The 72089-nt window shown below is 34.5% G+C and overlaps 1 protein-coding gene across 1 annotated transcript; it reads right to left on the bottom strand.

Moving 5' to 3' along the window:
• Positions 1–23874: 23874 nt before the first annotated feature.
• LOC149374624 (uncharacterized) lies at positions 23875–32243 on the bottom strand. The gene is made up of 7 exons (XM_089592449.1): positions 32092–32243; positions 31651–32040; positions 30651–31357; positions 30176–30572; positions 29600–29795; positions 29283–29467; positions 23875–24043 (listed from the first exon to the last, which is right to left on the bottom strand). The coding sequence occupies exons 1-7, from the start codon at positions 32241–32243 to the stop codon at positions 23875–23877; spliced, it is 2196 nt and encodes a 731-aa protein (XP_089448575.1).
• Between the last annotated feature and the right edge of the window lie 39846 nt (positions 32244–72089).

The raw sequence follows: 72089 nt of genomic DNA on the forward strand, positions 1-72089 counted from the left end.
AATCATGTGATTAACATAGGCTCTTGTGGAAAGTAATCTCTTTATCTCGGTTAAATGGACAGAGCTTTTTGAAAAATGCTAAGGTTTTAAAAAAAATTTACCTACGAGTTAATTATTGTTTAATTATTCGGTGAGCGAAATTTAGAGGCATGTTATGTTGCATTCTAAAAAATTCTAACGTTAAACGTAAGGAAGATACTGTGTTTGTGAAGTGCAAGAGGGGATGCGCGGTAAAGGGGGCCAAGCTGCGTGTGCAGAGGGGACTCGTCTTTTCTTGTCTTTTTGAATGGTACTCTCAAACCTTTTATATAATGGGCCTTGCTAACCTTGTCTCTCTCCTTTGCCGTGATGCAATTTTAAACTTGTTATCGCAAACACTTAAATTATTTTTAATATAATGCGGAGGATTGTAACTGTTTATTTGTACTTTGATGGATAGGATGTAAGCTATTATTTTGTACACTTTAAGAATACAACAATGCATGAAGTTTTTTTCAATTCTTTGAAATGTAAAATTAACAATAAATTTTGAAAAGTAGCAAGTTTCCAAAGCTTCTTGTTAAGTTATCCTTAAAAAACAATTTTTGAATCAATAATCCACTGTGTAGAAGAAAAACAAAGGAACTTCCATCAATTTGCTTGTTTTTCCTAATTTTCTTAGCCACTTATATTAGATTACGAGCAAGTTGTAAGACAGTATCTTACCTAGCAGTCAGCAAGATACGTGCGTGCTCACGCAAGTGTACACATTACCATCTTTACGTGCATGTCATTTGAAAAGCCTTATAGGTCCTAATTGAAAAATTTGTTTGTCTTTTGTCTGAAACTTAAGCTTTTTACTAATGCAGGTTAAAAAAAAAAAAAAAAAATGTGGTGTGAAAAAAAAATGCCTTAACTTACAAATTAATTTAAGCAGGAAAGAAAGTTTTTTTTTATAAAATAACTGAAAAAGTCAAAATCTCTTGACTTATATCTTTGATTTTTTTGCAACTCTTTCCTCATCATTTTATGCAAAGAAGGCACTGCTCACGCTGGATGTTCCACTTAGCTAAGACGCTATTTATGCTTCACTTTTATCCATGAAAATGTTTTAGGCACTTACTTGTCCACCAAATAAGATTCTAAAGAAAGTTCATTTTTTGGTTACAGATAGCGTTTTAGTTATGGTAATAGTAATTAATATATCAGTAATATATCATAGAAGCATTAAAAAGTAGTTTTTCTTCCTTCACGTGAATATTTAGGGTTCCAACTCATAGGATTTTGATTGAAGTTTGATTAGTTCTTTGTTAAATCTTTCATATTATCTTTTTTAACTAATTCTCAAACCCTTAAGGCATACAGTATTTTACATACTTTTTCTATAAATTCTATGAATTCTATGCGTTTTACCATCTTCTGGCTTATCTACTAATGTCCACACTTTTTATCCATAAAAACTATCTTAGCTCATAGGGTTTTTCTTAATTGCATTTTTAGAGAGCATGGCTCTTTTGTATCATTGTAGGACACGACACAGCTTAATTGAAATGGCACAATCTCTGGTCAGGTAAGTCACCTTTGCAATTGCCTTTTTAAGGCACTCGTGGTACTGGGAGTGGTGCTTAGAGACCCCAGATGCAATAGCTCATCTTTTCAATAGAGTTAAGCTCTACAGTATGAGTACTAGATGGAAATACCCACAGGCGTGCACGCTAAGTAAACTTACTGGTTAGTGCAAGACCGTAATTATCAGGCAGTTCTTGCGACACATTGACAAAATAAGTGATACTCGTTTCAAGCAGATCATTTTCTTATACGGTCAGTGGCAGTCTGGTTACCAAGATCTAGAAAGTACTATTAAATTTTATGAGGGATTATCAAAACAAAGGGATTAGGCTGGTGACACCCAACCAAAACAATTTACGATTTAATGCGCGAACCATCTAGTAGTGGTAGTATCGTTAGCATTTTTACTAAAGACTATTATTATAACGATTTAGGCATAACCTTAATTTCGCATCATACATTTCAGCATGGTACGTGCCACCGTGAAATATTTTCAAGTTGCAATATATTGTCATTTCTAAGAACTCATGAGATTGCGCACGAATAAAACATCTTCCGAGATTAGTGTATCCCAAAAATTCTTGTTTTGCACGAGAACGACATTAAAATAAAACATCATTTGGCAACTTGGGGACCTTCTCTTAAATCGTAGGCAAATTTTCTCAGACAAGTGGTAATTTTAATCTTGCATTTTTGTAGATAACGAGTATATGTACGTAATTGAAACAAAAATCGTAAAAGTCACGTTTCCAATTCGGTAGAAGACACGTCGCCATTTTGAAAGCCCTTTATCATCTCAACACTGACAAACAGAGGGCTCTGTTGTACAAAGTTAATGCAACGGTAATCGGGTATATAAGTAAGTGCATGTTAACATTCTCAAAAGAAACGTTCTGCTAACTGCATCGCATGATAAACGCTTGCCTAGACACATCAACGATTTCAGAAGACTCGCAAATGTCAAAATTCATTTGTCGTCAAAGAAAATAATTATTATACAACAAGGAGGAGGTTTCGTACCTGCTGTGATGGGTCTGCTTCTTAGAACGGTGTTGTCAATACTGTAACAAACATGGAGCACGCAAAAAAATGATCCCTCTACCTTAAAAAAGCACGAACCAATTACAAAGTACATTAATTATCGCTGGTCCAAAATCTGTGCAAACGCCGTGTACACGGATTAGTTGAATTAACACAGAAATGACTGATATCTTGAATTTACCATATACTATTAAACAAGAAAAATAGATAAAATATTATCAATATTTACAACGATATTTACACCCTTAAAAATTAGACAGTGAATAAAAATGACATGCTGATGCGATTATGGCGAGCATTTAAGCATCATAAAATAATGATCTTTCGGATGACGACGTCGATTACACTAAAAAAAAAGCGTAAGGAGAAGTAAAAACAGGATGCCAAGGTTATTAAAATCATACTGAAGAAGTTTAGTCCAAAAGCTGTAGTTATCGTATGGTGATTACGCATTACTGGTAGCTTTAAGAAGATCAACAAATATACCGTTATTATCGGTGGCATTAGCATACCACAGTTAAACGTTGTCTAACTGGTAAATGCTACCTTGATAAACAGGAAAACACGCACACTAGTAGGGCGTGACTAGTTTGCAGTGGCACATCCTAGGAAGGTGTGTTGGAAACGCCCAAGTACTTAAATTACTGATCAATGATGAATTGAAATCACCAAATAACAGTCCTAGATTCACGTTGAATAGCGGGAGTTTTTTTTGCTAAAAATGGTACTGAATCAATATACTTGTTAAAAAATTAAAAAAAAATTTGCTTAAACTTAACTTTTGTTAAAACAAGTATGAACGTGATATCGTATGTGCAGAAAAGTGACCAAGGCAAAGAGAGAGAGAAGTTTATCTAGAGAAAGACGAAGAAAGTACCCTTAATGCTGTAGTTAAATTGCTACTGTTTAAGATGTACATACCTGGATACAAATTTCGTAGTGTTAGAACAAAGCTATCGAAGCACATGAAGGACAGTGATGTAAGTATTAACCACTTGGACAAAGCATATCTCCAACGCGATCGTGCCAACGCTTCGGAAAAAAAAGCAAACGTCTAAAAGCCAACAAGGCGTTGGCTGACTGTATTTCTTTGCTTACGCTTGCCAGAATTATACTGCCAAATAAAAAAATTATTGCATCACTGACAGCAAGCTAAATATTCAGCAACACTATAATCTCTGAACTTTATTTGAGACATCAAGAGAGCCATCACATCTTAGTCCAAAAAAAAGAGAAAAAAAAGAATGCATAAGGCTTTGAAATGTCTTTACAATGGATGTGCGTAACCAACTGCATACGTTGGTGAGAACAAACGTACAAGTGCTGTGAAAAATAAACTTTAGCGATTGAACTAATAAGTTGAATCCTGAATTAAGATGCCTATAATTGGCATAGACCTACAGGAATCTTTTATCTGGAAAAAGGTTTCCTGATGTTAAACTTTTACTACATGTAAAAGCATGATCAAATAGACTTAAGAGCTTTAAGAACTAACAATGGTGACAACATAAGTATTCTCGTTGTCATCGCTGTTGTTAGCAAATACGCTTTAGTGAAACCTATTAAGGACAACACATTTAAAAAAGCCATCAAAGCATTCCAACATATTTTATTAATAAGTTACAATTGTACACTAATGTGTCTCCAAACAGATGATAGTAAAGAATTTGTAGGCGGTGAAATACAATCCATTATACTTACATTATACATACAACTGACAACTATTAGAAAAAGTTAGGGTACTATCATTTAGACTGAACATAGAAATCATCTGTATGTATGTGGGAGACGTTAATATACTTTTCTTAAAAGCAGTAAATGCAGTTTTCATCTTTAAGTTTATGTTATACTTTTGACCTTTAAGTCGACAAAGTAAGTGATTTTTTAACCTAATGTTAGTTAATCAAGTATACGCAACTTAAGGAGCAAGTACAGTATCAACTCAAGGGTATTTTACCAATCATGCCACTGGTTTTAGGAGCATTGCATACCAGAAAGAAAATGCTGATTTTTTGCTTTTTCTGGAGTACTTAACTACTAGTATACAATAAGTTTCTTAACCATACGAATATCACTGTATGCAAGGCAAAACATAGAATTTAACTTTTTACAAAAAAAACTAGAACTTCATTAATTTTTGCCAATTTCGATTTAAAACTTGCAGAGTAGTCATTTTACTCCAAATATTATGTAGAATATAATAATATTGTATCAAATACAATTTCATTGTTAAAATAAAACCGAACATGAATATTGGTTTTTGTGTAATAACTTATGATTTATGAGTGAATGCTAGATCAAAAATTGTAATTTTCAACTCTGAGCCTACTTTTGGGGTTGTTTTCAATTATCTTTTATAACACAACTGCCCTGGTTTAAAGCGAAAAGAAAGAAAATAAATAATCAAAATTCTTTTTAATTGTGTATATCTTGTACAATTTTGTTTTAAAATTTTTAAAATGGTTTTATAATAACAAAACATCATGTCAAACTTTGGCTCCAGCAATTTTTTTTTGTAGTTGATGACACAAAAAATAATCTATTAAGTTGGAACGCCAATCCTTGTCAGGCATGATGTTGAAAAAAATGCCACACATTATAAGGATAAATTTTTCGCATGTTGAAAAAAACCTCTATATTTAACTGATAAAGTAAAATATAATAAAAAATGCACAAAAAAGTACCAACAACATAATTTTTTTTTAGCTTTAAAGGTCCCAGTCTTTCTCAGTCAATTGTAAAAACACTGTTGTTTTTGTAACAAAAAATGTTATTTTCTTAATTTTGTCCTACTTTTAGGCCTGTGGTCAGCCAATTACTTTTTTTTTTTAAGATATTGTTTGAACTATGAAAATAAATGTTGATTTCTACGAGATTTTGATTTGAAAGTATTAAACATCAAAAAAATCATTTGGAGTTTTTGTAAGTTCCAACCAGTCGAGGATTTTTTTAGTAAATTAAAAACAACCGCTATCCTAGGCCATTTCTTTTAATTAAAATTTTTTTTCCCTATGAAATATGAAGACTTAAAACTAAAATAGAATGTATTCTACAAGCCTTTAAATGCAAGCACAATTAGAACTGGGTCGGTGTTATGTTTTATAATAAACTTAAAAAGACCAAAGAAACGTCGTTCCAAATAGTGGCCATAAAAAAGTCTTTGGCTAACGTACACCAATTATCATAACGATCTTGTGTTAATCAAGACTTATTCCAACAGACTGTTTGAAACAATAATAAAATAGTTATAAATATTACAAGAATAATAACAATAACAAAAATCGTTTAAATAATAACAATAATAATATAATACTCATACATTTAATTACACATATGTCACATGCATGCAAGTGATAGCATTTATCAGATATAATTTACAAAATTCAGAGTTGCTACAGAATTGGAGAATTTTGTTACATAAGCTTGATATGCATGAGATACGCAATACAGAGAAAAATAATGACAAGGAGAAAGAAGATGTAAATGAAGAATAAGATGAAAGAAAAAAAAAATTTGGACCATGCAGCAGTCAGAGATAACGATACCATAACTTCCGAAAAAAAAAAGAAAAAAAAAACTTACATAACAAAGTAAGACGTTCTTCATAAGAATTTATAAAGATTTTTGATTTAGCTCGTATTTTATGTATCATGATCGAATTTATTTTATCAATCAACAGGTTGTCCAAAATAATGTTAAATAATTGTTTTAGTTTATATGTAGATAACACATAAATAAAACTTTCTGTAAGTATTCTATTACATGGTTGTTACTATGGCCTTTTTTGCAATAAAACGTAAGAAAATTAATAAAAAATTTCAGTTATTTTATGTTGTTTTCTTAACTGTGTACCATTTTTGGGCCTGTGGTCGTTCAATTACCATTTTTTAACAAACATGAACATATAGAATATATATTGTAATAAAAAATATCGATTATCACAAAATTTTTATTTAAAAGTATTTAACTTAAAAATCATAATTTAAAGTTTTTTGTAAGCTCTGATCAGTCCACGAGTTTTTTAGTATGTAGCAAGAAAACAATACACTAAAGCACCACTGGTACTCTGCTCTGCCAACAGGTATTCGCGAGCGTTGGTACGCGTATTGCAATGGCAATCGATAGGTGGTAGGAAGCTATAGCTTCTAACGCTTTGTAAGTTCATGATTTTTTTGATGCGTTGTCTCAAGCCTTTGCAGCAGCCATGTGTTTGCGTGTCCATGACAGCAAATCGTTCTTAATTGGCTGCGTAAGCATCCGTGTATATAGAAGACCTTTGTGGCAAGTAGAGTGTTATACATCCAGCCGGAGTTGCCTTCTGCAACTTGGTCCCACTTACCAACTAAGGATAATCCGGCTAAATTGGCGACGCAGGAAGTTGGGCTGGTGAAGTTGCCCGAGGACAGACGTTGGTGGTGGGATCCTCGTTGGCTGGCTGAAGAGCCCGTGCAGTGACCCAGGCAGAAGGAAAGTGGAGGCGTAAAGCATGCTCGTTGGTTGCCAGTCGAGCCCAAAATCTTAGTGCGCTCTTTATCTTTGACTCTTTTATCTGTGGTGACCCACGGAAATGATCTTTCTCGCTTATGTTGTTATCTCCATCTTCTGAACCCGTTTCCTTCTTCGAGGGCTGTTAAGGTATGCTTGTATGTTACACATACTTTGCGTTGGAATACTTAGAGGTAGATTGGTAGTAGTGTCAGATTTTTAAACATCTCTTCTGATGCCAAGCTTACCTTTAAAGTCCTGGCACTTAGTATCTAGTCTAACTTTTACTGAGTAGTCATCTGTTGAGTCATTAAGTATTGTTATAATTTTGTTGCTAAATCTCGTGCCTTCTCCTAGACCTTCTTTCGTTTTTGTACACAGTCATGATTGATTCATCTGTTTTTTAGTAAAACTCTCACTAGACGGTCTGCTCTGTACCCTTTTCTTCTGCGTTGGTCAGCCTCTCTAAAGCGTATTCAGTATTTTTGGTTGCTTCTTGTTACGTATCTCTTCGAGCACACTTTGCACGTGAGCTTGGCCGTTACATAACTTAAATCTTATAATGCCTTCTACCTCTATGGAAGAGTTATGGGAAACCATATGTAGGGTACACGTAAGGATTTCGAGGGGTAATCTTATACATCCCAAAGTTGGATGAGCTTCGTGTGTAACGTCTTTTATTTTTAATGTTTCACTACCGTTGAACGCTGTTCCAACATCAAGACAATTTTCTTCATCATAGAGAGTTTTGTGCCTTGCATTAAATGTCGCACCTTCGTTTATACGAGGGCTTGCTTAAATAACTGTAGGTAGCGTGTATCCTATCTTAAATAAATTTTTACCGTCCAAAATATCTGATGCTTATCTTTCTTCTTGAACTTAGAATTTCTTGACTCACTGTTGAGTCGTTGCTGTATGGCTTGTTCTCTCTGTTAAATGTGTTCGGATTACATTTATAATTTCTCCTTTCATTCTATGTGACGTAAAACAAAGCATGTGTGGTTTTCTTTTCTTTCTAATAAAGTATCTATCGATTCTTTGTTGTCGGCAACTGTTCCATCTACATACGTCGTGGCATAAGTCTCCAATACTTCATGCTGACTATTATCCACACCATTTGCGAATGCTCTTTACTTTCTCTCATAAACTTGTACAATCATTGCGCTAGTATCTTTGAGAATCAGGGAGCACGTAAAATATTGTAGAAGTTAGAATTCTTATACTTGGAGCTATTCCATTTAGTATCCTGCTACCATTTAATATTATTACCATAACGTTTTTAAGTATTGATAACATAAAGACAGGCACTTTTTCTGTTACCATAATTATTATTTTTTCTGGCATTATACTTATTGTTAGTACTTCTTTTATGACTATTCTTCACATAATTGTCAATTTTATAAGCACCTCTTTTATATTGCCCTCAGTTTTCACTAAAATTTTTATAATCATTGGCTCTTTGGTGGTTATTATTATAATTCTAACCTTTTTGTAACGTCTTTCATTGTTTATTTTTTCCTTTATTTCCTTGGGCACTTTGAAGTTTTCTAATAATTCATTTTCCGCGTCCTGCCATAGTTTTTCGCATCCACTAGTGAAATGTGTACCGATCTCTTGCCAATATAAAGACCAACATATGTCTTTGTGGGTATCATTCCGTTCTACTGCATCTGTTTTCCCTTAGAGACAACTTGCTGCTGACAAGGTCTACTATCATGTTTCTTCATCTTCTAAAGTTACTTTCATTATTTTTCTTTTCCTGGTAGCCTATTTCGCATGCTTATTTTGTTATCTATAGTTATAGCCAGTTCAATGGCTTTTTTTTTTGGTTTCCTGCTTACAGCCAACTACGTTCCATCTGTAGGGAGTAGTGAAGCCATAATAATGGTATCATCACCACATATTTTTTGGTCTGCAACATAGCGTAGCTTATCTCGTGTGATGTCATAATGCTATTGGGCACGTCCACAATACTTCATAACTAAATTAGAGTCATTGAATTATTGTTTTAAGTTGAGAGAATAAGTTGTTGGCTCTTTCTGTGTTGCTAAATCTTCTGAAAAAAGGCTGACAAAAATATGTCTACGGAATTAAATAAAGATAATCGTGTGCCAAATTAGTTTGCTGCTAACCCTCGTAACCTGCGTTCTGAAACTTTAATAAAATATTTTTTGTGTTGATAGGGGTCTGTCAATTTTTTTACTTTAATTATTTGTTTGAACAACAGTAAACATGTAGAATCTCTGTTGAATGAAGGTTTATTGTTTACTGCGTTGGTGAGATAGCCTCATTTATAAAAATTTGAGCCTTGAGCTGACGGTATATTTATCTGCTGCCTAGTACTAAGAGAAAATTTCATAGTTTGACGCTGAGGATTATCGTGTATATTAATACTGTATTCTCTGAAAAAGTTCTAACTGTTTATCTATCAGTGACTTGGTTAGATGGTCAAACGAAGGAAAAAAGGATTCTCTATTCGGACACACGTTGTGATGATCTTCTGTGTATCTAAACCTTAGGCCATCTGGTCTATTGAATGGTACATGGTAGTTATAATTTTTGTCCTTTAAATGCAAAGGTAACCAGTCACCAAATGAGACAAGTGCCCAGTCGTGACAGATAAGGTGCAATTTTACCGATGAAATTGATAAGATTAAAAATAAAATGGAACGTAGAAATATAACTAAACGTAGTTGAGAAAGAAGCAGCCCGAAGCCCAATAAAAATTTACAACTCATGGAGGAGTTTCCGGTATGAATATTAGGGCACTCCTTATTTGACTCATTTATTTTTTTCTGCAACATGCAATTAACAGCATGGAAACTCCGTGATATCCCACAGTATTTAAAGTAAAAAATATATGTGTTAACTTGGAGACGGTAGAAAAGATTCTGCAGCCTGATACAGAATATGGTAATGATAACTTTGTTCATACCAGATTTCTAAAAGAATATTTTTTTACACCTACATGGCACTGAGAATGAAATGAAGTGTAAAGTTTTCAAAAGTCTCATGGTAAACAGCAATAGGAGTATGTACACTTGCATCTTTTTAATAACCGCTTTAGGCTTTTTGTTGCCATAAATAAGTAAAGCGAAGAGGACCAAAACTAAGTGAAAAGGAATTTGCTGTACAGTAATAAGTTAGACGCTTATATGAGTTAGAAAGTTATAGCAAATGAGCCACTAGGAAAAAAGAGAATAGGAATGAGAAAATAAAGCCTAAAATAAATGACTATAAATAAAGGCGTTTATAAAGATAGGCACATGCCCTCACCTGATGAACCACTACCCCCAACCTTGCATGTAGCTCAGACTCACTAAATAATGAAAGTGAAGAGGAGGCTGGCTTGAGCAAGGCCATACTATCAATCATATCACATGTCAATTTCCAGTTGCAGAAAAAGATAAAAAAGTCAAATAAGCAGTTATCTGGTATTTACACCAGAAGCTCCTCCATTAGTCTTAGTTTTAAGTTTTTATTTGGCTCTACATAGTTTTGTTCTAAGCTATGATTTGTTATATTTCTAGCTTATTTTTTATTTCCAACTTCATAACCTTCATCAGTAAAATCACTTATTGTTTCTTTCATTGCACTTGTCATCTTTCATGGGTTTTTATTTGTAATCAAAAGCGCATTACTATGTTATTTTTGTCACAGGTTCAAGCAAAAATTTCCAAGTTTAAAAAAATTGTTGTATTCACTTTTTTTTAAAAGTCATACGGTATTACACCGATTTCTCCTGGCTTAAACAAACTATTTAATATTTTTTAATTCAGATTTTTAGAATTTCGTTAGAGTCTCACGAATCTTTGAAGCTAAGAAACGTTAAATATTTTATAAAAAAAAGAACTTTGCATAGTGAAGACACATGATTTTAAATATGAAATTAAGATTTTTCTGCTACAGTTAAAAATATTAAGTCTTTGTAAACAAGTCATTTAAAATGAATTACGGGGCTCATAAAAAAACTCTAAGAATTCCCGTGAAACTTTTTTAAATCAATTAACTGATTTCTCCATAAAGTTAAAAGTGCCGTAAAAAAAGCTGATAACGTATATTTTGAGCAACTAGTGATAGCTGTCATTTTATTATGCCAACATATGTAAATACCGTTTGTCATTCTGATAACAATATTTACTGTATATTTCCAGTCAATAACATTACTTTTTCTAGCCCAAAGTTATTCATATTTCTAATGTACTTTTTTTATGACGCTGTTTTTTTTTATATAAATAGCTATTAACGATTGTGACCTAATTTTTTTCATAAGAAAGTGTGTTATTAAAAACATTGTGTACTTAGAAGACTGTTGCAGGATTGAATGTTTTAAGAAAATATTTGTTTTTAAACCATATGAGCGAAGAAATTAAGTTTTGGTTTTTTATCGTATATCTTGATAAGTTATTAAGTTTGCTTATTGTAAGGCTGTTACATCGGGAAAGCTTTTAAAAGTGCAGAAAGAAACTCTTTGATTCGCTTTACAAACAAAAAAGTTAAAAGTGGTGTATAAATTCTGAGATATTTGTATTAACTGAATAAATTGGGTTAACAATTAAGTTGTGTATTATTCAAAGATTTCAAAGATTTGCTAAGCCAGAAGTAACGGATTTCAATAAGTAATATAAATTATAAATTATTAAGTTTTTATAGACAGCGTTAAAAAAATTGAAAGCTTCTTTTGACTTAACAGTAATCAATGATTGTCAGTTAACCGCTGCTCGTGCACATGAAGTCTGAGAATCTTATAAGGTTGACTGCAACAATAATTCTGATTAAACACAAAAGTACGTATAGCGGTAATGATAATTATGCTGCTTTTGACGTCAAAGCCCAAGTAAACGGTCCTTTTATTCTTTTTACTCTTTGATTCACCTTTTAGGCAAGTCTACTGTGGCCTTGTTTGTTCGAGCTTCTCTCACATAGCTAGGTTATTAAGCTAAGTACAACCTTCATAGTATCTTTAGAGAAAAATAAAACCAGAAAAGGTGAATACTGGTGTAGGCACGGAATTTTTGTACTCTTACGATCAAAGAAAAACACTTCGGGTTGGAGTATCCGAATGACCAATTGGAGCTTAACTTTATTACTCTACATTAAAACAAGCACAATTGTGGTGCAATAATAATACAGTAATTGATGAATAAAGCTGCTGATTTCTTACATATTGCATAACGTACACGTTGCTATCAAAATTCTGTACCATATCTCTTGCGGATAGTCGGAATAAAGAATGCTGAAATTGATGATTGTTAATATTCTTGGATGCGAAAGTGCAAATTAATATTTCAAGCGTAGCGCCCTATGAAACTGTTCCGAGGCTGCAGGTGTAGTTTAAGTTGTGCTGTTCTAGCTTGTTTCAGAAGAAGTAAGATATACGTCACGTGATTGCAGAAACCAGTATACAGCTCAATGTTTGAAGACTGCTGAGCATTTACTTTTTACAATTTTTGATCATAACTAAATGTTTTGAAGTAATAAGTATTAAGTATATCTCATGAGATGTAACAAAACAGGGATTTTTGAGAAGCTAAAAAACGAACTTTTAACTTTTATCGACCAATATGAGAAGCATTATATTAGAAAGCAAACTTAATACAACAGTAATTCTTTAAGATAAAAATTCTTGCAAACTTTTTAATCGTTGGACATGCAGGGTTATCTGAAAAAGGAGTAATTAAATGACATAGTAGACGCTAAACCTGCTATAGATGAGCACTGCATATATGAAGGCCTTCTATACTTCTGTAGTTTTTCCCCCACCACAAGAAGTTATGTTCCTGATGTGGTGTTATATCACCCTTTTTTATACATCCAGACGCAGGGGTCTGGTTGCAACTTTTGATAGCTTACTTAAGTAAGAACTTTTCTTAATAATCCTCAGATTCAGTATGCAGTAAAACATCATTTTACAGGAATTTTTATGAAATAATGTTTGACAGCATGTGAGACCCAAGGATCATTTAAAAAATGCCCACTTTTGCGAGATATCAAAAGGGGCAATCAGACCTTATCGGATGTATGGGTATATGGGTGCATTTGATTCACATCATTCGAATGCATACCTTTCACTGATATGCCAATCGTTTGCTCATTTTATTTATAAGTCTTTGTATTTAGACATAACCGTTTCTCTTAATATTACATGCTAGGAGCCTGCAAAGAAATATCAAAAAACAATGGTAATCAAGTACACTCTAATATCGCTTCTTATGTCCTCTATACGTATACACATGCACGTACATGTGGTTCTTATTGTTTTGTTCTACTGTTTATGTTTGTATTATTTTTTATTACGTCTATCGTATATAATAAGCTTATTGTAAGAAGATGAACCTTTTTTACACATTAGGCTAGTTGTATTGCTTATACTTTACCTGCACATTTCTATCTGTAGTGACTGCTTGTTGCATGTATGTATGAATTGTATTATATAATTTGCAAACAGATATATAAGATTATCAACTGGGATTGTCCCTTAGAAGAACCTAACTGTAGTTAACTACAAGAAAACCAAAGATAGATGGAACTAGATATTTGAAGTGGTTTTTGAAGGGCAGAACCATTAACTTGCATTAATATTAGTTACTTATTGTCACAACATAACTTCTACTCTTTTTTCCTGTACCAAAAATAGTAAAGAACAATTTCGTATTTTTAAAAAAATAAAGTGAAAAATCATGAAAAAATTATTGCATGGTAAAAAATTTGTATATACGTGCACATATAAGTCAAAAGTACTTTTTTTAATACATAACCTTAAAAATTTTCAAAAAATGCCATATCTTTAGAGTTAACCAAGATAAGCCAAAATAAAAGTTTTCACGAAGTTTCTACAGGGTATTTAAATATTGAGGCAGGAATGTCAGAAAAGCTTGGTTGACAAATAAATCTACTTATAATAAACATTTTAGATACCATAATACAAAAAAAAAAGAAATTTCAAAAAATGTGTAAATGTCTTAAATTCGATTACAATAAATTATAAAGAAAATTAATCTTGAATGTTTGAAAAGTTACCGTAACTCGAAGGAAATGGTACTAAGACTAAGAAAATAATTTTGAAAAGGACTCGAAAGAGAAAAACAACAAAAATAATATAACCGCAATATCTTCTATTCCAGCTATATATTTAGGAAATTAAATTTGAACATTTTGTTTAAAAGTTAAGCGTGTTTATAAAAATCAGAATGCTATATTGCAGTTAGAACTTAAAATTTTGGATCACAAAGTATCTTTTTTAAACAAAAGCGTTACTTATTATAAAGCTAGTAGAATAAAAAAGTTAATTTCATTTCTATAAAAAGCTTATTATTCAGAAGATGAACTTACAATTTGTTCATTATGTCAATTCTATCGTCATACAATACTATTAAAAAAGGTATGATATAAACGAGAACTAAAAAATTTGTCAGCTTTCTTAATTTCAACACTAATTTTCTTTTTATCTGTAGAAAAATAATGGCTTGAAAATAATTAATAATTAATGCTTGATCCATATATTTTTCTATACGTGCATATACAATTTCAACTTCGTGAATCAGTTTTTTTTCGTGGCTTCACCGTTTTGGGTCATAATAAATCAATACATTGTGAGAAAAATATGGTCCAAAAGCAGTATCCGTAAAATTTATTGGCCTGATAGTTTGTTTTCTAATGTCATCGTATAAAAAAAGCAAAGAATGCTAACTTTATTTAAGTTTGAACTTAAAGATCCAATCCTATACTGTGCGGTAATTATTTAAGTATGTTAGTGTGGCTGGCTTATTGCTATAACAGTTACTGTTTAAGCGTGTTCCAAATTATTTCCAAAATGGATAGTGACAAATTTTGTACATGCAATATCACATGTTCTGATAAGTTAAAGTTGGAGCATGGATTTTGGTGGTATCGAAAAAAAATTTAGTGAATCATTAGTATGAAGGTTCTGTTACCAAAATTGTTAACCTAGTTCTCCGTAAGTTCAACATTTGGTCTTGTTAAGGTTGATAACAACGGAAAATCAGTGTCATTATAAGCATTTATATATATATATATATATATATATATATATATATATAGCATTTAATATATATAAATGCTCATAATGACACTGATTTTCCGTTGTTATCAACCTTAACAAGACCAAATGTTGAGCTTACGGAGAACTAGGTTAACAATTTTGGTAACAGAACCTTCATACTAATGATTCACTAAATTTTTTTTCGATACCACCAAAATCCATGCTCCAACTTTAACTTATCAGAACATGTGATATTGCATGTACAAAATTTGTCACTACCCATTTTGGAAATAATTTGGAACACACTTAAACAGTAACTGTTACAGCAATAAGCCAGCCACACTAACATACTTAAATAATTACCGCACAGTATAGGATTGGATCTTTAATTTCAAACTTAAATAAAGTTAGCATTCTTTGCTTTTTTTATATGATGACATTAGAAAACAAACTATCAGGCCAATAAATTTTACGGATACTGCTTTTGGACCATATTTTTCTCACAATGTATTGATTTTCTATGTATAATATGCTTTGTTAATTAGATCAGAAAAAGTTTCGTTCAAGAAATTGATATAAGGTAAAGTACTTGGAGTTTTTAGAATGCATTAATCCCTGCTATTGACATAAGTTCTTAGTATATGTGCTAAAAAAGTAAGAGGTCCTAAGTATTTTGATATAAATCGTATTTGGTTTGTTAATGAAAATGTTTTTAAAAAGTATATGCATGAAATACTTGCAGTCGTGGCTCCCTTTTGTGATCTACTACCATAAACTTGTTTTATTTGGTTCAATTTTTCCTTAAAAAATTAATTTTCTTACTTTATTTACTTGTACTCGTCATAAGTTCAGTGTAACTTCGCTTCTTATTTTTCCTTGTTACTTGCCAATTTAAAAGTTATGATTTTCTGACCTATAATTTCAGTATCTTTATAACTTAAGGTAGCACTATCGATACCACACTAATTAACTGAGAACTTCGTGGAACGTATGAGTTATCACACGATCAAAAATCTTGCTGTGCATTGATAAAAAAGTAGTAGTTTATTTAAGATTGTAACTTCCAGCTGACAACTTCTGTTCACTCTTCACTACGTGTAAAATCATGGTTAGCTTCTTTCCCTCTGCTTTATAATATGCTTTAATTCAGCGAGTATTTTTGCCTGCCTTAAGGTTGTCAAGCTCAACCTGCAGATCATCACAATTTTCCTGCAGCTCAATCAGTTTACTTTTAAATTTTCCTATCGCTTTATCTTGAGTTTTTACACCTCACATTGTGCTCTTTAGCTGATTTTCTGATTTCAGGCACCGATGTCTCGATTTTTTTAGCTGTCGTTTTACTGCGTTAGTCTATTCCATTGATGTGTATCTGATGTAGAGTTTTTTTAACCTTGAAACTCTTGTCAATCGGATCCTGGACGAGCCCCCAAAATTGTTAAGCTTACAAGTTATAATTTAATCACGTTACTCTACAAGATAATACCAAAGTTCATAAGCAGAATTAAACATAAATAGTCAGCTTAACGTTACAGTATTAACTAAGCTCCTTTTTTTTAGTAACAACAATAACATCTAGCAACGCTTAGCTACATATTTAAGAGCATGGCAACTCACATGTTTTCCGACTTATTAACTGTAAAGCAGTGCTCACAAAGCAAATAAGAGATGTAGAATCTCTGAACTTTAATCAGGCCTGTGTTGCCTACAGGTGTCCCTACTGGCAGTGGCTGGCAGCATTGACCTAGGCTCAATCTCCTTGTTACTGGCTTTTCCACCTCTCAGATATTTCTGACTGCTCTAGTTTGACATCCATAAAATAACGCTATCAAGATTTTGTAGTATTAACTTCCACTGTAGGACACAATGACCAAATTTTTGCACAGCACGCCAATAATAAGAAATACTCAAAAGCGTTAAAATACCATTTAAAAAACTTTACCGGCACTCGTTGACCAAAGGACATTTATATAATATCCGTGCATAACCTGTAAATTTAATCGCTTGTTAAAGAGCTAACAGGCTCTTAATGAGTGTTTTGGGATAACCAAACTATTATTTATTGTTATTTATTTGGCGATATTTTCGTAATGTTTCAGAAATTTTTTTAGGTCAGTTTTTTGAAGTACAAAAAAAGCTTTCTTTTTCTATACGGTTACGTGTTAAACTTATGTGTAGTGAAATACTCATAACTTTTACTTTTTACAGTCTTGATGTACAATAATTTAACTAGATTATTTCTAGATCTTTTAAATTTAATATGTTCCGTTTTTTTTAAAACTAATATATCAATTAGTGTATAAGAGTACTACCTCAACAGATTTTCTAACTTTTTTTTTTTTTTTTCTTCAGAATATCACACAATACATCATTCTTTGTGTTTGTTTGTTGTCTTTGACTTTTTATCCTCAGACTGACTCAATCGGATTTTGCATACTTCCCCACCATCACCTAGCCTTCATCACCACATCCCCTGCGCTGGTCTCATCCACACTATGTCACCACAGGATAGCACACATTTTTAACGTTATGGGAGTTTATTTACCATATATAAATAAGCACTCTCAAAAAAAAAAAAAAAAAAACTCGTTTCTCAAGACTTGAACCACACATTTTCTGCACATAAACCAAGGCAAATAACGTAAAAGTGGCAACATATGTACGAAATCGTGATCTTAGTATAACATACATCTTCAAACCGCAAAACAGTCATATTCGTAAGGGAAATGTGCAAAAATATAACCAAACTATTAATTTTGAGCCATTTCTCAGATAAGTTTTCCCTAAAAAATGCCGCTTCTAGAGAAAAAAAAATTTTTTTTTGCTGAATTTGCGTACACACATTGTAAACTATAACCATTATAATTATAATATTACAACTTTTTCTTATGAAACGCCCAGTGAGTTTAGCTGTGCTACTTAAAAGCATCATTTTTAAGTATCGACATAAAGAAAAAAAACGCCCGCGATATTTATCACACTTTTATCTTTCACTTAGCCAACTGCTCCAATTTTGATCCCTCGCATACACTAAGATTTATATTAGTCTGAGCCCCTTATGAATAGAAACTTGTACTTTCAGAATCTTATAAGCTGTATTTTTTCAAAAAATTTGTCAGTATATTTTATCTACGTCTTGTGAGATCACTCCTAATCTCAAAATGTTAGTTCTAATATTGTGAGTTCTGAGCCACTTTGAATGACATTTCTTTTTTTTTTAATTAGAAAAAATAAAGAGAAATTATTCTAAAGTGAATGTCCTGAATTAAAATAAAGAATTAATAACATTTTACACGCCAAGACGGCCTTTCTCAAAAAAATTAACCTGTATTTTATAATTAATTAATTGGTAATATGATATTTTGTTATTTTTAGTAAACAACAACACTTTAAAATATGGCAATCTATTATACATACAACAAAATCTAGGTAGGTCTCATAAGCACTTTCTACAATTCGCAAGTTGCACCCAAACTTTAACTTACATGTTCATTTTTTAAATTCATTATTTACCTGTCAGAAAAAAGTGTAAATGATTCACTTTGTAGATGAATAAAATAATAATCACAGTTAATGATCAGCCGCACTGACTAGACAAAGCTTTAAAGAACTTTCTTAAAGTTATTAGAAAATACTAGTCAAGCAACTTACAGAAAAAATATATAGGCTGATACGTTACGGTGGCTTTTTCCAAGTACAGCGTGTAGAGTGATTTTTTGTGAAGCGAACTCCGTTGAAATTTTATTTTTAGGGCAAATAGCTTTTAAATGTGAGGTGAATGAAAATACGTTTTAACATTATCTCTAAAAGAGGTTGACATAATATGGTGGGGCTGTATGAACGCACGGCGTTGCCACATTGTCATTATGCTGAGTCAGTAAGCAGTAAGATACCGTAAATGTAGCTGTATACACGGATATATCCAGGCGTGCGCAAGAGCGTCTGCTATTGTACTGCTGTATGGAATGTAAAGGTAAGATGTTCATCCTGTTAGGTCAATATTGTCTGCTCCTTATGCTCTCATATTCCAAAGCCATCTGATTATCCAATCATCGAATTTCAATGGAGTTGCATGAATATTATAACAATTGGGTACACAATCATACAACAGCCAGAGTGTTATGAGAAAAACTATTCTCCTGCCAAAACAATTATTATAATAATAAATGTAATTTTTTTAATGTGGTTGTTAATTAGAAAGTAGTATCCCCTTCTGAATGTGTAGCATCTCATTAAGTCTATACATTAACTATAAATATTATAAAGTCTTATACGAACGCTTAATGTACGGTCAAAACTGTTTTTGATTAGATGTACTGTGCATAATTAAAATAACTCATTTATTATTTTTAAACTATACTTTCGTTACCTACAAGACTATAAAAGCCACTTTAATTGACTACAATGACTATTTTACTATAGATTAGAAAAATACATAAAGGTAATTACCGTTTACAGGTACGATAAATATAAAACTGTAAAGAAACATCAAAGTAACAAGAACATCAATAAGCTGATAAATAAGTATATTTTAAGCGTTAAATATCTTTTAAAATTTTAAAGGCCTATCAAACCATTGAATACATATAAATATAATCTTGTTACATCTTCGTATTGTGGGTTTGTTCTTTGCTAGATATAATGGAATTTCACCACTTACTAGTATCGTCCTCAGATAAAAAAATAGATAGAGAGTACAAATTTGTTCTACGTAAGTATCCTTCCTTTCAACAAAATCGACTATAACTTCCACTACTTTTCTGTTGGTTTTGTTACCCGTACACAGTTTTTATTCAAAACGCTTAAAAAACTGTTACGAGGATTATGTTTGAAAAGTTATAAAAAAAAAAAAAAACCATGACTATCGTCAACGCCATGTACAATATATGTATATATATATATATATATATATATATATATTTATTCGTACTTAGGAATACAATCAGCAAGTTAAGGATGAAAAATTTGAGCTTTTAATACACCACTCATTGATGTTGTTCTAACTACGTCTATACTCTACTTGAGACTACACACCTCAGAGATCTACAAATCCAGAGAAAAATAGTAAATAAACCTTATTTATTGATCAGACAACTTACATGCTTTAACATTACATGTAAAGACAATATTCTTAATATTAGCTAATTGTTTAATCATCAATTATACAACATTCGTTAAAGATATTCATGTCTTAAACATGTTTGAAAAATCTCATAGTAGTCGAATGTTTTGTTGATGTTCAACATCAAATTAACTTCATAACCATCAATAAAAATGTATACCGTTAATTGCCCACCAAGTACCCATCAAGTGCTTGGTAAGTACCCATTAAGTGCCCAGCAAGTACCAGCCACGTGCGCACCAAGTACCCATTAAGTGCCCGGCAAGTGGACACCAAGTGCCTAACAAGTACCAGCCAAGTACCTGGCATGTACTCGCCAACTGCCCGTCAAGCTCCCGCCAAGTGCCCAGCATATACCTATCCAAGTGCCACCAACGTCCTCTAGAAGCTTTTGGTAAGTGATCAAAGGTTATTTTTCCACTACCTGCAAGCAAGACGACTGCCGCAACTTTGGTTTTGTGGATAAGTTAGCCTGAAGAAATGGTTGTGCGAGGTTACAGCATTAATTTTTTTTTTAAGTGAGAAGTTCTTTAGGTGTGCCCAGGTTGATGAGAAAACTGGTAGAAAAGTATGTACACATACACTGGAACTTTGAAGCGCTAAACTCCCATTGTTTGCCTTTGGATGCTGCTACGTACGTTATAGTCAGCATGTTATATTATATATTTGCATACTGCCGTATCGTAGTGTGTGGTCGTGTGCAAGTATTTATAGACGTATGTATATGCGTATGTTCTGTACAAAATCATAAGACTATGAGAATGTGCATGTATGATTGCGAGTAAGTACTTTTTATTTTTACTGTATAAGTATGCATGTGCACATTTATGTGTGTGTGTGTGTGTAATATACACACAAACTAATTAATATTAATTTAAAATTTAAAAAAAAAAAAAATTATTACAATTAAAAAAAAAAGTATCCTCTGTACTCTCTATCAGTACGTAAGATAAAATCGGTCATGATACAGATAATAAAATCATCAAAAAAAAGTCTCAAATTGTAGAATATCACTATTACCACGAGAAATCTCTCACAAAATGCACCATTATTGATTTCAGTATAATACCTCACGCTCTCCAAAATAAAGTAAGCCTTCTTTATTGTAACGTTGCGTTTTCATGCCCTAAGACACTTACGGTGTCACGGCCTGGGTGATGCCGAAACAAAACACAAAGACACTTATCCCAATTTATCGATACTCACACTGTCCTGATTGCTAATTCTTTCCCAACGATTTTTGGTGCTCACTGCTTGACACCTAGAAACTCCTGATTAGAGAAGATATCGCTGGAGGTATCCCGTCAAAAATCAGACTGCTCTCCTAGGAAGAAACGATTCACGCAACCTGAAAAAAGCGTTGTCTGAAAAGTGACATGCAACAAAGATAACAAAGGCAGAATTATTCAACCAAAGAAACCAGCTTTATGAAGCAGCTAAAATAAATACACGAGCATATACGCCTGGTAACATTGGCGTAATCTGGTGTTACTCATGCGGCATGATACACGACAATAACGCTTTTGTCTCTCTCTCTTTTGGTCTCTTTGCTTCGAAATCTCTGAGGCCATCTCTCCCACCTTATCCTGACAACACACGCCCAACACACACACAAAAGACTACGCACAATTTCCGTAAGAACACTACATAGCTGCTTGACCTTGGGGCTTACCATCCTGGTTTCTTTCTCTTGATAAGCTTCGGCAAGGGTGACCATATTGTTGGCTAGCCTCTGGTTGTCATCATTTTGCAACGAATCCTAGCTCTAATTGTCAGAGGTGATGGTCCCTGATCATGACGATGGGCACAAAGTCGGACGTAGCTGGCAAAAGTTACTAGGTGACTGTTCTCTTTTTTTTTATTATTTTTCTCCTAGCTCAGAAACGCGAGTCACTTCTAAGCTCTGCTTCGCACGTGGGCTAATACAAGAATGATGCGTTAGGGCCTCTAATTAATTTGGACTTACGCATCATCACACTATATCGATGTTCATACTTCCTAAATCCTTAACTAGTCCACTCACACATGCACACTTGAATTCAGTGCAGCTTATAATACAGTAGTTAGCACATGTTGAGGGATAGTTGGCGTCGTTAAACATAGCACTCAGCATATCACAATAGACGTGGCAGTTCCAAAAAATTTGTTATAATAATAATTACATAAGTATTCTTATTTATCAGAGTTTCACAATACAAACGTTTCCGGTTTTCTTCTGTTCATTTTTCTTTCTTTGGTGTGACACCTGCTATCTAATTTCTTACACATCAAATAAATAATAAGCTCTTTTAAATATGTAATAAATGATAAGATTCCCCCTTGAAAAGACGTTTCAGCATTTACTGTTGCAAGAAAGTGAAAGAATACTCCGTCATATTTTCTTCCTCTTGAACAAACACTTATTTTTACTTTTAATGATTTGGCATCTTCTAGAAAAAAGAAGCAACGGGGGGATACGGCTTGATGTGCGACGAACAAAAGGTATATCTCTTCCCTCCCTAAAAAAAGGAAAGTTCTTGTCATTTACTTCCGTTGCAACGTAGAAAAAAAAGTTAAATATAAAACTAGAAAGACCCCTCTCTATAAAAATAAGTTGATATAACAGTACTTGAAATTTGGCCTTTGAAAAAAAATAGTCAGATTATAACTGATCATTCGTCCCTTGCCTATACTAATTTTTTAAGTTATTTTCCTTATTTTTTTAACTTTTTTTTTAAGTACGTTATTTTCTGACGTCACACGTTTTCCAAATCTTTTCCCTTGCTCTCTTCGAGCATCTATTGGAGCCCTCTAACATGCAGATGATCGGAAAAGTTTCTTATGTCCTTAACAGTACGGAAGAAATCGCCTTGCTCCAAAAGGATTAGCTCACAAACCTCACGCTCTCTCATGTTCATAGCTTGGAAGGTTTAGAAGGACGTCTGTACATTAATATTCGTTCTGATTTCTCAAGAATCTACTGTGTGTGGCATTTATATACTGATATGTGAATGGATCTGGTTGGGGTCATTACCAAGGGTTCAGTAAATTTCATCTATCATCAGCTCTATGTACTCCATTAGTATCCCAGGGAACACGAGATACCTATCCTTGCATGATCTCAGGGAAGCATATCTCTGACAAGAGTTGTCCTACTAAAGGGCTTGAAAATACTGATTCTATCCTGCGGATGATCGAGCTTGAAAGGGCTCAAGGGTAGCACCGTCGCATCAACACACTGGCTTGAAAAGAATTGATCCGAGGAGAATTCAACTCATGGTAGTGGATAATGGTGAAGGTTGGGGGAAGTGCGTTTGAGGAGAGGTGTTTGAGTGTTTGGTTTCCCATCGTGCTAAATTTCTTTGCAATGCAACTTTGGTGGATAGAAGAATTACCAAGGGTAACGGAGGCACCTCAGATCGGGGTGCAAAACTGGCCACCAAGGAGTTCTCCGAGTTTCAATCCATGAGTTGCCCTGACGCACCACTGTGCGAACCTTCTCTAGCCACAGATAGTGTGCTTGGAGAGGAGACCCAGGCTCACTAAGGGTCCGGCCTCTTCAACCAGTGGACGTTGAGGAGGCGAGTGCAGGGACTCGTAGTTTTCAAGCTATAACTGTTGAAGGCCACGAATGTTTCGCTCACCTAACTCTTCCCTTTTTTCTCTTTTTTGACAGTTAATACTCTCCTCAATCCTGACCTCACGGATGGGTCAGAACCCAGGTTCGTTGGCCAAGAAGTATGACGAGAAACGTACTAACTTCCCCACCTTCGCCATCTGGCGTAGGGTAAGATTGGCCTTCTGGTGGCTTGCTAAAGTGGTTGCCGAAGCCCGGGCCTTCAGTGACTCTAACTGGTCCTCCTAAGTCCCTGTCAACGAGGGGAGATCCATTATTTACAATCCATTATTTTTCTTTAATGGCTTGGAAAACCAATATCGCGAATAGGGATAAAGGTGTTAAAGTTAATAAGGAAGGGAGGGCTCGATTCTTCTAGGGGCGAGCTATGCTTAGGCCATGCTTTCACTGTCAGTTTTACCTTGATTGTATGCGTGAATAAGTCTTGAAGAATGATGGAACACTTATGATAATCTTTTCTTGGCAAAAGTTCCATCAAATCGGCTACCATGATAGCCCACGGTCCTTTACCCTTTTAACTACCCATTAACCCTTAATCCTGTGGCATTTTAAAGTGCTAGCACGATATGCATGCCTTCCTGAACCCCTTAATACTATAATACATCCCCTAACAGTAATACTTACGAGCTATGCGATTATACTTTTATTTGGTCTCCATATGCTCACTTTATGGTGTGCAGTGCACCTTAGTCACTATACGCCGCTTATACTTATCTGGCACTACAAATCACCTGTTTTCCTCTTGACGGGTAATCAAATCTAACAGTAGATCTGTATGGTAACGATAAAATTTCCTGTCCTTTACACGCCAGTTCTTCTATTTAAGTGAATTCTGAACCACCTTTTTTGTTATTTTAACATACCACTTATTACGAATTTCATTAAAAGAAGTAATATCTTTTTTTTTCTCGATAAGCTAGATAGTGCAACTGGAACGTGATTTATCGCACCCTTACCATGTACGAAGTCAAAATTTGATTGGAACACCTCAAACCCCTACCGTGCTAGACACCTAGTCGTCTCACGCAAATCTATAATCTACTCAAGGGAGCTGCGATTAGTAATCACAGTGAACGAAATTTTTCCAAGTAAGTCACAGCTCCTTAAGAGCCCTCATTACCGCAAGGCAGTCCCTCTCCATGACGTAGCAATTTTTTTTCGTAGGGGTGAGCACACGGTTCACGTATACGATCGAATGCTCACCATTCTCATGCGTTTAAGCTAAAACTGGGCCAGTTGCGTTGTAACTCGCGTTAGTCTGCACTGCTGCGCTAATACCAGTGCGTCTCTTAAAGCTCCCTTGAAATTGTTAAACAGTTATTGCTGCTTTGCTCCTTATTTTCATGTTTGGTTTGTACGCAATAATTTGAGTAACGAAACCTTAATTTTCAACTCACGATCAATTAATTGGCTACACCACCCAGCGACTCCAAAAAATCGACGCAGTTGTCTAATATTCTGACAACCACAATCTTTCTATCGAGACTTAACTTTATTTGGCTGGGACCGTAACCCGTTCTTCTCAAACATAAAACCTGGATGAGTTAGTTGTGATAAGCAGAACTCGTACTTCCTGATTTGAATCGATAATCTGGCCTTAGTTACTTGGTTTAAAACTTTTTCTAAATAATGCAAGTGTTCGATGAAATCATCGGTCACTATAGTCATATCATCTAAATACCTCAAATCGCTTGGCTGTAAGTCTGGGCAACAGAGCGCGTCGAGGAGTCACTGGAACGTCAGTGAAGCATTTGTCAAGCCGAACGGCATTTGCCAAGAATGCCACAGTCCCTAACCTGGCATCTAAGACAGTGTATATTTTCTACTCAAGGTCTTCATTGGTATCTGAAAGTATGCCTGCTTTAAGTCAAGTTTTGATAGATACTGTGCATTTGAAAGTCAATCTAGAATAAAATTAATACTTGGTAAAGGGTAGATGTTGTCACTTTACTTACGTTGTCAAAGTTGATGCAAAATTAGTAAGTCTTATTTAGTTTATTTATCATAACCAACGTGCTACCATAAACATTTGACAATTCCTTCATTATCCCCTTTTTATATACTCGCTTAACTTTCGCCATTCCTATTTCCTGCATCTACGATGACATTCGTTTCAATCTATGTGGAATCGGCGTGCGATTGATAACCTAAGTAACATAGTTGACAAGCCTTGTTATTCTTGGCACATTTGTGGCCGTTGATCATTAACTTCTATAATATTGGTGCAATCCGTATAGATCACTCTTTTTGCTTTATCGTTCCCCCCTACAAACGAGCCCCAGGGTGCTTCACTCAAGTGAGAAAGTCTGTTCCTAAAATAAGCCTCAATATCGAATTTCAGACAAAAGATTATCCCCAGCAGAACGTAGTGGTTAATGTTTGGCACCACTTTCAAATATAAAGTACCTCTCTCTTTTCTGATATCTATCTGTGCCTTTAGCACCTTGAATATGCTAGTCACTTCCATGTTAACGTTACGCTTAGCAGAGTAACTTGGCAATCGACGATTTTTAAATTTCTTCGCTACTTTATGTCCTATCAAAGAGAAGGTATCGCTGAGATCTAATAAAGCCTTGTAAATTTGACATCCCAACGCCACGCAAATATAGTTGCAACTATCATCGTTTACACCAACGATGTTCTCTCTGCAGAGTCCCACATGTAAACCTCCAGCGTACTTAGCGCGTTTTTCTTCATTCAATCTTCAATTTAAACACCTGGTTGACAATGAAGGGACGATGTCAAGGAAAAATTCAAACCTGTACTTGTTCTTTTGTCCGGTAGCCTTTGCCTCGACACTTTCCCACAGAATCTCATCTGCAGTCTTATACACCCTTGGCAACGCATCGTCTAACGTGTACCACGATACTCGTATGTGCTATTTTCACTGGCTATTTTTTCCTCAGTCACTGGGGCTAGCCAGAGTTGCCAAAATCATTACTGAAGTAATGAGTATGTTCAAATTAATCCCAGGGTAAATAGATATTCCCTTACATGTTACTGTATTTATTCCCAAATTAATAAGGTGTTACTTGAATAATATAGAATTCGACTCCCAGTTGTTAATTTTTTTTTTTAACTCCTTTTCAAAATTTCTTCTTGTTTAAGTAATACTTTTTCTGTTGCTGTTTTAATTGCACACTAGAAATTCGCACTGATTTTGAAGCTTCAGACTAACAGCTTATTTACAAAACTGGTGTGCTTATAAAAATATGTCTTTGGTAGTTGTTGCATCACAATATATATTTCTCTACATTACATAACTGTTGGTGTAAGGCATTCCACATACTCCCCCCACAGCTCCCCCTCAACCCCCCACAGACTCTCTCAGTCCCCCAACAGACCCCCCACATAGACCTTCGACAGCCCCCCCACAAGTAAGCTGAAATTCGACCATTTTCATCGCTAATTTGACACTTTCTAACTTTTTCCTTAGACCCCCCTTAGCCCAATTCATACCATCCACTAACCCATAAGTCTGCCACAGCCCCCCCCCCACAGCTTTCCAACACAATTTTGCCTGTCCCTCCACAGACCCCCCACAGCCCACCCACAGGACCTTCTCACCATTTTTTTTACATGATGTCATGTATACTTGTTAAATGATAAAAAATAAATAAGTGACTTTCGATTCATAACGATAAATATTGCCGATTAATCTATGAAAATCATCAAGTAAAGTCAATAAACTATGTAAAAATCTCTTTCCGAACAATATTTTCTATTTCCATATTTTTTTGCCTTTCTACTTAAATAATTTAATTATTCTTATTTTTGCATCTTGATGAAGCCACGTATAATTGACTATGAGAAAATAAGTGTTATTTTTAATACAACCCTACATTATCGAAACTTTGACTTTGGGACTTGTCTACTGTCATAGCAAATGCCACAACGATTGGAAATTGTTTTCGATACAAAATAAACAGTAATGTAGAAAAGCTTCCTGTGTCTAAGGTTATTCTTGGAATAATGACTCTATTTCAATTTTCTCTCCTGTTATCATTTTTTCTTCTATATAATACTGTAATAATTTTGTGATTTCTAAACGTGTTTCATTACAGAGTCCATTTGAAATACTTAAATTTCTTAGTAACATTACTATTGTATTAATTTTTAGATTTAGTTCATGAGGTGGTAATCCTTCACAAATGTTGTTCAACACATCTACCGAAAAATTTAAATAAAAATTATAGTCTGATTCATCAACTCCTTTATAAGTTTTGTTATCTATACTTTATGAATATTTCTAGTTAACTCGCCCAAAAAATTGTAAATATTGTTTAATTTCGAGCCTCGAGAAGAGTTTAAAAAAAAAAAAATAAAACTTATATTATTACGTGGATGTAAATTTGTATAATGTTTAGAATGCCAAATTAGTCATATAACAAATATTTAATTGTTGCGCATACATAAACAATAATATTTGATAAACGATTTCTTTGAGTTAATTAATTAAAACAAAACGAATAATAATAGTGCTTAAACAGACTTGAGTATTTTATTAAATAAAACGGTAAAATAACAGTAATGCAGAGTTTAATATTTAAATGAGGAAAGCAAAAACACGTTAACAATATGTAATGTGCGAATAAAACTATTGAAGAATTGCTTTGAAAGGATATAAAATTATTAACTTTGAATCTGACTACTAAGCTAAATAATGACTGTCAAAAATAAAAAAAAGAAAGAATTTAAATTAAATGAAACTAATACAAAAGTAAAACCTGACTGTTGAAGAAACGGAAGTCACAGGTGGACTTTGACGAGGCGAAAAGATAAATGGCGAAAGGGCCTTGAGATGTGCTACTTGTCGACGTCGACGCGTCGTGAAATTGGTGCTGCGAAGAGCTACGTACTAGTTCGCGGCCGAGCAAGGAGTAGGTCGAGCTCGAGCAGAGCACTCGACTTGTAGGCTTAAGCTGGTGGAAAAGTAAGTAGTGGGGAACTGACACTTAAAGGGCTACATATTTATTCGCTGTTGCTTTGAGACACAACCAAATTAATGTCAGTGTGTAAGTTTCCTTCAAAGTATATAAAAAGAATATGATAGCGCTCGCCTCGTCAGAACACTAGCACCTGCTACTTCTGAAGTGAACATACCACCCACTTTGATGCAACGGCATCAAAATCAAAAGATAAAAAAGCCTAACTTTAATTAGAGTCTATCCTTACAGTTCTTTAACTTGAGACTGAATTACACTTATAATCTAGAAGGATCGCTTATCCTTTTACAAACAAACTAATTCCATCTTTTTTTTTTTTTTTTTTACTCGCGGTATTTAAACCGTAATCTGAACATAAGTATAATGTCTTTAATTAGTAACATAATAATTAATAAACTTCGAACAATAAAATTGAATTAACAAAATATAAAATTTGCAATAAAACAAATGTCAATGAACCACTAATTGCCTTTCACTATTATATTTGATTGATTCGAGTCCTTTTTACACGGATTTTTATAACACTGTTTGAGCTTGGGTTCAGTGAGCAACTTAATGACCTTTACAATGGGTCTCTTAAATGTGGAAGTGGCAGTCTTGATGGACACAACTCTTACCAGCCTATTGGAACCCGGATGCGTGTCAACGATTAATCCGAGAGGCCAGGTAGCTGGCGGAGTTGCTCCGTCCTTCAGCAAAACTACGTTACCCTTTTGTAAATTTGATTGAGGCTTTAACCATTTATTGAGTTGTAAATGATGGTGTAGGACTTTTTTTCTCCACCTGGACCAGAAAGAGTTGCGTAGACCTGTGAGTAGCCTCTAGCGGTTGCTCAAGTTAACCGTCTGCTTTGTTTTGTCGTACGGTTCAGGATGCGTTAATAGCGACGATCCCACTAGAAAGTGCGCTGGTGTCAACACCAAGTCTCCATTTGCCTCATTGCTGATAGGGCAAAGAGGTCTAGAGTTTAGACAGGCCTCAATCTTTGCTGCGAGAGTTGACATTTCCTCGTAGGTGAGCTTAGTCTGTCCGATGACTCTGTAAAAATGATATTTGAAGCAACAAACAGCTGACTCCCAGAGCCCTCTAAAGTGAGGGGCTCGCGGGGGAATAAATGACCATTCTACTTCCTGCGATGGTTTTTGCGGATTTTAATGTTAGATTGAACAGCCCTTTCAGATCAGTGGCGGCGGCTTTGAAGTTAGTCGCGTTATCAGAATACATCACGGCAGGTAGTCCCCGTCGAGCTGAAAATCGAGCAAAAGCAGACAAAAAAACCTCGGTACTTAAATCTGACGCAATTTCAATATGTACCGCTTTAACAACCATACAAGTAAATATAACTATATATCCTTTTGTGGTTTTTGCACCACGGCTCTTTGAAAATAAAATAGGTACAGGTCCAGCATAGTCCAGACCTGTATGCGTAAAATAACGAGTTGGATTCAACCTGATAGCTGGCAGCTGTCCCATCAACTGAGTTGAACCCTTTGAATTGAATCTCTGACAAGTTACGCAGTGATGAAAGACCCTTGAAGCTACTCTCCCGTATAATCCAAGCATATCGACGTAGGTGCGAAAGCATGAGCTGCACTCCCCCGTGCATTGTAAGCTTGTGCGTTTCTTCCAATAAACGTTTAACGAATATGCAGCGACCGTGGAGAATTATTGGATGACGTTCGTTATATGACAGGTATGAGTGCTCGAGTCTACCACCCACACGTAAAAGTCCCTGATCGTCAATGAACGGGTTGAGACGCTTAAGTGGACTGCAAGCTTGTAAAGCCCTGCCATCAACCAAGTTCTTCATCTCCACTGCAAAATGATAGCTCTGAATTGCTCTGAAACATACAATTCGCGACATTCTTCATTCTAGAATATTTAAAGAGTTACCTTGTCTTTCCATGGTCTTTTTTGAAACTAATAAACGCCACCGATAACAGTAACCCAATATTCGGAGAACCTTAGCGTAACTTAAATGTTTTTCTAGAGCTGGAAGGCAACTAGATCGAGAAACCTTATCCTTGCCAATTGATGCTCGCTCCTCCTGACAGACAAAGGCTTGTACTTGTTGCTCCTTGGTGGATTTGAGCAAAGAATTCGAAGGACAATTTTGCTCTTCTAACATCAACCAGGAAGGTCCATGCCACCACAGGTCACGTTTAGACAGCTCCAACGGTGACAATCCCCTCGTAGCGCAGTCGGCTGAATTGTCAGCGGATCGAACATGTCGCCACTTTGCCGTAGGAACAGTAGACATGATCTCACTCGTCCGATTGGCGATGAAAGTTTGCCATCGCGATGGATGACTTTTCAGCCACTCAAGCACCACTTTGGAGTCAGTCCAGCAGTTGATCGTGGCAGGTTGGTATCCTATGCTCTCGACGACGTGCTTAATTAATCGAACCAATAATGTTGCGGCACAAAGCTCCAGCCTGGGTAGCGTTTGCACTTTCGTCGGAGAGAGTTGCGATTTGGACAATATGAGAGACACTGAGGTACCTGGTTTTACCACGTAGACAGCCGCAGCGTATGCCCTTTTTGAGGCATCAGAGAAACCGTGCAGGTACCAATCATCATGCTTTTTAAAGCCAATCCACCTTGGAATTCGAAGTATCGAGATATCTTTCATATCATGTCGAAACTACGACCAGCGTTGTGACAGCTCAGTTAGTAACGTTGAGTCCCAACCCAAGTCGAGAAGCCAGATGTCCTGTAATATAATTTTTGCAGTAATAATGACAGGGACAATCCAGCCGAGCGGGTCAAACAACCGAGCAATTTCTGCAAGGACTGATCTTTTCGTATAGTCAATTTCTGACTCTTTATTTAAAAACTTAAAAATAAATATATCGTCAGCAGGGAGCCACTTAATACCTAAAGTTGATACTACCCATTTAATCTTAATTCAAACTCGTCGGAACCCGACAGCCCTACACCTTCCAATAGCTTGGTCGCGTTGGCTGCCCACTTTCCCAATGACATTCCAGCTGTAGCTAGCAGGCCAATCAGCTGACTTCGGCGCTCCAAAGCGAGCTCGATGGTATCTTCTCCAGAGAAAAAATTATCAACATAAAGCTGATTATTTACTATCTCTGCAGCGAGTAGATCTGAGGCCGCACCGTCTGTTGCCAGCTGCTGCATAACATGAAGCGCCAGGAAAGGAGCAGCTGCTGTACCGTAGGTCACGGTAAGGCACCTGTAATCCATGATTGGTTGATCGTCACTGTAGCGCCATAGGATCCTCTGCCAGTCACAGTCTTCAAGGCTTACAAGTATTTGTCTAAACATTTTTTTTACATCTGTTGTAAATACGTATTTATTAAATCGCCACCTAGTCAAGACCATCAGAATATCAGAATGCAGTTTGGGTCCTGGCAACAGCGAATCATTGAAAGAAATATCATTAGAGTCCCTTTGCGACGCGATGAAGACTACGCGCACCTTTCTAGGATTATCGGGCTTCGTGACAGCATGATGCGGCATATAATATGCAGATCGATGAAACTGGTCAGAAGGTACAAGTTGCATATGACCTAAATCAACATATTCTCGCCTAAAATTGTCATAAGCTGCTGCAAGGTCCGGGTTGCGTTTTAGCCTTTTTTCGGAGCGCAGTAAGCAAGCAGCAGATATTTCACGAGTGTTTTTTAAAATTTGGGTTATCTTTCATAGGTGAACGAACAACAAATCTGCCTTCTAAATTTCGAGAGTGTGTTTGACGGAAGTGATCCTTGCAAAATTGTTCATCCTGATTAAAAAGAGACTTGCGGCGAACTTCCTCAATTTCCCAAAATTTTAATAAAGGATCCTCGACCGAATGTTCAGTATCAGTATGGAAAGTTTGAATAAAATTACTATTGGAACATTGAGTAACTGCAATAGGGCCCGTCAACAACCAACCGAAAACTGAGTGTTGTGCTAACGGTGTGTCGGCTGGGCCATTAATTAATCCACTGAGTATGATCAAAGGATACACATCAGCCCCCAATATGCAATCTTCTTGTGTAAGCTCAGAGAAGCGAGGATCAGCCAAATCAATATCTTTTATATGGGGCCAATTAGTATTGGTAACTTTATTTTTCGGCAAAAATTGGCTAAGCTCCAATAAAACAAAAGCGGAAATTGCATGTTAAAAGTTATCTAGTTTATTCGACCCAATAATGAAACTAGCCTCACTACGAGCCTTCGATCCTACTGCACCTCCTACTCCCGTGACCAATAAATCAACCCTCCTTCTAACAAGACTCAACTGTGATACGACGCGTTGAGATATAAACGATCCCTCTGGAGCTGGATCGATTAAGGCTCTTAAAATCAGAGAATCACCATGATCGTTACATGTTTTAGCCAAAGCTATCGCTAATAAGATCGAAGAGCCTACCGAAGCACAGTGTGAATGTATTATCTCCTGAGGATGGGTTTGCAAATGACTACTGACAGCTGAACCAACGGTAGCGTCTAAGATCAATTCTGGCTTAGTTTAATTATTTTAAGGAGTTTGAGGTCGAGCACTGTCATAGTGTAAACGTGTATGGTGCTTACCTTGACACGTAAAACATCGATTAGTCGAAGGGACTTTATCTGCAAAATGTGTTTTTTTTAGGCAATTCATGCATATCTTTTCACGCTTACATAACTTCCAGCATTGAGCTTGGCTCATTCTTTTAAATTTATAGCAACGGTTAAATGGATGCTTACCGTTGCAAAGTATGCAAATAGTTGAAGATATCGGGTCGCAACTGTCTTGAGTAGTATTAACTGAGACTACTTTAGTATTCACGCGTGAATTTTGGGTAGATTGAGGTTTTAAGCGAAAGTCGCTCCAATCTTCCGACGTTCGCGCTTGCTGTAAAGAGTGTATGCAACGCTCAAGGAATCTAACTTAATTTTTATACGTTGAAAATCCCTCCGAATTTTCTTCTGCAATCTCCCAAGCTTCCCGAGTAGCTGCATTGAGCTTACGTACAACGTGAAAAACTATAAGACAATTAGTTTGATCAATGGGGCATTCAAGATCTTCAAGTGTGCGGACTGAAGCTTCAGCGCGATCAAGAATATCGTTAAAGTCTTGTACGTTGCGAGCATAAACTACCGGAAGATTTAAAAGGTTATCTAAAGCGTTGTTTAATCTTATCCTTTTATTATCATAACGTCTAACCAATTTATCCCACGCGACATCAAAATTATCCTCCCTTAATTCCAAACCTTGTAGCCGTTGTGCTGCAACACCTTGAACTGCACTCAATAAATGCTGCATTTTTGTGATACGTGGAATAAAAGGCTTATTTATTATAAGTCAAGTGAAACGCTCTTTAAAGCTTTCCCACTCGTCCTGTTTGCCCGAAAATGTTGGCAATGACAGAGGGGGAAGAGAAGCTTGGCTATCTTGAATAATAGTTATAAGACGCGGATCATCGTGGGGAGGTGGGGCCGGGCCTTGTAAAGTTTGAATTCTTGTTATAATAAGCACCTTTGTTCTAACATACTCAACCTCAATTCTCGTATAAGCATCGTTTTTAAAGTAATCATATTCCTTTAAATCGTCCTCAAATTCAAGCAACTCATCATGACGTTGGTTAAAAGATTTCCAATATTGTTCGAGTAACTCTAATCTCGTCTTAAAATGTAATAATGTTTGACTTTCTACATTAACCTTATCGGTGGAATTAATATAAAAATTTGTCACCATTTACGATAATTTAATCTGAGATTTCAGTAATTTATCCATATTGAAATATTTAAATTATATAGATGCGAAATGAATACAAATATCAATACATTCAAAAAAAAAAAGAAAAAAAAAAGAAGAAAAGAAAACCTAAGTATGAAATTAATTACTATACTAATGCGCAGCAAAACTAACGAAACGGCTATCAACTTGCGTGTCACCCAGCGAGCTCGTAAGCAAATGTGAGAAAAAGAAAAAAAAGAGAGAGTGATGCATGTTAGCTTACCAGAAGATCTGATAATACCTGTCTCTCCTCCCACTCTCGATGTATTTTTAGCCAAAGACAATGGCTTGTGTTACGCGTTCCGCAGGGCTAAGAAGGAAAAAAAGGGCCCAGCCTACGGCTCGGCTCCTTGTTGCGAAGCACCGCACAAAGAAGAGATAGATAGCTTCCTCGCTCGGCGATTATCTCTCTCCCTTTCTCAATGCTGATCGGCAATCGCTGACTGTGACGTCACCAATGACACGTTGCCCTTATAACGACCTCTTGGCTTTCTAAACCACGCTCTGCTACCAATAAATATTTCTAGTTAACTCGCTCAAAAAATTGTGATTATTTTTCAATTTCGATCCTCGAGTTTACGTAGAGTTTAAAAAAAAAAAATTAAACTTATACTATCACGTGGATATGAATTTGTATGATGTTTAGAATGCCAAATTAGTCATATAACAAATATTTAATTGTTGCACATACATAAACAATAATATTTGATAAACGATTTCTTGGAGTTAATTGATTAAAACAAAACGATTAATAATAGTGCTTAAACAGACTTGAGTATTTTATTAAATAAAACGGTTAAATAACAGTAATGCAAAGTTTAATATTTAAACGAGGAAAGTAAAAACACGTGAACAATATGTAATGTGCGAATAAAACTATTTAAGAATTGCTTTGAAAGGATATAAAATTATTAACTTTGAATCTGACTACTTAACTGAATAATGACTGTCAAAAATAAAAAAAAGAAAGAATTTAAATTAAATGAAACTAATACAAAAGTAAAACCTGACTGTTAAAGAAACGGAAGTCACAGGTGGACTTTGACGAGGCGAAAAGATAAATGGCGAAAGGGCCTTGAGATGTGCTACTTGTCGACGTCGACGCGTCGTGGCATTGGTGCTGCGAAGAGCTACGTACTAGTTCGTGGCCGAGCAAGGAGTAGGCCAAGCTCGAGCAGAGCACTCGACTCGTAGGCTTAAGTTGGTGGAAAAGTAGGCAGTGGGAAAACTGACACTTAAAGGGCTACACATTTATAAGCCGTTGCTTTAAGACACAAACAAATTGATGTAAGTGTGTAAGTTTCCTTCAAAGCATATAAAAAGAATATGATAGCGCTCGCCTCGTCAGAATACAAGCACCTGCTACTTCTAAGGTGAACACTGTAGTACGTTTTAATTCCTCCTGTTAATTTTTAAAGAATTTTATTATTTAAACAAGAGGTGTTCTCGTTATGCAATGTAAGTATAACACTATTCATCGAACAGTTGTGGATATTAGGAAATGTTTGAGAACATAGTTCTCTTGACATGTTATTTTTAGGAATGTTAAAATTTTTAATTTCGCCTTTCTCAATTTTTATTAATAATTTTAAAAATTCTGTATCGTTAAAGTGAAAATCAATTTCTCATTCGAAAATTTGAAATGAGTTTCATGAAAATAAAGATTTAATAATTTGTCTGAGCTTAAGCTTTTTATTACCGTTCTTTATTACTGGGAGGATCTGACAAAAATCACCTCCTAAAATAATTAATTTATTTTTAAAATATTTTTCAGTATCACATAAATGTTCTAACGTTCTGTCTACAATTTCCAATGCTTTCTTTGAAATCATTAAAGCCTCATCCCAAATAATTAAAGCAAATTCTCTTAATTTTTTTTTTGTAACTCTAATTCTAAGAATGCATTCTCTTTATTATTAAGATCTAAAGAAAGTCCAAAAGTTCTATGACTGGTCATTATCCCCTTTGGAAGCAAACTTGAAGCTATTCTAGTCCATGTTATTGACACGATTTTTTTATTACGAGAAATGAAGAAATAAATTAACGTTTCATGTAAATTAGTTTTTTCTGATCCTCTAGGAACATTTATGAAGAAAATATTATTTCTTTGTTTGCAAATAATTTGAAATATATTTTTCTGGTAATTATTCAAACTTTCGTACATCGAGTTAAACGTTTGTTTACTTAAACGTACTTCATTTTCTACATCTCCTTTTTAACTCTCCATTTTTTTTGTCTAGGTAAATTGAAGCATTCATATAATTTATCTTCTGATTCTAAAATTTGGTTAATGTGTAAAAGAGCTAAATCACCTTTATTATTAGGCAAACTCTTCGTAAAAAATTCTTTGAATTCAATCCATATTTTATAACTTCAAACGTTTTCTGAAATTGAAAACCAATCAAAACATTGTCTTAATTGATATGGAAACATAATAGCGAGTGCTTCTTTAAAAATTTCATCGAATTTTTCATCATTGTCTATGAAACCTATTGCAATTGCAGAATCTTTAAAAGTTTCTTAAGTTATTCCTATATATGTTTTTATGCCTTTGAACGATGTCAAAGCAGTTACTGTATTAAATACAATTTCAAAAAAAAATCTTTAATGATCTATTGGAGATACAATGTTTAATTGACTAATTGCAATATTTTTTATTAAAATTTTTCTTTAAGATTAATTTTTAGTTAAAGATTATGATTTAAATTTTAATATGTTTAAATATCGTTGCTCTAAAAATTAACTACAACGTGAGCATTAAATACATCTGAGAAGCTTTTAATTTTAATACTTATACCATAAGTTCCATTTCTTGACATTATATTAATATATTTATCACTACTTATCACATTTTTATAATAATCGCTTCCTACTATAAATTCATCATAACTTTGCCATTATTAACAACGTTATTGATTACTAAAGAACGAGCTCTCATATGGAAATCTTCGTCACTATACAGGAAGTAAAAGAAAGTTCTGAATAAACTATTTCCGTCCCTTTTTACGCTAACTTTTATATTGTTTATTTCTGAAATTTTAAAAATATTTAGTTAAATTTTAAATTAAACTTTAATAGAACAAAGTACGAACGGTATTATTATTTCACAGCGTGAAATACTGTATAAAAATTATTTTTATATTTTTCATTGAATCTGAAAATAAAGAGATTTTTCTGAAATTTTGAGAAATAGATTCACTGATTAATATGTAACTAATGCTTTACGATGTAAATTAAAGACTTTTCTTCCTAACGAAATTCTGGGCACCAACCTCCCACCACGAACAGATGAAATTTAAAGACTCCCTTTTACAGTTAAAACAGTAGAGGGTTGTCACACGGACCGCGCACGGGGACAAAGCCCCACTAGTATATATATATATATATAAATACACAAACAACATACATATGACTTATTCTGTCTCTGTTCTAATGTTATATAAGTGCTTGTGTGCGTAAACGAACGTATGTTTATGCGCATGTCTGTTGAAAGCTAGGCCCCAAAAACCTAGCGTGGTGACAGCACCTATCGGCGCTGAGCCAGTATCGCTTAGCTTAACTGCTTGGTTGATTTTAACGAGCAGTAGTTGACTAACTTGAACAGCGTGCGGAGCTCCCTTGCATCAAACTGTTTTCTTGTCACACAACGGTTTTAATTGTACAACGTGAAATAGATTAGAATTTTAACGAATTTATCGTGTTACTTACGTAGCCTCATTATTAGTTTAAAGTTGCGTAGTATCTTATATCTGTGATAAAATTCGTTGTCTTTTTTGCGTTACCTTCATTCACTGGAATTCTGATTCCTGAGTTTGTCAATAAATGGGATTTTTTTGTGCCTTGTGGTTTTTCCTAACTAAAAGAGATTCATGCTTTTTTCGTTATTAACAACGCTATTTGTTTTTCAAACAAATAAATGAGCCAAGACTATTTATGGTGCCTCCTATGAGGTAGAAACTGTACCTCTTTTGTTTGTTCGCCAAAGAAGTAACGTCACATGAGTGAACTTCTGATATTGTATTTATTGAAGAAGAAAGAAACGCACACGACAAGGCGCTGCCATCTTGACTTTCTTTTTCTTATGCCTGCTCAAACTTTATGCAAGAAACAACAGTGCTTATCAATGACACAGTTTAGCGGCAACAGCATTGCCATCACTTTGGACCAGGGGGATATACAGATAAGTCTGCTACTTGTTCACATAAACACATGCTTATGGGACTCGTTACAGTGCATCATAAGACGGCAATTATTGTGATACTAAATCAATCGTTTTAAAAATGACTACTGCGATTGAAGAGTGGGTAACGCGTGTAGCACAAACATTTAATCCTTTGGATAGAGCAATCAAGGCTCTTTTATCCTTTCTAGATAAAAAATCGCCAGATATAGTAAATGCTGAGCTGCAACTCAATTCAATTCACAATATTTACCATGAATATGTTCATAATCACGAAGAGTCAGCTATACTTCAAAATGATCATCCCAAAATCGTTGCATTTAACAAGCTCGAGACTACATACTATAGTCTTGCCACTCGAGTGCAAAAATTAAAAACACCTTTGCCTTACTCACGAGCAAATTTAACTGCGCTCAATGGGACTCTAATCTACATGGAGCGAGTCGACGTGCCAAAACTTGTGCCGGTTCCTGTTCCAAAATTTGATGGAAACCATAAACATTGAATCGCTTGTGAAGCAAAATTTTAAGCCTTGATACATGATCGTGCAGGGATCGCAGGTTGCATTAAGCAGTCCCAACTAAAGAATGCGGTTCAAGGCGTAGCTGCAATCGTAATCGATGAATTTCAACCCAGCGATGCAAACTACGTTTTATCATGAAAAGCATATTACAAAGCCTACGATCAGCGACGCGTCATCATCAACGAACATTTTGACGCCCTCTTAAGTTGGTCTCCGATCGCAGAACCGAATGCCGAAACTACTGCAAAATTGATGTACATAGTCCGTCAACATGTCAGCATGTTGAAGGCTATGAAAATTACAGTAGGTGACGAATTCATTGTATGCATTCTCAAAATACCTTATGCTTACCGGCCGGTATATTGTCGCGATGGGTGGATCGACTATCGAGCAGTAAAATGCCCAAGTAAGATGCTCTATACACCTTTATTCAGGATTCCATTTTCAAACAACACGAGATGAAAAGGCTGCCTCAATGAGGACATCCTTAAGAAAAAGGGCCCAAAACCATATTACGACTGTTCCGTCTAAATTTCCAAAAACAAACTCGCGCTCTCTTGTTACTACATCTACACCTGCGACCAATGCGTGTCTACAATGTAGTCAAGTCCACAGACTTCATAAATGCCCAGCATTTAATAAACTTAAAGGTAAAAATAAATGGGATCTAGTCAAAGTTCATAAATTATGTAAAAACTGCCTGTACGCTCATCCAGAGATTAGTGGGGAGATTGCTGACTGCCATGCTACGGAGTGTGCCCACTTTTTTTCAGTGGTTCAAGCGCCCTGCCGCGGCCAAGCGGCCGAACCAGGCGCACATTTTTTTTTTATTTGAGAAGCACGGTAGGGGTATGAGAAGAGTGGATTCGCGTGGAAATGTCCATATAGGTGCACATTTTGGAGACGCGTGGAAGGGGTATACCGAATGTGCGCCTACGAGGAGAGAAGTGGAAATATCAGCTATATAGCTGTATATGTCTGAACGCACAGCCAAAGCAAGCAACGATACGAGTTTTTCTTTTTTGAGTCTTTTGACTCTGCAACCAAGTACTATGTATATATTTAACTTACTTGCTCTCGCTCTGGCTTCAATGTTATCCATAAATCTTATTTAATTAAATTGTGGAACTAAATGCTCATTAATAACATACACAGAATTTTGATTTTGAAACATTATTTTTTAACTTTCCCGTACTCTTAAAACTCCCAAATCTATTTATGTTTTAAAAAAACTAACCACTAATTTATTAATTTCACACATCCTAACTGCTGTAAACTGTGGGACAAGCTCCGGAGGATTTTCATGAACATATGCGACTTCGAAAGGGTCACCTTTCGTCCTTCGGATAGCTGAGATGGTTAAGGCTTATGCCTCTAGAGAGATTGTTTTGCACTTAAGGGTTCAAATCCACTCCATGGTAAATATTTTTTTTTTTCTTTTTTTTATTCAATGTATCATTTTGTTTTCATTTCTTTTATTTATGTTTCGTTTAAAATGTTTATTTATATGTATGTAGTCAACATTTTTTTTCGGACGCATCAAAACAAATTAAATTAATATTGTTACTTTGATACAAGGCAATTCTATAATTTTATGATACAAAAATAACTTTTCAAGATTTTAACATAATTTGTGTATTCTAAAACTCCTAAGAAATTGTGAACATCCTATTGACGACAAAAAAAGGCGCCCGTTTACTGCTATTTACTTAATGTTGTAATTTTAATTAGTCAATAAATTTAATGAACACAGTACAAAATAGTTTTGTAAATATTTTAAAATTGTTTGCAAATCTTTAATGAGGTGTGCTACTTTTATTTATTTTTAGACAGCTAGAGGAACAATAATAAATGAAACAGTTCGATGAATGAGTGATAAAATTTATTTGGCAAGTTTCTGAGACTAAACATTTTTTATAATACCGCAGTATTTTGTTAAAAAAAAAAAAAAAATGAATTACCTTTAAGGGTGATGATTGTAATAAACACATTTTTAGGCTGCAGATTATAAAGGAAGTTTGATTATTTATATTGAATGCAGGAAAAGCATCGTAATACTTTTAACAATGATACCATCGGGTGAGTGCAAGAAAGAGTCTTTTTAAATTTTCGGGCAGAAGAAAGTCCTCTTAAACTAAAAGAAAAAGCTTTTTTATACATAGGTACACTCGCACTAAGGTGTCGGCGTCGATTGGTATAATTAAGCCCAAGGAATCGTTGCTCAAGATTATTCTTCGACATTTTTGAGTTCTTATTTGCTCCTCACCCAGCTCTCGGTTGGTCTCGTACCCCTGTACGAATCCACACATTTATTCTACACTGGAGAGCAAAACGAGGAGTTCAACAAAAAGATATCAAGGTTTTTTTAACTAATTTGTTCCCTTCTATTTTAAGGTAGTAATGTATATATTTTCATAGATCAAATATATATATACACACATAAATGTAGTACCAACTTAAAATCGGAGAATTAAAAATTAAAGGCTCTTTCTTATATTTAGTTTAAAAAGGCTCTTTTACGCCTATTACTCTGAGAAGACTCTTTATTATGGTAACGTGATAAATCATTTAGAATCAGGAATTGTGAGAACTAAAAAAATTTTTCAACTACAAATTTCTATATTAGTAAAAACTGAGTCTAGGTCTATTTCTGCTAGCAAAAACTTTGATTAAGTGATGGGGGATGTTGTGATATTTCATTGTTTTAAGAAATTTCTGAAAAAATTTGTTTAGGTATGTTTCAGTATTATAAATAACATATTAAAATTTCAAAGAGCCTAGATACACCATTTTTGAGAAATAAAATCGCGAAGTTGGCTACTTATACACATGCTTTTAGATGGACTTGTCGGAAAATGCACGTTTTTACTCGTAACTTTCGAAATCTTCTTAAGAATCTTTTAAGAAATTAAATTGTTAAAGTTTATTATAGTTAAAATAAGTATACTGAAATTGGAGAAGCCTAGCTTCACCGTTTTTAAAATATAACAGTTTAAAGTCCAGTTATAACGTTACTAGAATACCCATACAGTGGTACAGTCCGAGGCGAAAGTTAGGTTAATTTGTTGTTTTAACGTTTGTGTTTACTTTCCTAGGCATTTTTCTGTTCCATACACCTAATTTTAAAATTGTTTACCTGTTTAGTTAAGGATAATCTCAACAAAGACATTTCTAACACGAAAATTTAATTTTGAAATTGACTGTACCACGACAACCCCCTCAAAATAGTATCAACATACACATTTGTAGTGCAAAATCTTTAAAAAATCTACAGTTTTCTGAAAAAATCGACCAATTATTTATTCTAGTTCTCCATTTTATTCTCAAAATCGTGAAGTATTCAAACTATTATTGTTTACTGTATTTAAGTGCATACTTCTTTATGATTAATTCATTCAGCTATGATTCTCAAAAATTAATATGTAGAGCTATGAAAAAGGCATTTTCAAGATTTTAACGTGTGAAAGTTTCGCAAACTTTTAAATAAAAGCAACCTATGTCACATATTTGAAGATACCGACAATGCGGTTGTTACTATGACTACAAAAAAAAAAAAAAATTAGCTGCCTTGCGTTGTGTGGCAAAAGGTGTTTTTTGATGGTTTATCTTATCAACTACAAACAATCGAATAAACTTATGCGAATCATTGTGTGTTTGCATACGATGTTGAATTAATTAATTGATTGCGATGGTTAAAAGAGCAATTTCCATTGTAAAATTTTAATATTTTGTGAATTTATTCATATATGAAAATATATATAGTGCCACCTTCCAAACAGAGGAAAAAAAATTTTTGTTAACAGTATATGATTTACGCACTGTCAAAAATTTTGGTAACTATTTCTGAAAAATTACATTAACAATTGATTATAGGTAAAAAGATGAATTAATTACACAGAATACGAATTTTTTTTTTAAACCATACTCTGAGTTACAAGTGTTTGAAACTAGTATGTGTTGAATAAAAAAAGCTTCGTTCAGTCTCTGTAAGACTCTTTAATCTAAAATACTCACTATTTATAAAGACTAAAAAATCTACTTTCATGTTTGTACATATACATGTAGTACGAATTTTTTCAACGCAATAACCACAAGGTATTGACAATGAATGTAAATATAAGCACAAAAATATAATATGTGTACGTAGTTAAATATTCACGTATAATTGGATGTAAGTTGAACTTTACTGGTAATAATCATCTTTGATATAATCGTAGTTAAAGTATGGGTTTTCTTTTGCCTTCAGCTTTTTTCTGTCGTAAATAGGATGTTCACAATTTCTTAGGAGTTTTAGATTACACAAATTATGTTAAAATCCTTAAAAGTTATTTTAGTATTATAAAATTATAGAATTGCCTTGTATCAAAGTTACAATATTAATTTAATTTGTTTTGATGCGTCCGAAAAAAAATGTTGACTACATATATATATAAATATACATTTTTAACGGAAAATAAATAAAAGAAATGAAAACAAAATGATACATTGAATTAAAAAAAAAAAAAAAAAAAAAAAAAATATTTACCATGGGGTTGATTTGAACCCTTAAGTGCAAAACAATCTCTCAAGGGACATAAGCCTTAACCATCTTAGCTATCCGAAGGACGGAAGGTGACTCTTTTGAAGTCACATATGTTCATGAATATCCTCCGGAGCTTGTCCCACAGTTTACAGCAGTTAGGATGTGTGAAATTAATAAATTAGTGGTTAATTTTTTGAAAACATAAATGGATTTGGGAATTTTAAGAGTACGGGAAAGTTGAGAAATAATGAATTAAAATCAAAATTCTGTGTATGTAATTAATGAGCATTAGGTTCCACGATTTAATTAAATAAGATTTATGGATAACATTAAAGCCAGAGCGAGAGCAAGTAAGTTGAATATATACATAGTACTCGGTTGCAGAGTCAAAAGACTCAAAAAAGAAAAACTCGTATCGTTGCTTGCTTTGGCTGTGCGTTCAGATATATGCAGCTATATAGCCGACATTTCCACTCCTCTCCTCGTAGGCGCACATTCGGTATACCCCTTCCACGCGTCTCCAAAATGTGCGCCTATATGGACATTTCCACGCGAATCCACTCTTTCTGCCGATCCTAACGATTTACTAGTGCTCACACCTGCTCACATCTTAATTAGACGTCCATTCAATTTCTTACCCAAACAAAATTCTGTTTTAATTTTAGACAACCGCCTGATCTCTTACTTAATTATCTCCAAGATTTGACAAGACTTTTGGAAAAGATGGCATAAGAAATATTTGCTCGAACTACAAACTCGTTGAAAATGGCTGACCTTTACCACTACTTTGAGACATGGTTTAGTGATCGTGTCAATGAAGGACAACCCTGCGTCTACAAGATGGCCATTTGGTGTCGTCATAGAGATCCCCCCTGGAAGTGATGGCATTGCTCGTGTAGCATCTGTGAAGATGGCTGCAGAGATTTATAAGAGGAATGTCACTCCACTTTGCGTGCTACCTATATCTAAGGAGAGTAAAGTTTTGTCAGAATCTCAATTTCCTTCTAAAGATCCTTGAACGCTATGAATCGTTGCTAGTCAAATAACAAATTTAGATAATAGTAATGTGAAAAACAGTTTTTTTAAGGCGTCATGTAAGTTAATTGGTTGTTCATTAGATTTAAGGTATTATTCTAGTGTGTGAGTTGCGCTGTGTGCCATAGTTAGATATATCAATTAAAATAATCAATCGAATTAAGATATATGTACTGATCAACAGAACAGTCCCTCCGACGGAAACTAATTCTATTTGCAAATCTTCCAAAGACTAATACAATAAGATTTATTTAACTATTGTCAAGGTAAAATCAAATTTTGCTCAACTGTTGTGATTCAACCTAGTATTGCAGCCACGGCCGGCAGTATGATGCATCACAATTTCTCCCTATATTAAATAGTTATTTGTGTGGGGCATTCTATATACTCCCCCCACAGCCCCTCCACAGCCCCCAACAGACCCACAACATGGCCGCCCACAGCCCCCCCCCCATAAAAAAGCTGAAATTCAACCGTTTTCATCGCTAATTTAACATTTTCTGACTTCCTCTATAAACCCCCCACAGCCCCTCCAAACAATATTGCCTGTCCCTCCACAGAGCCCCCACAGCCCTCCCCTACAGGCCCCCACACCATTTTTCCTATATCATGTCATGTATACTTGTTAAATGAGGAAATATTAATAAGTGATTTTTAATTTATTACCATAAACACTGCCGATTTATCTATAAAAATCAGTAAGTAAAGTTAATAAATTATGTAAAAATCCCTTTTTAAACAATATTTTCTATTTCTGTATTTTTTTGCCTTCCATCTTGAATAAATAAATTATTTTTATCTTTGCATCTTGATAAAGCCACGTATAATTGACCATGAGAATATAAGGTTTTTTTTTTAATACAAACCTTAATCATCGAAACTTTGACCTTGAGATTTGTTCGTTGTCATAGCAAATGCCACAACGATTGGAAACGGATAACGATACAAAATAAACGGTAATGTGCAGGAGTTTCTTGTGTCTAAAGTTATGGTTTAAATAAAGACTCTATGTCCAATTTATTCTCCAGCTATTATTCTCCTTTTTTTGTTATACTGTAATAATTTTGTGATTCGTAAACGTGTTTCATTACAGAGTCTATCTGATATACTTGTTTTTATCAGTAACATCACTATTGTACTAATTTTTAGATTTAGTTCATGAGGAAGTCATCCTTCACAAATATTATTAAACACTTCTACCGGAGAATTTAAATAAATATTATTGTCTGATTTATCGACCCCTTTATAAGTTGCGTTTTCTATACTATAGTACATTTAAATTTCTCCAGTTAATTTTTTAAGAATTTTATTATTAAAAAAAGAGCTGTTCTCGTTATGCGATGTAAGTTGAACAGTATTCTACGAAAAATTGCAGATACTAGAGAATATTTAAAATCATTTATCATTTAAGATCCAATTCTTAGAAGTGTTCAAAGTTTTATTTTTCCTTTCCCCATTTTTTATAATAATTTTATAAATCCTTGATAGTGGGAGCAAATATTAATTTCTGATTTTAAAATTTGGAATAAGTTCCATTAAAATAAAGGTTCAATAGTTTGTTCCAGTATAATTTTTCTATTAATGTTTTTGATCAGTGGGAGAATCTGACGAAAATTATCTCCTAAAATAATTAACTGACTTCCAAAATATTTTTCAGTATCACATAAATTTCTTAACGTTCTGTCTACAATTTCCAATGCTCTTTTAAAACATTCAAGCCTCATCCAAAATAATTAAGGCAAATTCTTTTAATTTTTTTTTTTTGTAATTCGATCTCTAAGAATGCATTCTCTATATTATTAAGATCTAAAGAAAGTCCAAAAGTTATATGACTGATCATCATCTCCTTTTGAAGCAAAATTGATGCTGTACTAGTCCATGCTATTGACATAATTTTTTTATTACGAGAAATAAAGATATGAATTAACGTTTTATATAAATTAGTTTTTCCTGACGCTCTAAAAACATCTATAAAAGAAATATTATTTCTTTGTTTGCAAATAATGTGAAATATGTTTTTCTGGTCATCATTCAAACTTTTATACATCGAGTTAAACATTTCTTTACTGAAACAAATTTCATCATCTATATCTTCTTTTTTACTCTTCATTTTTTTGGTGTAGGTAAATAAAAGTATCAACATGATTTCTCTTCTAAATCAAAAATTTGGTCAATATGTAAAAGAGCTAAATTATCTTTATTATAAGCAAAGCCTTAGTAAAAACTTCTTACTATTTATTCCGTATTTTATTACCTTGAACGTTTTTTGAAATTTAAAACCAAGCAAAAAATTGACTTAATTAATATGGAAACATAACATTAATTGCTTCTTTAGAAATACAATCAATTTTTCATCATTGTCTATTAAACCCATTGCAATTGGAGTACCATCAAAAGTTTTATAAGTTATTTCTTTATATGTTTGAATGTCTTTGAACGATACCAGACCAGTTACTTTATTTAATACAAGTTAAAAAAAAATTTGTTATGATTTTTTAAAGATACAATGTTTAATTGAACAATTGCAATATTTTTCTATTACATTTTTTCTTTACGATTAATCATTAGTTTAAGAATAATATTTAAATTTCCATATGTTTAAATACCGTTGTTCAAGAAATGAGCTATATCGTGAACATGTCATACATCTGAGAGGCTGTTAATTTTAATACTTGTACCATAAAACCCATTTTTTGACATTATGTTAATTTATATATCACTACTTTTTACAATTTGATGATAATCACTTCCCACTATAAATTTATAATAATTTTGCCTTTTATTTACAATATTATTGATAACTAAAGAACGAGCTTTTATACGGAAATCTTCGTCACTATACAGAAAATAAGAAAAAGTTCTGAATAAACAATTTCTGTCACCTTTCAGGCTAACTTTCATATTGTTCATTTTAGATAACTTTAAAAATATTTAGTTTGATTACAAACTAACTATTAATAGTACGAAGTTCAAACGATTTTTCTAATTTACAGTGTGGATCACTGTGAAGTAATTATTTTCATATTTGTCATTGAATTGGAAAATGAAAAATTCTTTCTAACCCTTTATATCAATTGTTAAAATATAAAATGCATAAAAGTCACAAAAATAATACAAAGTATATGTTACACAAAATTTAAATAATTTGTATGTAATTAAAGTGATTAAAACTATTCGTTGTTTAAAATTTAGTTATTCAAATCATTTTGTTTACCTTTTTTCTCTAAACATAATGGGGAGTGTAAAAAATGATTTTCAACGTACTGCAATAGTTCTTCCTGGGTGATGTGGAAATCTACTCATAAATATATAACTAATGCTTAACAATCTAGATCAAAAACAATTGTTCCTCACGAAGTTCTGGGCACCGACCTCTTCCCACTAACATATGAAATTTAATGACTCTCCTTTTATGTAAGAACAGTAGGAGGTTGGCACGTGGAGCGTGCAGTGGGGCGAATCCCCACTAGTATACACATATACATAAGACATATTGTGTCTCTGTTCTAATGTTATATTAGCGCCTATGTGTGCCAACGAATGCAGGTTTATGCACATGTCTGCTGAGAGCTAGGACTCAAAAACTTAGTGTGGTGGCAGCACCTATCGGTGCTGCGCCACTATCGCTTAGCTTAACTGCCCGGTTGTTTTTAACGTGCATTAGTTGATCAATTTGAACAGCGTGTGAAGCTCCCTCACGTGAAACCATTTTCTTGTCACATAACGGTTTTGATTGTATAACGTTGAATTAATTAAAATTCGAACGAATTTATCGTGCCAATAACCTGGCCTTATTGTCAGCTTAATGCTGCATAGTATCGTATATCTGTGTTGAAATTTTTGTAAGAAAGGCATGTGTGACCGGCGCGTGCTCGCGTGCATGGCAGTAGCCATTGTGCTCTGTGTGACTTTTTTTTTGCTTTATATCCTCCATTTACTGTCATTCTGATTCCTGAGTTTGTAAATAAACGGGGTTTCTTATGCCTTGTGGCTTTTTGCCATTTCAAAGGGATTTATGCGTTTTTTTCTTATTAACAAGGCTTTTTATTTTTTAAACAACTAAATGAGCTAAGACTTTTCATTAGTTATTATAAAAATAGTAAGAGTAAGTGCAGTTTTTTCTAATATATGTCTAAATATAGCATGACACATCTCTCTAATTGTATTTTATTTACTGGCAATGATTTCAGCGATACATTTCGAACAAATTGAAAACGATCAATTTTCTTTTGCTGGTATCTCAGAATTTCTGTTACGGAAAATGTTTCTTTATTTTAAGTTCGTTCTGCCTGTTTGCCAACACTTCTCATTTCAATATGTTTTTCTGTTTGTATGTCTATTATTACTTTAAAGAAAGTAATAGAGATAAGGGGCATTAAGTACACTATTGATATGAGAGTAAAATGATAAATAGTTTAAAGCTGGCATAGTTTTGCCTTTTTTCGTTAAACCTTTCGTTAAACCAATTTTGTTAAATAACGTTTAATGTCATTTAAGTTATCCGGGGTTTCTTCTGTTATTTGTTGCAAGTCCGGCGCTTTAGATCGTCTGTTTTTTGTAGTAGCAAAAGTACTCGTTTGCGTCGGTGTGCTAGAACTTAAGGGTGTATTTTCCTGAATACGTGGGGTAATTGATAATTTTCCACTTGTCCTATATTTTCTTAAAATTTCTTCTTCATCGAATAGGGGTTCAAGACCTGTTGTACGTCTTGATATATCCGCAATTCTTTCATCTAATACAGAATCATCAAAATTATCAGGATCGTAGGTGTCCATTTCGGTTAATATGTCTTGAATTTCGGGGTCCGGTTTATCTCCATCAGAAAATCTAGTTACTGATAAAAAATCGGCCTGTTCGGGCTCATCATCGTTGTTAGACTTGTCCAAATATTTTTGAAGGCTTTGGTTAAATCTCTTTGTTAACTTTTCTATTTCTTTATAAGTAACTTCATCAGTATTATTTGTCATAGTTTTAGGTTGGTCTTCAAAAACGTCATCATTTGAACTTTCGCTAAGTGAAATTGGTGTAACGGAAATGTCAGTATTTGTCATATCTGAGTCTGAATCAGTATCCGTATTTAAGTCTATTTCTGTTTCAGTCAGTTCTTGCCGTAATCCACTTCGTCTAGGGTCATATACTGGTATTTGAGTATCTTCTCTTGACGATTCTTCAGTATCGCTTGGGTCATTTTCGGAGAACATACTTGTTCTTGACGATGCACCAAGGTCAATTATATCTCTAACTGGTAATTGTGTCATTTCCTCATTTTTGGAACTATTATGTTTTATTTCTGTAGTTTCTAAATTCGTATCGCTAGCGTGTGATGTTGAGGCTACTGATTCTGAAAATTCACTTTTAATGAGCTAGAGTCTTTTGATGTATTTTTAGTGAAATTTCTTAATATATTCGGTTGAGATGTAGATGATTTCTGTGGCTGTGGAAATGTTTTTGTTCGGGTTCATTGAGCAATCACACTATGATCTAATTTCGGCCGTTCTTTGTTTGTTTTTGAACCAAGGGGTCGTCCAGGACCCTTGATCAACTTAGGTTCATCTGGTTCTGATTTGGTCATGCTTCTTGGTTTTGTTACTCCTATTATTTTCTTCGAGGTTGTTGGCAATGCTTTAGGTTTGATCGTCGTTAATTTGGGTGCTCTTACTGTTCCTTTCTTCTGACTTTGTAATTCTGTTTTCTTCTTTTCCTCTATTTTCTTTCGACCCATCATCATAACTCTTAGTAATGGTAATCCATTGTTTATATTATTTTCTGCATAAAGAAATGGTCCTACTGGGTTTCTAGATAATGCATCAGCGTTGGTATTGAGTCTTCCTGGTTTGTATTTAAAAGTGTATTCATAGTCGGTGAATTTAAGCATCCAGCGCATCAAACGCTGACCTGGGTCTTTTCTTGTATGCATCCAATTCAATGGCTCATAATCGGCTACGAGAACGAATTTATTACCTATTAAATACGAACGAAAGTGATGCATTGCATATAGTGCGGCTAGACATTCCTTTTCAGTCGTGGAATAATTTATTTCGGCTTTATTTAAAGTTCTTGAAAGGTAAGTGACAGGATGGTCAAACCCATCTTTTTCCTGACTCAATACCGCTCCAATTGCATAGTCAGATGCATCTGTTGTTAACTTGAATGATTTACTAAAGTCGGGGAATTGTAAAATAGGCTCTTGGCATAGGTGATCCTTTAGTATTTAAAAACTCTTTTCCTGCACTTCAGTCCATTTAAATTTTTCTCCCTTTTTTAATAAATCTGATAATGGTTTAGCTATTTTTGAAAAATCTTTAATAAAGCGTCTATAGTATCCTGCTAGTCCTAAAAATTGTCTAATATTTTTCATAGTTATTGGTTGAGGAAATTCTCTAACGGCTTGTATCTTTTTAGGGTCTGGTTCAATCCCTCGTTGACTCACTATATGCCCAAGAAATATTACTTCTTTTCGCAAAAATTCAACTTTATCTGGTTGGAGTACCATGTTCGCTGATCTTAACCGATCGAAAAGTAACCAACATTTACGCTCGTGATCTACTAGATCTTTTGCGTAAATAATAATATCATCTAAATACACTAGCATTTCAACATTCAATAAGCCTCTCAATATGAGATCCATTAGTCGTTGGAATGTGGCAGGTGCGTTTTTCAGGCCTTCGGGCATTCGTCTATATTGGTAATGTCCATGGGGTGTCGTAAATGCTGTTTTATACTTATCATGTTCATCCATGGGAATTTGTTGGAATCCACTTGCCAAATCGAAAACTGAAAAATATACGGCTCCTCCCAACTGGTCCATAATATCTGCGATATTAGGCAATGGATATGCATCACCAATGGTCTTTTTATTAAGTTCTCGGAAATCAATTACTACCCTCCATCTTGGGTTTCCCTGGCTATCAGGTTTTTTAGGGACAATCCAAAGAGGTGAATTATACGGTGATGACGAAGGTTCAATTATTCCATCGTTAAGTTTCTTTGCTACGTGTTCCTCTAAAACTTTTCTATGTACTGGTGGGTGACGATATTGTTTAGTGTTGATAGGGATATTATTTTTCGTCGGGATTTCGTGTGCGACGAGGTTAGTACACGGTAAAATGTCTCCTGGTAACAAGAAGATTTCTGAGAATTCAGAAATCAATTGATATATTTGGTCTCGTTCTTCCAAGTTTAAATGACCGGTGCGCACGAGTCCTTTTAGGTCGTTTATTCTATCTTGTTTATTTTTAACAATTGGTCTTTTATGTTCGCTGCTAGTATCGGGATCAAATTCAGGTGCAATGTATTCGAAAGGTAGAATTTCTCTTGGGTCTATTTCAATCGTAATATCATCCTTATTAGTATTTATTGCCATAATATTACATTGACCGTTCTCATTTTTTACTATTCCTTCTCCTAAATATATGTAATCACACCCTACATCTATTCGCGGTAAGTATCCCTCAGTTAAATTAGTATGAATTAAATTAATTCTTACTATTTGACGTGTTCGAGCCTTAATCGTATATTTAGTTGCTTTACTGGTATTTTTTTGTTCCTCATTAGGGCAATGTTCTTCACTAGGAGTATTTTTATTCTGATCAATGGCATGGGGTTGGTCGACTAATTCATTATTTTCACTGTATATCCCACTTTTATCAGTTTTATTATCAGTGGCCTTCATAAGATTTTCACCTCTTTCTGATAAGATCAATTTATCAAACTCATCTCGAAAATGAAAATCAGCTTTCATGTCTCCAAATTTTTCGTACTTAGGTATATTTGACCTTTCGGGTGGGCCTACAATGTATTCGTCATAAAATTTCTGTTGGTTAATTTTATCCTTAAGGCATTCCGTCTCTTTGTTAGTATCAAGGGTTGTAGCTAAAATTTGATTTTCCTGTGCTTGTTTTTTGAGTTTTATGGTTTTTTGTTCTTTTTCATCTCTTTCCAATTACTCTATTTCCTCAAGAGTTTTTAAAAAAGGGATGGGGTTCATTACGTCATCATCTAGTACTATAGCATCATGATAATATGATAATGTGGCTCGTCGTTCCTTACAAAAGTTTCGACCCAATAAACCGCCATCTTTGATCGGAAAATCGTTAGGGATCACATGAAAAGTTGTAGGTTTTCCTTGTATGGTCATATACGTTGTTCCTTTAGTTAAAACTGGGTGAGGTGTGATTCCAGTAAGGTTAATAATTTCACTAGTCTCTACTCGTGAATATGGGTGTAACTAATCTAATTTAATCAGATTTGTGGCAGCGCCATCATCGAGCATGAGTGTTATAAAGTGATTTTTCCCTTCTGGGATTGATAACCTTATACTTGTAAGCTCGTCGTCTACGCCAAGTCCCTGGCAGGTACCAATGTGGACGGTTTCAATTCTGTTGCTATTTTTATTACCTGCGCTAAAACATTCGGTGTAGGGGTTGAATTCTGTCTTTGGGGGCTCACCTCCGAACGACGATTGGGGTGAGCCGCCTGAGAGTTTAAATGATGCGGCAAACGATCGCCTCCTGGTTGGTATTGATTTTGAAAGTTCTGATTCTGATAGTTAGGATTAAAACTTTGTTGATTATAACTATTATAATTATTATTTCGGGAATACCTATTGTAATTCTGACCTCTGCCTCGGTATCCTGGATTTTTACCAGGATTGAAATTAGCATTCCTTTGAGTGTAATAATCATTAGGATTTTCGTTATTATATCGTCCGAAATTATTCTGATAATAATTAGAATTTCTCGATTGATTTTGAAAATTCCAATTTCTTCCCTGATTCTGATAATTTTTACAGTAATTCTGTCCATTATTTTGTTGTTGATATTGTCGATTATAATTTTGATAATTATTATACTGCCTATCAGCGTGATTATTCTCATTGTCGATTTGTTGTTCATTAACTTGTGCCACTTGATGTGATGAAAATGGCTGATCGGGATACCTATTCTGCTGTTGATATGAGTTGGTTAAATTATTTCTAAAGTCACTACGAGGTAGTCCTTGATATCGCGTATCCGGAATTATACCCGCTCTCATTCGGCTCTCCAATCTCAACGCGTAATCGAAGGCGTCGGCTAGAGAAGCAGGTTCTTTCGCATCTACCTGCTGGCTTATCATAGGTGCTAGTCCTTTCATAAACATGTCTAACGCCATGTCTTTTATAGGGGTCATCATATGTGCGTTGTATGTATTGCCTTTATCTTCCATCAAGGCTTTTTCAGCACCGCTTAGCAGTAGGTTTACATAATTATAATATTCACCAACCGATTGGCCTTGTCGTTGGCGCCCTTTCTGTAGCTGAGTTTGATAGTAAGCAACGGTTTTTCCTGTTGCATATCTTTTTTTTAAATGGGTTATAAATGCTTCAAGATTTTCGAAATCTTGGCCACTTACGCTTATGCGTGCGGCACTTCGTAGATTTTGCAATACTGCTCTTTTATATAAATCTTTTTGATCATCTCTGACCCAGCTTTCTCCATTTCTAACATCTTGTATATAATCCTTCAGTGGAATATTTTTCCCATCGAATATAGGGATGGATTTAATCGCATGCTGAAATGAGAAGTTGGCATTGAGAGACTCCATCAGCACTTCGGCTACTGTGATATCGGCATCATCGTTTCCATTGACCATTTTTTTAGTTGTATAATACCTTACAAGCGGTTTTTTTCTTCTCTTTTTTTTTTTTTTTATTGTTTGAACCTTTTTTATTTAAAATTTTTTTTTTTTTATTCTTTATGTGTGTAATACTAACAAAAAAAAAAAAAAAAAATTATACTACTATTTTGTTTTGTTTCTTTGTTTTGGAAAAATATTATATCAAATCCTTGACATTTATCGCAGAAGACATAAGAAATAAAGAAAGAATTGTTTATATATATATATATATATATATATGTGTATTTATTCGTGTGTAAATGTGTATGTGTTTAATGTGAGCGTTTGCTTAACGCATGCAAGTGCAATAAGTTTGCTTTAATTTTTATAGGTATACGATAAGTGTACTATGTGTATGCCCAAAAACTAAAGTGAGAGAGTGTAATCAAGCACGCTTATATGATATCATCTGCTTTAAGCCAGGGAGTATACGGCGCAGGGATTTCTAATGTGGCATGTGTAGCTATACATACAAATTGCTACGCGAGCATCAGCTAGTGCGCGGTGTAATATTGAAGGGCTCTTTCTGTATGAGAGTATCTGACTTAACTTAACACTTTTTCCTCTTTAAGCAAGAATGGGCTCGACGGTCACGGTTTAAATACCGTATTAATAATTTTTTTTTATATATTCGTATGTATATGAGTAATCTCCTGCCTATGCGTTTATATGTTCTTGAGTGCCTTTAAGAAACTCTTTTTTCGCGAAAGCAATTAATTCATCAAATTGTGTATTTAATCGAATTTTAAAATTATCGCATTTCCGCTGATTATTAATTTCTGAATTATAAAAATTATTTTTCTGAAACGTACTTACTACTTGTTTTTCGATTTTTTTGTTTTTTGATAAATTACTGTTTAATGTATCACAGTTATAGTAATTTTGTAACTGATTATTAATAAAATCTAATTTTTTTTCTAGAACGTTTTTTTCTCTTACAAGCTCCTGCATAAACAATTTTCTACCACTTCTTTTACCTTTTTTATTACTCGCAAAATTATTCGTTGGCGGTTTCATGAAATATTATTTTATAAACAATCGTGGGTATATAAGTGAAATCATTAATTATATTAAATCTTTACTCCGTTTTTTAAGAATTATTCTTCTACTAACACTATTACGTGCAAATATGTCTGTGTGTATGTATTTGTTATTTTGATAGACCGCTTTAAGTAGCAGATCTAGGGTAAAGAGTGTCCGCTATTTCAGCAGGACTAATGGGGATGAACCGCTCTGGTTAGCAGATTCAGGGTAGGAAGAGAAAGACCGCTCTGGTTAGCAGATCTTGGGTATAGAATGTCCGCTATTTCAGCAGGACAAGAGGGATGAACCACTCTGGTTAGCAGATTCAGGGTAGGAACAGTGTATTTGTTCTGTCTTGTAAGCGTGTAGTATAAGAGGTCACTATTTTCTTATTTTTCTATTATCATTTAAAACACATTATTATGCTATTACTTATTTATTTTTTTGTTATTTTAACGACAGTTAACTCTTATTTATTTTTCTGTTTATTTATTAATGTAGTATTACATTTATTATTTTCTTTTCTTTTTTTTTTTTTTTTTTATTTTATTTATTTATTTATTTATTTTTTTTTTTTTAGTTATAACGAAATATCGCATATACCATGCTATCCGCAAAAGCACAGCATGTACGCGTCCGCGCACAGTGTACTATATGGGGTATTACGCGTCATTCATTAACATGCTTCATTGAATGGTGTTTTGTGTTTCTTAAGAAAAAATAGTAATAAGAGAATATATAATAAACAAACAAATAATTAGAGACCATAAACCACGCTCTGCTACCAATTTTGTTAAATAACGTTTAATGTCATTTAAGTTTGTTTTCAGCTTTAAATCAAAAACTAAAAACTGTGGACTACAGTCTCACGCTCCTTCATAGGCTGCGGGACAGCAGATAGTCCAACTATTTGTTTGTTTAAGAAAAGATTAAAAGGAAGGAAGAATAGAGTGTTGAATATAATATCCAGATTAACTTACCTTTCTATCCGCTAATTATCAGTTCTGACGACCTGCACTTTCTCTTTCCGTCGATTTATGATTATTTATTTTTATATTTATTTATTTGTTATTTATTATTTTATAATAATTTAAATTCCTTTTCCAATTAGTTTTATATCACTTTATTTGATATTACTAGTATACATATAAAATAAAACAGAAAAGGAAAAAATAGACGGAACGTCTGGTTAATCTTATAAAATTAATTATTACGTCTGCACTTGATGAGCGGCAGCGGGCTACTAACTAAAGCGCCACGCAAAGAAATGCACCTTGCACGAAGTTTTAGTTAAACTTCTTTGTCTTACTTGCTATGGGGCCGGTACTTGCTGACTTCATGTGTTTAGGCTTCATGGCTCGCTTCGGTTGTCACTTGACACTTCCAAGAGCCACGAAGTTCACAGTCAGCTTTGTTAGGCGACGACTCTCGTTGAGTATGACTCTGTAAAGAGTCTTAAAATTTTATCATTGGGAATGAAATATAACAGGATAAAATAGAATAAAAATAAAAATTTATTAATTTACGCAAGTCGTCATCTAACAACCTTATTCTATCATTGGAAAATTAACCAACGCAACTGTTTGTAATATACCATTAGGTGATGTGGCTAGCAGAGAACTAATACGTATATTCTGCTGAGTCTTATATATGCTATATTTAGTGCACATCAACAGGAAAATACATGTTTATAAATGTAAGTACACAAATGTAAGTACGCAAATTTAATTTCACAAATAATAGATAACCATTTGTACAATTTGTACGAGAAGAATCAATATCGTTTGGCAAGAACGGGCTGGTACTTTGCGGGACAAGTTAGGTAAAAAATAAGAAACACTTTATTAGCTTGGGGATGAACTTGGTAGAGAATTAGATATACCTTATAAACTTGGAGACAAATTTGGTAAGAGATGAAAGATGCTATCACACTAGGGACATATTTAGGCCCACACAAGCAGCTGTTTGACCCAACTTTTCACTTTGCATTCTTCCACACCTTTTATCGTCTCACATCTCGTCCTGCAGAATTGAATGAAAAGCTCCTTACTGTCTCTCCAGTTGCCAGTTTCCCAAGCTCTCATGTAGTTTCTTGCATACGCTGCACGATCTAAAGGTCACTTCTTCATGGTTGCAGACTTGGCAATACATATTCTTTGGTCTTGCGCCCTGACTGTGCCATCGGCACTAGGGGGTTGGTTACGGCAACCACGCAAAATGCGTCTCACTTTCTGGCATACATAGCATACGCTCGTGGGGCACTGAGCCGATCGATGGCCTACACTATTACACGTGAAATATGCGTCTATAAACGGCTCATGGAGCTGATGGTCGCTCGCTTGATTTTCTTGCTTAGAATAGGTTGACCTGTGAGTTGGTAGAAGGTGAAGTTGGCATCAAGATTTGTGGCCCTAAGTCCCTAACCCCCCCCCCACATTTATCCAGGGTACAGATAGCTTTACCCATTGACCTTTGTTCCACGCAGGCCCTTCAGTATTTATTTTTCGCCACGTTAGATGGTGCCATCTACATAGCTGCCACGTACGACGGGTACGGGCTTGGCTCCACGATCGTCAGACTTGGTCAATAATTATTCTATACTGTTAACTTAGGCACGGTACATGCAGTTAAGGCAAGGTCTGAGTACCTAAACTGCTTTATGGGTCCCTTCTTTTTAGGCCCCTTAGTGCTCGGTGTCTCAACAGTGGCAGTGGTGACTTGCTCTTGGTTCTTTTTGGCAATCCCTACCATCTTGGCTCTTGATGTGGAGCTAATAAAGGCTACTCTGGGAACGTGCATCTTAGGTTTTGATTAACAGTTTTAGTGACCGTTTTCTGGGACGGCAGGTACGTAAAGCATAACACGATATACCGAATGCTTATCACGTAATCGTTAACTTTTTTATGTTATCCTGAGTCTGGTGTTGCAAATCATACAGCAAGTTTTTTCAATCGTGTTTACCAATAAACTGCTGCTTAAACGCTGACTTAAATGGTTGCTACGTTGCATCAGGATCACTGGCACGGCACAATACAAATCATCTTTGCTAGCACCCATGCCACCACGACAGTCTTTCAGGGGCTTCAGGCAGTCGCTCACATCCTTACTCTTATCCTCTCCCAAGAACTAGAGATTTCAGCTTTAAAGGGCTTTCAACACTCAAATCTCTTGTGATTTGTCCAATCTCTTAGCCTGACCATGCTCTGATTATTGAGGTGTTTACTGATTACGGTTGTTGACTCGCCTATTGGTGAACTTCGCCTTATTTTTGCGACCAAAAGTTGACTGGTTCTTCGGCATTTGTTCACTGGCTCAAGAGTGCTATTCTATTTCCCGATTGCTACGTATCTCTTCAAGTTTTGTAATCCTACGCTATTGCTTACGCCTATTTCTGTCGCTATTTTGCGCTTCCGGAGAGCCTGGCAACGAAAGATTCCCCCCACGCTGGCTGCGGTCAAGAGGCATCCTATGCAGATTGTAAGCACGGTTATAGTCGGTTGGTAATGTGTGGGCTTCGTGGAAATACAGAGAAAACTGTCAGTTCTAAGCACTAGGGACTCAAATTCTAGACGACTCCATGGTGAGATCTCTTGCTAACTGGTAAGAACAAACAACGACGTTAATCAGCCTCTGTTTCACTACCCGATTTTTCACATTGCAAATTGAGTTTCCCTAACTCAGCTCTCGCTTGCGCATACGTTGCCTCATTAGGGCACCGATCACTTCACTCATCCTTTTTTATCAACGCGTTTCTTTGGCCACCCGAAGCGCTGTAAGCGTGACCCCTTCTCTATCCTACCCATCGCCTCAGCCCCCATTATTCTTCATTGGTTAAATATGTTGAAGGCTCCAAGGTCAATTTTTCTGGGGTTACCGAAACGTAAGAAACCTACGATGCATATGTTCACTTAGCCCTGGAGCTCAAAAATCTGTTGATGGGGCGTAACGAGCACCACCATGACCAGTGATGTACACACCATCGTCATCATCATGGTCATGCCCAATTCACGCAGGCAAGTTATTTTCTAGACTTAACCCAGCCACTCTCACCTTACGCTTGTACTTAGCATTGGTTCATCCAAAGACTCCTAAGAACTGGTAAATCCTTGGTGGTTCTTGAAACTCTCACAAACTCTGCAAACAAGTATAAATGACCAACAACGCATGCAGAATGAGATAAAGCTATTTTGATAATAAGCTTTAAAACACGCAAGGACAGAAAAACCGCGAAAAAGTGATTTTTCTACACACGACACACTCACTTTGAGCGTATTACCATTCAGAAAATTTTTCGCAACCAGACAGAAAAAAATGTAAAACAATAAACTTGCTTACAAATAACATTTTGTTTTTGTTTCCGGGCCAAAAAGCCCCACACATCAAGCACCACTTTGTAACGTTGCGTTCTCCTACCCTAAGACACTGAATGTGTCACGGCCAGGGCAGTTCCAAAATATTGCACAATGTTACTTATCCCAAATCGTCGATGTCCACACCATCCTAAAACGTATAATCAATTCACACAATCACATCAATTACTGCTTAGCTCTTAGAGACTCTTTCCCAGAGAAGGTCTTGCAGGGGGTAGCCCATGAGGAATCAGGCAACTCTCCTAAAGAGAAACGATTCACGTAATCTGAAAATGCCACTTTCAAAAAAGCGTTAATTTTAGGTCGCATAAATCGTAACGAGACTCTAGGAGGCAAGCAGTGAGGACCGTGATCGTGAAAAATAATTTTGCGTTTTAGGATAATGTGGACATTGACAAGTTACGATAAGTGTCTTTGTGCATTGTTTTAGCACCGCCCTTCCCATGACACCCTTAATGTCTCAGGGCGTGAGAATGCGACTGTTAACTAAGTACGCGTTAAATACTCTTGAACCTGAACTTCGAAGAACCTCGCAATATTTTTATCAGAAAACAAAAATATCCATAACAAGCTTGATAAACAAAAAGATAAAAATTGTTTCGGTATAAAACCGATTATGTTCACACAAACCCTTACTAACACTTATTCTATAAAGCTTTTTTAAAAAACTACTCAAACACCTGTCCTTTCTACAAAACCTTACCCCACCGATTGAAGAAAAAAAAAAATTGATATTATAATAAATAAATTAACAAACACTGATTCAACAGTTTTTGTTCTAGAACATTAACCCGACAAAAATCACGTTAAGTAACTATAGACCTTTGCACTACTCCACTAATTTAATTCAACTAGACACGTTGAACAGTTCAATGGAAAAATATTAACAGGGTACTGTGAAATACTTTTTATTAAAAGATTGTACATATATTTATATAAAAAAATAAATACTTAAAAAAGAATTTTAGTAACTAGCCTCTGAAAATATGTATAATGAAAATTGACCTTTGATCCATCCAAGTATAAAAAATAACGTCACAGAAAATCGATACCACAGCAAAAAAAAAAAGGTAATTATCCTTTTGTTAATGCAGAATAACCTACCCAATATGTTGACTAAAAACATTCTCCTTCTACTTCTGCTAACGCTTAGGCCTAGCACTAGAAAAAGCAAAAAAAATAAATTCACAAAACCTTACGACAACATAGTTTCAGTAATTGATCTAAGTATATATTTTGAGTTCACTCATAAAGTCAGACTAACTCGTACCAAATAGCACGTTACTATTCTGTTAAATTTTCATAGCATTGAAGACGAAACTGAACTATACCATAAAAAATTAGATACTATGTTCGAAAATTTAATATGAAAATACACGTTTAACTGTATGATGCATTTAAAGAAGGATAAATAGAGAGATTGTTAACTTTTTTTTGCACTCAAAATATCAATACATAGTAAAAAAGCAAATTCTAACAATATAGTAAACGTTTCATATAATTGAGCTATTTTTGGACATTTTAGGTCCGTATTGTCTTACTTTGTATAATAAATGGTAAATAATTATAAGACAAAATATATAGATAAACAAAAAGACTATTTAAAAATTTTAGCCTGAACGCAAAAAATAAAAATTGTTTTGATACTTCAACATACAAATTGACACTGATGTGAAAAATAAAGAGATTACCTTATCGGTAGAACATGGAGGAACTGTATCCCAAATTTGGTAAATTTTTTATAAAATCTTGACGATAGTGATTTATAAAGAGGGCAATACTGCAACATATGGTTAAAGTCTTGTGTCAAGTGAATCGATAAAAAATTTGAACTCTTAATAACATTATTATTGTGGAGCCAGTCTAATAAATGATAATGATTAACTCTTACTCCATTTAGTGTCATGATAATAGATCTAGGTAATTTAGGTTAGCGTACCAAGGGTCTTTGCAGTTTATATAAAAACTTTTAACGTAGCACATGCCCTTAGTTTGGCTATCGTCTTTAACATATATATCTCAGTTATCTTGCATTTTTTTTTTAAAAGTTTTCTTGAGATAAGTAAGCAAAACTTTACGTATTTAATGCTTATTTGCAGAGGTTGTGATTTTGGTAAGCTTATCTGCTCTTAAATTTCTAGTTATTTTAACGTGAGCTGGTACCCAACATAGTCTTTTATAAACACTTTCATAATTTACAAATAACTTTTAAAGTATATCTTTATTTTGTATAATGTACTAATGTGCTTTGACACTAACAGAGACCAAGTCAAGACTTTGTATAGCACTCAGGGAATTAGTAAAAATAAAGGCTGGGTTGAGGTTTCTATCTGTAATAATAGTAATAATATCTAGGGATTGACTTATCGCTGCACGTTTGGCAGCGTATACAGACATATTTTTGTTGCAGGTTATTGACTTAGTAATATTAAGTTCTTCACAAATAACTGCGAACCGTGTGTCATTTTTATCATTGCTTTTGCTACCATCTGTGCCAAGTTTATAAAGTGATACGTTGCTTATTTTCTAATTCTAAAAAGAAATTTGGATGGTTTGATTTTAGCAAAAGCTGGCCAAGACCATGGTACACAGAAATGTTTAAAATACTGGCATCATAATAATACATGCTATACTAAGTTTTACTTATTACTGTATTCTTGTTCTGACAATTATCCATAATACATTCCCTGCATAGTCTTAATTTTTTGAAAGAATGCTTATTTACAAGTTAAAAGTGACTTTTTCTAGTTTTATATGTTAGTAAGCCAGTGTTATAGTAAATTTTTTATAATTAGCAATTAGACAAAAGTTTTATTTAGTCTTCAGTTGAAATTACTTTTGCCTCTGGATGTATAATATGAATGGCTGAGAATATTCAATAAGCTTCTGCAATTCTTAGTCTTGCATTTTGTACTTTTTGGACCTAGTTCAGATTTGACTAGTTCTGGGGACAGTAGATGAAGCTACAGTAGTCAAGTGTGTTACTTGCGTGAAAAATGTGAATCTGTAGTCAAGGTAGAGTCCCAGAAATTTGACGTTGTCTTTTGTAAAAAATTTTGCATTACAAATGCTAACGTTTAATTTACCCGGTTTAATTTTTTTTTTTTGTTGAATGGTGTGAGTTTAGTCTTTTGCCAAGCAAGCTCTAAATCAAACACTAAAGGATTTTCTCTAATAATACTGATAAATCTCTTGATAACATGTTTGGCCTAGTTACACATAGGTAATTATATATATATTGCAATATTCTCAGGAAGTTGAGACGCTAAAGTATTTTAAGGTGAATGGTTCACGAAACCTGCAACATATGTGATGTATACAAGTGGGCTAAAAACTCTGGCTTGAGCAATTCCAATTTGTGTGTATCTACAGCCATCGCCAAGACACTCAGCATACATCTGCTTGTTGTAACCTATACGTTTAATAGATTTTATAACATCATTACTGCAGCCTATGTCAGATAGTTTACTTTAATAATGGTTGACCCTACCTCGGTCGTTCCCCTTGTTGAGCGGTGGAACCTGCCTTAGTGGCTGCCCATTTCCTGGCTGTGTTAGGCCACAAAGGTAGCCTCTGGTGCGTTGAACTCATTGATGGCCCTGAGAAGGGCCGATTGTTAATGAGGAGAGTCAGGCTACGGCCAAATGACGGTCCCACGGGAAATCGTCAGAGGTCTTGCAAGCAGCTTCCGTTTCACTTGGTGAAGTCTCTGAAAATTTCTCAGTTCGGGAAACTGTGCCCTGGATAACCTAGGTCTACCTCGAGGGGTCTCAGCATGCGGGGGGCGTGCAGAAGGAAGTCGCAGTATGGGTCAAGTCAGCTTCCTCCTCCCTGTTGGCTCCCCCTAATCTTGGGAACTTCCCCTAAATAACCACGTATACCCAGGCACGATGCCACGGAGATCCTGTTCGAACCAAGGGCCTTCTGGGTGAGGTGTTCCTTCTGGGAGTGTTCCCAAAGGTGGGTGTTGGTGGGTGGAACAACCACCACGCTGCGTAGACGTACGGCTGGCTTAACCTGTCTCCTCCTGGTATTACGCCGGGTGCACTGCTTCTTTAAACGCCTCTTTTTTCGTGGTAACTTCACGGTGGACGTGGCGTGAAGCTCTCTGGAGGCTTCTTCCGGTGTGCCGGAGTAGAGCAACCTTAACAGGGTTTTGGCGTCAAGATTCTGAGTAGCTGCTAGAGACTTAAAAAGGGTCTCAGTATCAAGATCCTGAGTGGCTGCTAACTTCGCTAGTGTGATGCGCAAGGTTTCACCAGGAAGAATGGAGAGGCCGAGGTGAATGAGAAGAAGTCGTGTTTGGTAAATGACCGTGGTCGTTTATTTCTCAAAGAATCCTAGTCAGATTGCTCCCGAGTATCACTGATTGAGAAGTGAGGGTCCAGTCGTTAGTCGGTAGGTCCAACTGACCGATGGTGACCGTGCGCCACAGTCGTTGAGAACTGACTGCCGCAATACGCAGAAGCACTCTGTTATATTGACTTGGCTCTGGCTTTGGCGGAGGGAGAAGTGCGTCTGCACCATTAAGAGGGTAACCAAGGGCAAGTGCATTCGCCTTTTTCAGGGCTTTTTAACTTGGTCACATTCTGATATTAATGTTGTCAAAGGCTTCCTCTACATCAAAAACTGCTGCTGAATCTTTTTTTTTTGAAAGCTATTTCAATTTTAAGTGTTGAGTTGACCAGGTTATCAATGCATGAACCACCCTACCTACGGCTATGCTGGCTGTCAGGCAGGATGTTTTTTTGACCAAATTTTCAAAAAGCTTGACCAGGTAAAAAGTTAGAAAGTTAGGGTTATAATTCTTAAATATTTTCCGTCTGATTTTTGTTAAAAGTTTATGCGTTTTTTCTTCCAACTTTTCATATAATTTCAATGTGTACATATATTTTTTTAAATTTATCTTAATTAATAACGTTATACTCTGGGGGAGCATATTAATTATACAACAGTCAATGCTATTTATTCTTAGTGTAAAATTAATTTTTTCTTGCAGGCCTACATTTCATTTAAAGTATAGAAACGGTTAGTGAAACAATACATTTATGTTGGCAGATGGGCAAAATTAGCAGCCAGCTTGTAGAGTGGACACATTGTTTGTAAGATTTTTAGGGCCTCTTAATTTAGATTTTGATGTGTGTTAAATTCGTACCTTAGGTATGAACTCAGCTATATTTAAAAATTTAACATAAATTTTATGCATATTATGGATCAGTTAGAAATAAGATTTTCTGCAAAATTAACAATATGTTGGCTCTTTTCCATATTCAAAAGTTTTATTTGCAATAGCTACTGATCTTCTGTAGTTAAGAAATTGTCGCAAGTTTTGGGGACTCACTCTTTTTATAAGTGGTAGTTATCAATCTCTTGACTCTATCAAACTAGTTTACATGTAGGTACAAATTTCAGCAGTTTCTTGGAAGACTGAAACGTTTTTTAACTCTGGCTTTTCATGCTCTGTTTTTCAGTTGGTTTAAAATAATGTTTTTATTGGAGCTGGACTCATCTCATATAGTTTTTTCAGACATCGATCTGTTAAGCGGAGCAGCTTTCATATGTTATAATAATTGTTTATTTAATTGTCACTTATTCGTTACTTTTAAGATGAATAAAATATTGTTTATACATTTTAATATTTTTTCAGAATTCTTATTAAAAAGAAACTAAATAAATTTGTGTACTGTATTAAGATAATCACTAATTTTTATTGCGTTCTCTTCTTTCACAATTTTTCATTTCTTATTAAGAACAAAATTTAGAAAGGTGGGAAAAGCGCTAATATATGCAGCAACCCTGGAAACTATTCTTCTTATATGGATGAGTTTACGTACACCCCTTTAAGCATACTCGACCTCTGCTTTTTTGTGTTATTAGAGAAAAAAAAAAATTATACATGTATTCGAAAATGAAACAGATGTATCTAAAAGTAATCTTCCATACAAACAAAAATTATGAGGTTCATACAGTTGTTATAAATGCAATTTTCAGTAATTTTTCCTTAAGGTTACATGTTAAATTGCGAAATGTTCAAATTGAACATGTCAAAGAAAGTATAGTTGAATGATCCGCAACTTTTGGTGTATTTCTTATTTTATTTTAAGTAAACTCTTGATACTGCAATAATACTTGTCAAAAAAGCGTATGTGTAATGAATGTCCTGAAGGGACGTACTACTATACTCTCGAAGAAAGTGGTACGACAGGATGGTTTGTTTCAATTTTTGAGATACAATAATATTTTGGATAATAAATATGTACAAGTAATAAGTGCGTTATCGTATGTGATAAATATGAGCGTGACGTTACAGATGTCAATAACGTAGGCCGTAGGAAGTTGTTTTAAAAACCATCGAAGGATTCTATGAACGTGCAGGGTCTTGTACTGGCCAGCTTCCATACTGTTTTGTATTGTCTTGTGTGGGATGTTTGGCCAGATGTTTCTTCTCTTTGCAAATAGAACATGCAAGTTTGCCAGTTATGAAGTAGACATAACTATTTATACCGCCTTTTTGCAGTTTAACTGTGGAAATAAATTTTGCCTTATCATGAGATTTTATATGAACTTGCCATCTGCGACAAGCAATGAAGCTGATCTCAGGATCATTCAAGCTGATTTTTAGAAGGTCAACTCCTAAAATTTGTTGTATTCCAGTTTTATTAAATGTCTTCATTCGAGATTTTTGAGAAATAATAGTTGAAAAGTTTAAGGCCACTACTCTATCATTAATTGCCTGAGTTTGAGACATTTTTTTATGGACAGTTATTTGTTTTACGGTGTCAACAAAAAATTTCGCTGATTCTACGCCATGAAAAAAAGCGCCAATTTTTTGGTTAGCAATCCTTAATGCATACTTAATTCCAAATAGATAAGTATAATTTCTTAGCACACTTCAGTATTCTGTAATTTTATCTCTTTAGTTGCATTTATAATGATGGCCACATATTGTAAATACTATTTTTGATATCTTTGCTCTATCTTTTCATTTATTATACAAGCCTGATTTTTGCCGATTTGATTATTATATTCTTTGCTACATAAAAATTCGGCGTCACGCAGTGTCTTGTTGCACTTATTTCTATCAGCAGACACATTATTAAGTCGAGGTGAGTGAGGAATCAATTTGTTCAGATTATAAATAATGAACATTATTTTAGAGGTAATGCCAGCGACCTTGTACAGTGAAGTCGTCCACTGGAGAGAAAGAAAGTAAAAATCTCTTGTAGACTTACTTGATAGAGAATTGTAGCTTCGATAATGGTTACTTAGGTAAAGGCGACCCAGGCATACAAGGATAACGTGCTCACACCTCTTTTAACCCCGCTTTTATCATGCAAAAAGATACTCGTAGGAGGAGATAATTTACCACACATAGACAGTATACCCTTTTCTCACTTTATAAATAAGATCTATATGGTAATAGAATGCGTGGTGGCTCAGTCGGCTAGGTCATGGATTGGCACGTGGGAAACCGTTGTTCGACTCCCGGCCAGTGCGACTTTTCAGAAAAAGTTCCTCTGTGATTTTTCACATGTGCTTTTTCACCACGCAATACTCCTTGAGGAGGGCTCAGTCGACCTTCTCGGAGCAAAATTGCCTAATTTTCTCTTACCCCCCTCCTTTAATGGGAGGCCTCCCATCCCTTTCCTTGTCCCTTTCCAAAGTGCTAACTGCCTATAGTAGTGCCCTTATTAAAGGAGCCGGACGTAGAGCACTATAATATAAAAAAAAAAAAAAAAATCTTTATGGTAATACATCTTTTTATTTGGACTTATCTATTCTGAAATGACTTTTTCCAAAAATATTGTTGATTCTGGGAAATAACTAATGATGGAGCATGTGAGAGCAACAGGGACTTGTGAGAACCAAATTTGTAAAACGATTTAATGGCTAACTACTCTTAGCTACCAACATTACCTTATCTAGTTTCAGAACTGATCCAGAGTACGTAAGACATATTTATAAAGAAAATTACAAAATGACCCAAAATTTGTCAAGATAATGAATTAACAAGCGTACCGTAGTATGTAAGTAATATTTTATTCGAAGCCTTCTGAATCAAAAGTTTGTTGTACGTCAAAGTTATACATACAAAATAAACATATGTACTTATGGTGTGTGCTCTTTATGTTATTTTGTATATTTATAGGTATATACTCTAGAGGGTCCAAAACAAAAACCCATAAATGAGAAGAAGCAAGATGCTATACGAAATGATGCAAAAATTCGTCAAAATCTATACAACTTAATTGATAGAACTAAAAATAATTTATTGACAAAAATGAAACAAGTATAGTTCAAAAACTTTAAGAAATAAAATAATTTTTCGCTGAACTTAAGCGAACAGTTAATAAATTTAAGGCTGCCTGAGGACAAATAACTGAGGCAGAGAGATTAATAAGTTCACATACAGGTTAAAAGGACTATCAGTAAGTTTTATTAACATGTAAGACTATAAGGATTTTATACCTTAAAAATAAAGTATAGCAGATTTTTTCAAATGAAAAATCAAAGAAGAAAATTTGCCAAAAAAAATGTAAAGAAAAAAAGTGGAAAAGAATCAAGCACATTTCGTAAAAAAGTAAAATAATATTGTTATAAATGTAAAAATTTAGGACACAGGGCGAGATAATATTATGAAGTGTAATATAACTATTTGTAAGGTGCCTAATTCAGAGACACACAGCAAGATAAGAGAACATTTAAAGTAGATAGCAGAGGCAGAGGCTACATAAATAAAGCGAGCAAAGTTTGTCAAAAACATGAGACATGTGAAGAGCGTCAAACGAGCTAATTGATCTTGAAAAATGAAAAGCAAATAACTGCTTAGTACCTAATAAAATGAATTGATTGTAGGATAGTGGTAGCACTAATTACATTGTAAACACAGATAAATTTTTTAGTTAATACACAAATTTAAACCAATTTTCACAAATAAGTTTGCCAAACGAAAAAAATTCAATGCTACTATCAAGAAGGAAATAAAAGTTTACTTTGATAATCATTTTGATGAGTCATATGTTTGTTAAAAAGGATATTCATTCAATATCAAAAGTCCAAAATAATATTCTAAGCATGTGAAAAATCACGAAAGCTCGCTTCATTTTCGAAATTGATGATATGGCAAAAACATATAAAAGACACAGGGGATTATTGGATGTAAGGTTTTTATATTGTAACAAATCAATTTAAAACGAAATAGTTGATCGTGTGCTAGACAAATACGAAAGAATTAAAATACATTGAGCAAAATTTTAGCAAAAGTAAGATGGTTAACAAACAACTGCAAAATTTAAAGAAAAAGTCAAAAAAATTCGACATATTATTCATACTGGCTCAAATGGGCAGTAGGATACGAATGGTCATAATTCACTAAAATATTTTTTAATATTTATAGATAAATATAATAAATATGCAAGAATCTGTTGCACAAACAATAAGTTAGAAGCAGCAAAATACTAAATTGATAATGTAAATTCAGTAAAAAAATAAGTACAAAATAAGGGTTTGAAAAGTTGAATCAAAAAATGGACAAAAGGACTAAGACAAACAAATGTTGAATTTTTCCTAACTTTAAAATATCAAACTGTTGCCATGTTTAGCTTATGTACATAGAGTAAATAGTGTTGTGGAAAGAAACAACAGAGCAGTAATGAATGTCTGTTTGATAAAAAAAGCATATATATGTAAGTTTATCCCCAAAATCTTAGTCTGAAGTCAAGAAGACAGTAGCTAGTGTAAATAATTAAGCAAGAGCAAGCACACTTGAGAATCAAACACTATATTTAATATTTTTTGGTATTAAGTTTATTGATGCTGCTCTGTTCCTGCACCTGAAAATAAAAAGACGCAAACGCAGCGTTGACAAATGTCGTTCTGCTACTTTACGTTTGTCCTTCGTATACCTGGGGCTTCTTCTCTCCAAAAAAGGAAACTCACGCAGGAGTTATCCCAGTCTACAAGGAGTACGAATACCTTTATAATATACATATCTCAAAATATATTATATTTATTCACTTAATGCTTGAACATACGATTTTACCTACTCTACACACTGTACTCTTTACTTAATAGGTCACTTTGACTGAGCTATAATGATGCTGCACAAGCCACGAGCGTTTGACCACCATTCTTTACTTGTTCTTAAGCAAGAAAAGCTTCTGCTCTATTGCAAGCCTGTCCTTGTCCTACACTCACTTACACATACTTACTACGTCCTTAATCCCAAGTTACTCTACTTTACTGCTTGTCACTCTCTCTTTTTGTCTCTTGCTCAGCATTATTTGAAGAAGCCACTATCTCTTCTTCTCTTTCTTGACTTAACTCTTGAAGTTTATCTCACTTTGTTACTATTTTGCTCCCTCTTTGCCTACGCTACTCTTGCTTCCTCATACTGATCCTTTTGTCTATCCTCACACATACGAAAAAACGCAAAAATAATGGCAGCAGTCCCAAGCGTACTCTTTGGAACCACTGGTTCACCTCGGCCTAATAACACATACTACCTCTGTTTTGTTCTCTCTCTCTTGCACTTTTTAGTCTGACTTCCTGGTTGAACGTCCACAAGTCAAACCCAGCACGATATCGTCTGGGACTCTTAAGGATCTATGGCTTTACTCTTTCTCGCATGCTGTCTCTTACCCTTTTTTTCTTGTTGCAGTCACCTTCATTATCCATGAGCAAGAGATCTTGTTATCCCGAAAGAACACAGCAGCTGCTAGAGTTACGCACATGCACTTCTCTTGATACCTTATTATTTTCTCTCCCTACATTCTATGCATCTTCTTAAAACTCTCTCTCTCTCTCTCTCTCTCTCTCTCTTGCTTTCTCTACTTTTTTTACCACGCATCCCGAAACAGTTGGTAGAAATCATTTGAACTTTCACTGCTTACACTAAGGTGACAAGCTAAAAACTACCTTACAATCTCTGGCTTGGACCATATCCACCGCTGCTGCTGCTGCCGCGTATCCTCCCTTGCAGTCACTCTCAACATAGCAGTTCCTGTCTATGCACGGGGAGTTGTCTTTACATTTTTTTGCCTTATCCTATTGGTGCTCATATGTCTCTTTTACCAAACAGGTTGTCTGTTGGCGTTTTTTTTTTTTTTTTAGCAGATACAGTTCCCAAAAAACAAATATATTTGGAGAAGCAACAATTTTAGCACTACGTGTATGTATTAGGTCAAAGAGAGCATTTTAGTCACAAAAGTAATTTTATCAGGTGCAATGTGAGGGCCTAAAGAACTTGAGTCATAAGCTCAAAGTGGAAGTTTTCTGCCTTTCGGTTGCAAAAGTCAGAAGAGTTTTTAGAGCACAAATTTTTTTTTTTTTGTGATGTAGGAGCAGTAAAATAAATAAAATCAGTATCCATAGTTTTTTTTCTGACACTGCGTAGCTAATAGATGTGTGGATGGATCACTTTTGTGCGAAGAATCAAATTTTCCACATTGACTTAATAAGTATGTAGAAAATATAATTTTTATGTGCACGACAAAGGATTTATGATACATTAAAAAAGAAGTTTTTTTTTTAATAACAACATTTTTACATGGAAAATAACTAGTAAATAATTGATACACATACAAAAATAGGAAATCTAATACAAGTATCTCGTGGGGTCTGTCTTGATACTTTTACAACTGTAGTGAATTAAATAGTTTATTTTTAATGTAACGTTATTAGACAGTTAAACGAGATCATTTTGTAACAGACACATAAGTAAAATATATTTTCTTAGTTATATAAATCAATAAAATATTTGTATAGAATTGTATAGTTTAAAATGTCTAATTCATTTCTCTTAATAATTTTTAATATGATGAAATTAATTTTGTTCACAGTTTTTAAAAAATAAAACGTTTTTTTTTTAAACAATCATTTTATTTGTTTTGTAGTCCGGGAGAATACGCCTCTTGATCTCCGTACAACCTTTTTTTGTGAATCAAACACTTTAGCTCGATCTTAATGCATGCAACTTTAACTAATGGAGAAACTTTTATTTCATTTATCATTTACTAAGTATAGTTCATATATATGTGTATAATACAAGGAGGATGAGCCTGCAAGGAATTTTTTTAATTGAAAACTTCAAAATGTATACAAATTTTTTTAGCACATATTATAACAAATCATACATGTGACTCGTGCACACACTTTTATGTACTCATGTGATTGACTTGCACTCTATGTCGTTGGGAGTAACTCATACGATGGGATAAAACTCGTGTCTCACAATAGTATGATTGACTTGCCCTTATTCTTGTCTACTTTAACTACTAGTATGCATTAATC

The sequence above is a fragment of the Copidosoma floridanum genome, unplaced genomic scaffold, assembly GCF_036245765.1.
Source record: "Copidosoma floridanum isolate Cflo_tuat_1 unplaced genomic scaffold, Cflo_Japanese_pri ptg000017l, whole genome shotgun sequence".
Lineage (NCBI taxonomy): Eukaryota > Metazoa > Arthropoda > Insecta > Hymenoptera > Encyrtidae > Copidosoma > Copidosoma floridanum.

What these genes read in the sequence shown, in the direction of transcription:
- LOC149374624 (XM_089592449.1), bottom strand. Translation starts at nt 32,243, where the DNA reads ATGCCGCATCATGCTGTCACGAAGCCCGATAATCCTAGAAAGGTGCGC. An exon ending in TTTGAATTAAGATTAAATGG is followed by an intron (nt 31,358 to 31,650) that starts GTAGTATCAACT and finishes TCGAATTCCAAG; the next exon opens with GTGGATTGGCTTTAAAAAGC. An exon ending in AAAGACCATGGAAAGACAAG is followed by an intron (nt 30,573 to 30,650) that starts GTAACTCTTTAA and finishes ATCATTTTGCAG; the next exon opens with TGGAGATGAAGAACTTGGTT.